This window comes from Eulemur rufifrons, chromosome 7 (genome assembly GCF_041146395.1).
Source record: "Eulemur rufifrons isolate Redbay chromosome 7, OSU_ERuf_1, whole genome shotgun sequence".
In the NCBI taxonomy this organism is placed as follows: domain Eukaryota; kingdom Metazoa; phylum Chordata; class Mammalia; order Primates; family Lemuridae; genus Eulemur; species Eulemur rufifrons.
In genome coordinates, this window is record NC_090989.1 from 192,714,771 (window position 1) to 192,786,859 (window position 72,089).

Here is a 72,089-nt window from a genome sequence, read left to right on the forward strand (position 1 = left end):
AATGATTTCTCCTCTCCATTTTGTCAATACTTGTCTCATATATTTTGGCGCTCTGTTGCTTGGTGCATAAATGTTTGTAATTGTATCTTTTTGATGAATCAATTGTTTTTTCAATAAATAATGGCCTGTATCTTTTATAAAAGGTTTTGGCTTAGAGTTTATTTTGTCTGATAATAACATAGACACCTAATGTTGCATGGAATATGTTTTTCTATCCTTTCACTTTCAACATATATACGTATATATATCTTTGAATATAAAATATAGCTTTTGTAGATAACACATACTTGGATCCTTTTGTTGTTTAAAATATATTCCTCCAGTTTTTTCCTTTTCATTGTAGAGTTTCATATGTTTACACTTAATTACTGATAAGGAGGAACTTATCTATGCTATTTTACTATTTGTTTCCTGTGTACCTCTTACCTTTTTTTTCTTTATTCCCTCCATCAATTCCTTCTTTGCATTCAATAAAGTTTTGTAGGGTACTATTTTGATTTCCTTCTCATTGGCTTTTATTTGTATTCTGTTGAAATTTCTTAGTGGTTTATATGTGCTTGAATTTAACATTATAAATTTATTAAATCGAGATTGAGGCCACTAGCCGCTGCTAATTGGCTTGCTCCCTGGCAAACCGGAGGCCTCTGCTCTGGCTCCTAGCTTCCAGTGAGTGGTGGTGGACTCTCACTCAGGCCGATGGCAGTGGCTTCAGCAGCACCCCGTCATAGGCGGCGGGGCCAGGCCAGGCAGCAGTGGTCCTGGCCAGGCTGCGGGGAAGTGGTGCAGCTGGAGGGCTGCCAGTTCGAGTACCTAATTACCAAGCACTCAGCGACCATCAAGTGCATCTCGTCGCAGGGCTCAGTGGATGTGAGCATGGGCCACTCGAGCTTCATCTCCCAGTGCCACCTCAAGATCTTGACGACCCCGAGCTGCAGCGCTGGCCATGGCTGGACAGCCCGGGACCCACCACCTGCACAGCCCAGGCCTTAAGTGGCGAATTCCAGTTGCATTGCCTTGGCCAGAACAGCGTGTTTGTGGACAGATGTTCCAGAGGCACCGGGTGCTGCTGCTGCAGCTACCAAGTTTCATGCACCAGGTTTCCGAGCACAAACTTCAAACTAACTTTCACTTCTCTATCAGGCCAGAAGAGGAAGAAGCAAGAGGTGCCTGAGTCCCCAGCTAAGGCTGTGCAGCCGCACCTCTGGCCTCTGACCATCAACATTCCAAACACCATGGCCCACCTCATCATCCCCCTTCCCTCCCCAGCGGGAACTATCAGTGCTGCCAACTCCTGCCCATCCAGCCCCCGGGAAGTGGAGTCTTCAGGTTTCAAAATGGGCCCATTGATGCCCTCTGACCTCAATTTAGTGGCTGAAAACTCGCACCCAGAAAATAAAAAAGAAGCTTCCGGTGGAGGAAGCCCAAAGGCTGATTCAAAGCCACCTTATTCCTATGCACAATAGTACAAGCAATTACAATGGCTCCTGGTAAACAACTCATCCTAAATGGAATTTATATGCACACCACTAAAAATTATCCATACTGCAAGACTGACAAGGAGTGGCAGAATTCAGTTCTGGACAATCTCTGTCTGAATTGTTATTTCATCCAAGTACCACATTCCCAGGAAGAAACAGGCAAAGGCTCATTCTGGAAGGTAGAGATCCTGTCTCTGAAAGCAAATTAAAAGCAGGCTTTTAGGAAAAGGCAGCCTAGGAGTGTACCTTGATTTAGAACCTCTCTGTGACCACTATCTTCTAGGAGCCTCTCCCAGTCACGCTGGAGTAGTGTCTGCTCACTGCAGTGGCCCCGGAGCCCTGAAAGCCTGTGGAGGGAAGCCTTGCCGGCCCATCAGGAGCCTGAGCCTGGCAACTCACACCCCAGACTTGCCATCATCCAAGAAGCCTGGGTTGCCCAAAGCTCACCAGAGTCACCTCTGTCCAGACAGCCCATCTTAATCACCATTCAGTAGCAACTACTACAGGTGCCTAAGCCTGCTGCCTACACTGCTGCCACCCTAGTGACCACTGCAAGGTGGTGACCTAGTGACCTCCCAGCCACCCTTTGTGCAGACAGTTCACGTCCTCCACCAGATACCAGCAGTGTCAGTCACCAGCGTGGCTGGACTGGCCCCAGCGAACACCTACACTGTCTCAGGACAAGCCATAGTCACTCAGGCAGCTGTGTTGGCCTCTGCTAGGGCCCAGCTACAAGAGAATAGAAATCACAGGAAAGTAAAAGTAGAACCTGTTGCTGCAATTAGCCATGGCACATTAGGTGCTGCCAGCCAGATCATTCAGATGTCACAGACCACCTGTGTCCAAATGGTCACTGTAGTAGTGTTATAGCAAGTGTTACAGTGTGTGGTTCCAAGGACAAAACAAGCCGCACACAGAGAATGAAGGTTTATTTAATGGTGGGCTCAGAGGGGAGTTATCACCAAGTTCTGATCCTGTATACTGGGTTTTTTCCACTTTTATTAGGTTGGGGTGGTCCAAGGGGTGGGGTCTCAGGAGGCTGATGCAATAGGTAAGCGTGATTACAGAAGCCAGGTAATAGGTTAGTGTTAGATTGATGAGGATCTTCGTTATCAGTACAACAGACACCGCTAGGTCAACACCAGCTACCAGTAAAAACTGTAACGCAAAGCAGGACTCTTGTGGTACCAATCCCCACTGCGGTCCACTGCCAGGTGAACAATGCCGCGAGGAGTCCTTTACACGTGCTGGAGACCCCCGCATCAGCATCTGCCAGGACAGCAACCAACCTGGGCAGCCAGGGCTGAAGCGAATCAAAACAGAAGATGACCAGAGCATCGTCATCACCCTGAGTGTGGACACGTCACGGGCAGCTGTGAGGAAAAGGGTGTCTAAAACTAGCGACTGGGAAAGTTTCTCTTACTTTAAAATATCAATGTTGTGGTGCCAAAAGGGGACATTGCCTCTCACCAATACTAGGAGTGCGCCCTCTCTCTGTGGGTAAAGGGCCCTGCATTTGGACTTCACCTCTCAGTACTGAAAATACAAAACCCAGGTGGCCTGAACACTCCTTAATTTACAGACAGAAGTCACACTTGAACAAAAACCACACACAACAAAACCTGGTACTTGAGACAGTGTCTCTCCTGCTGAGCACTCCCTGGGCTGCTGCCTTCGAGTGAAGCTTTTTTAACTACCAGTGAAAAACCACGGCCCTTCCTGGAGGACCAGGCATCTCCTTGTGAGGATGGTACAGCGTGGTCAGCGGTCAGGGGCAGGTGCCAGCGGACCTCCAGGGACTCGGCCGCCTGCAGAGACCAGGCAGCACCGCCCTCCCATCTGCCCCCCACCACGGCCCTCGCAGTACTCACTGCTGGTACTGGCAGGCAAGATGGTATTTTGTTGTTCACATGTGCAATTAGAATATTTCGAAGTGCACTTTCTTTACGCAATAATGAGGTCTGTGACATTTCACATCACTGCATTTCTACTCTGAAAATTTTGTAAATCATACAGGACCGTTCATGTGGATTTCATTTGGGGAAAAGAAACAAAGTAGTTTTGTGTTTTTGTTGTTTTCAGCCCATGGAATGATTTCTTTATCTTGTTCAGGTGGAGCTACTTTATGACACTTGCAAATTTTCCATGTTAGAGCAGTTGCTTGGTGAATTTAATCCACCTCCATTTCAGTGCGTAGGACAGGAGACTAATGCTGAAGCTGCATGTGACTGTGAGAATTCAGAGACAAGCTGGTGATGGGAAAGAACTGCCCAGTCTCATCTGAGCTGCACTTAACTGTTCTCTTTCTTGCTGTTTTTTGTTGTTTGTTTCTTTGTGTTAACTTTGTCCCTGGCAAAATTTTCCATTCTAAGTAAAACCAGTCTCCTAAGTATTGTGTATTTAAAACAACAGAGCCATTACCACTACATTTGGGGGAAAAGACCCAGTTTCTTATCACAAGCATTTTCAAACAAAGATCACAGATTTCTCCATAGTGTGTTATTGCAGGTTTAGTCGCCAGCTCAAGGCATCATCTGACCAGCTGTCTTCTCAGTTATATTGCACTTGTCCCCACTCCAGGCAGGAGCAGCCATGCCAACGGAGCAGGAGCTGAATGTTAATTCTAGGGTCTAAGGAACCACGCTGTGATTAAGCACTGGAAACATTTAGGTTGTTTTCTGATTTGCAGTAAGAGACTTCCCTGACCTTTCAGAACTGAATTAAAAACTAAGGCTGACTTATCTCCTACCAAAATTGAAAAGGAGAGGAAAGGAAACAAGTGAGAGAATGAGAAGTTCCAACCTCCCCCGACCCATAGCCTCAGCCCAGACTCCTTAGGAAAAAAACATTCTCCTTTCCAAACCTTTCCAGAGTGTTCTAGGGGTTGGGACAGAGGAGCAGTGCAAATAGAAAGAGGATGTTAGCCTTATTTTGAATTTTTAGTGTCATTATCATAATGTTATTTATTTAAATGTAGTAATTTTGGTATTTAACTTTTTTAAAGAGAGGAAAAAAATACCTGTATCTTCCTGGTGGAATGAAATGGCTCAGAATGGTAAATTTAGGCAATTTTAGGAATGTTTATTAGTTACATAAAGACAAAATGTGATTTAAACAATCTAGGTTGATTAGATACCAACTTAGCATTGACAGCATGCAAAAGCTCTGCTTCTTACAGATCCACCTTAGGTTATTGTTGCACAAGTGACATTGTCATTCACGATGTGCCTATTAACATGAATCTATAAATATTCATGTTTGTCTTTTAAATAATATAGGAAATGAAAAAAAAGACTAGTTATAAGCCAAAAATACAATAGTTTAGGATATTGTATTTACCTTTGTAGTTTATTTCTCTGTTCGTCATATTACTTTGAGTTTCTGTCTAGTGTCCTTTCATTTCTGGCCAGAGGACTCCGTTCAGCATTCCTTGTAGGGCAGGTCTACTAGCAAAGAACCTCCTAAGTTTTATCCATCTTTGAACATCTCAATAGCTTTTTTCATTTATGAAAAATGATAGCTTTGTTGGATATAAAATTCTATATTGATATTTTTTTCTTTCAGCACTTTACAAATGATATTCACTCCCTTCAGACATTGTTTCTGATGAGAAATATGCTGTTACTCTCATTGAGAATAATTTGCATAGGATGATTCTCTTCTGTCTAGCTGCTTTCAAAATTCTGACTTTCAACAATTTGATGATCATGTGCGTCGGTATGAATATGTGTTTATTCTCTTGGAGTTTCTTGAACTACTTGATGCACATATTTTCTTATTTAAATTATGACATTGTCTGTAATATATTAACAGCTTTAAAAGAATTAGCTTAAGTTCAAAGAAATTTGGCATTTATAGTATTTTTGTTACCGATTTTCTAGGTAAATTATATTAAGGTAAACAAAGTACACTCTAATCAATTTAAATCATTTAGAATTTTTTTTTTTTTTTTTTTGAGACAGAGTCTCACTCTGTTGCCCAGGCTAGAGTGAGTGCCGTGGCGTCAGCCTAGCTCACAACAACCTCAAACTCCTGAGCTCAAGCGATCCTCCTGTCTCAGCCTCCCGAGTAGCTGGGACTACAGGCATGCACCACCATGCCTGGCTAATTTTTTCTATATATATTTTTAGCTGTCCATATAATTTCTTTCTATTTTTAGTAGAGATGGGGTCTCGCTCTTGCTCAGGCTGGTCTCGAACTCCTGAGCTCAAACGATCCGCCCACCTCGGCCTCCCAGAGTGCTAGGATTACAGGCGTGAGCCACCGCGCCCGGCCAATCATTTAGAATTTTTTAAGGCTTACTCTCCCATTCATCATATGATCAATTTTGGTAAAATTTCCATGTACATTCAAAAAGATTGGATTGTTCAAGGGTGCAATAAAAATATATATTTATGTTTTATATTGATTAAATAAATGTATTTAATATATTAAAGAATACATGTATTTATGATAATATATTAAATATATTTTAATGTCTATTTAACAAGTATTTAATATACTTGTAGAAGCAGTGATAAAAAGTCTTCCATAAAACAAAAGCCCAGAACCTGATGGCTTCACTGCTGAATTCTACAAAAGATTTTTAAAAATTAATACTATCCGAGAGAGGGAAAGATAGCGGAGTGGTGGTGACTGCCTGTATCTGCGCTCCGGGTGAGGAAGTCGTTGATCCGGACCTGCCACAACGCTAGAGGACCGCTCCCACACAGGAACAGCTGTGTGAATCCACGGAGAATCAGCGTGGGACAAACAGAGCAAGTGAGGTCTGAGGTGAACGAAAATTAGGATCACAGGATTCTGCAGAACGCGGGACAGACAGTAGCCAGCGGAGCGCAGGTCGGCCACACCCGCCCCCAGGTGGGGCGGGTGCGGCCTCTTGGGAAAGCGGTTTGCTCTCCTCAATGACCTCCGCTCCCAATTGATTAGAGACCTGCCTCAGGCCAGGGCAGAATCACCGAGGGATACGTGGGGCATTGCAGACAGGAGGTTTTTTCGGGAAAATACCTTAGAAACTGGGGGCTCTGAGCTGAGACAGCACTTGGCGAGGAGGGACGGTCCTGCGCCAGGGCAAAAAAACACAAAAGATCCCCGGACAGCAAATACCGTTGTCCCCCATGCTGCCTTATTTGGCGGTTCTCCAGCCAGTGACCCCCGATGCGCGTCCTTGCTGGCCAGCCCCTGGGCAGTGGCAGTCTCTGCCTGCTGGGGAGCTGGTGCCCTCCAGCCCTGGAGCTCTGCGGGCGCCATATTGAAAGCGAGGGCAAAACCACTCGGGAGCCATAAAGTGCCGAGCAGCTCTTTCTGCCCGGCGCCGTCTTCTGGTCTCTGAACCAATGCCAGGAGGGCGGAATATGCATGAGCACGCTGGGTAGCAATAAAGGGTGAACAGCTTGGACCCTAGGGGAATCTCCGCCGGGGCCACGCTTGACGTGAAAGGGCGGAGCTGCGCTAAGGTGTAAAAAAAAAAAAGAAGAAGAATAGGCTCCCCGAACTATATATTTTATTCTTGGTGAATTTTTTCTGGGTTTTTTTGCGGTGGCTCATAAGCCGGACAACCTCGGAGGGCACCTTTGCCCTCCGGGCCTCTGGCTGCTGCGCATTTTTGAGTGCGGAGGCTGCATCCCCACCACCCCAGGAGCTGTGCGGGTGCGCAGACGCCATCTAGAAATCGACTGCGAAACCGCTCGGGACCCAGCCGGGCGGCGTGAAGGGGTGGAGCTGTGCTAAGGCGTAAAAACAAAAACATTAAATGGCCGCTCGGGACCCAGCAGAGCGGGCATGAAGGGGAGGAGCTGCGATAAGGTGTAAAAAAAAACATTGAGTCGCCGAACTATATACTTCAGATTTGTGTATCTTTTCGCTTTGCGGTGTGGTGTGGTGCTTAGTAGTTTTGTTTCTGTTCATTTTTGTTGGTGTTTTTAGTGTTTTTGGTTTGGTTTTTTGTGTTTCTTTTCTTTTTTTTTTTCCTTTTTCTTTTTCTCCTTTTTATTCTTTTCTCTTTTTTTGTTCTCTTTCCTTTCTTTCTTTCTTTCCTTTTCTTTTCTCTTTTTTTCTTTCTTCTCTCTTTTCACCTTCTAAATGGGGACCCAAGGTGACCTTCGGAATGGGCCAGGCCCCTGGCTCTGGTACATACCGGATCCTGAGCAGTCACCCCCAGCGCCAACAATCTGCAGGCGCGCAATCGCCATCTTAGGGCCCACAGCCAAGTCACTGCAGAGCAATAGGGTATCAAGAGACTCCCTGGATGGCCCCCTCCCCTGGTCCACGGACCTTATATAGGAGCCCCGCCCATGTGTAAACACTGAATACTTCTCCAGAAGCGAGAGTGTGGAACCTGATCCCTGGGGACATTGGACCAAGGCAGACTTTTGCCCAGGGGAGCTGCAGCATGTGGGGCTCTGAGCGAGCGAGGGCACCGTCCACTCCCCATAGCTAGTTTCTTTCCTGCAGATAGAGACAGAAACCTCCCCTATAGAGCAAGAACCAAATGGAAACAAACAAACAAACAAACAAAAAGAATTTAGGTCTACTACTAGTATGGACCGTGCTTGCCTTCTGAAAGACCACAACACAGTGTCCTAACTCACGAAAGCGGTCTTGGATCACTCCAGTCCTCTAGGATTGGACCCATCAGAAGCAGTCCCCCAACTGAAATAGAAAAATCTCTAAACAATACACAACACTCTCCCTTTCTAGCCAAAAGAAGCAACATACCTAGACTGCTTCACAGCCTAAGAATAGAGCACAAACAGTGCTGTTAACCAGACTAAATATATAAGAAAAGATCCAATGATAAATCTACATGGGAAGGGCCCAGTGAAAAAACACGGGGAGCGCAAAGAATCAAACGGAAAGCTCATCCCCAAAGAGAAATACCAGCTCTCAACCATTTGACACAAACCAGACTCAAAACACCAACATGTCACAGGAAGAATTCCAATTATGGATTACAAACAAGCTGACTAATATACAAGAATCAATGGATAACCAACACAAGGAAAACACAAAAAAAATACAGGATTTGGAGGAAAAATTCACTAAAGAAATTGAAATATTGAAGAAAAACCAAACTGATCTCCTAGAAATGAAGAATTCACTCAAAGAGCTACAAAACACCATGGAAAATCTCAAGAGCAGGGTAGATCAAACAGAGGAAAGACTCTCAGAAATTGAAGATAACTCCTTCCAACTAAATAAGTCAGTCACAGAGATAGATCAAAAAAGTAAGAGAAATGATCTGAGTCTTCAGAAATGTGGGATTATGTGAAGAAACCTAACTTGAGACTTATTGGCATTCCTGAGGGTGAAGAAGATAATACACAAGCATTGGATAAGCTATTTGAAGATATAATTGAGGAAAATTTTCCAGGCCTTCCCAATACTCTAGACATACAGATACAAGAAGCTCAAAGGACCCCTGGGAGATTCATAGCAAACAGGAAAACACCACGCCATGTAGTCATCAGACTGACCAAAATATCCACTAAAGAGTCCCTTCTCCAAGCTGTAAGGAGAAAGAAACAAGTAACGTACAAAGGAAAACCCATCAGAATTACGCCAGATTTCTCAGCTGAATCATTACAGGTAAGAAGAGGTTGGGGCCCCATTTTGACGCTTCTGAAACAGAATAATGCCCAGCCTAGAATCTTGTACCCAGCTAAGCTAAGTTTTCTATACGAAGGAGAAATTAAGACATTCTGAGATAAACAAAGGTTGAGGGAATTCACCAAGACAACCCCAGCCCTCCAAGAAGTACGCAAAAGAGAATTACACACAGATCAGCACAAGAAAGATCCACGAATGTAAAACTACTCAAGAGCTAAAGATCAAATTCCAGATACCACAATGGCTCAGGAGAGAAAACATCACAATGAAGTTCTACCCAACAAGCTGAACAAAAAACCGTCTCACTTATCAGTTTTCTCAATAAATGTGAATGGCTTGAATTCTCCTCTCAAGAGACATAGACTGGCCCAATGGATAAAAAAACACAATCCAAGTATCTACTGTCTTCAAGAAACTCACCTAACCTGCAAAGATGCATTTAGACTGAAAATAAAAGGATGGAAATCGATATTTCAAGCAAACGCTAACCAAAAGAAAGCTGGTGTGGCAATCTTAATTTCCAATAACTTAGCTTTCAAACCAACAAAAAGAATAAAAGACAAAGATGGCTACTACATACTGGTTAAAGGCCCAATTCAACAAGAAGCCATGACTATACTCAATATATATGCACCCAACCTAGGTCCACCTAGATTCATAAAGCAAACCCTGCTAGATCTGAACCAAACAATAGATAACAATACTGTAATAGCTGGAGACTTTAACACCCCACTGACACTACAAGACAGATCCTCTAAACAGAAAATAAACAAAGACATAAGGGACCTAAATAGAATGCTAGAACAAATGGGCATGGCTGACATCTATAGGACATTCTACCCAAAGTCCACAGAATATACATTCTTCTCATCAGCTCACGGGACATTCTCTAAGATTGACCATGTCCTAGGACATAAAGCATGTCTTAAAAAATTCAAAAAAATAGAAATTATACCATGCATCTTCTCAGATCACAGCGGAATAAAAATAACAATGAACACAAACAGAAACCCTCACTCTTACTCAAAGTCATGGAAGCTAAATAACTTTCTCCTGAATAATTATACTATAAAGGAAGAAATCAAGATGGAGATCAAAAGCTTCTTTGAATTATATGACAATGGAGATACAACTTATCAAAAGCTTTGGGACACAGCTAAAGCAGTCCGGAGAGGAAAATTCATATCCATAAATGCCTATGTCAAAAAGACAAAAAACCTGCAAATAGACAACCTAACGAATAGACTCAAAGAGCTGGAGAAAGAAGAACAGAACGACCCCAAACCCAGCAGAAGGCAAGAAATTACTAAGATCAAATCAGAATTAAATGAAAAAGACAACAAAGAAACTATAAGGGAAATTAATAAAACAAAAAGTTGGTTCTTTGAAAAGATAAACAAAATAGACACACCCCTGGCTTGACTAACCAAGACCACAAAACTAAAATCTCTAATAACCTCCATTAGGAACATGAAAGGAGACATCACAACCGATGCTACAGAGATACAAGATATCATCTATGAATTCTACAAAAATCTTTATGCACACAAACTGGAGAATGCGCAGGAAATGGACAAATTTTTAGAAACACATAGTCTTCCCAGGCTCAACCAGGAAGAAATAGAGTACCTGAACAGACCAATATCAAGAACTGAAATAGAAACAGCAATAAAAAACCTTCTCAAAAAGAAAAGCCTTGGTCCAGATGGGTTCACACCTGAATTTTACCATACATACAAAGAAGAAGTGGTACCCATCCTACATAAACTATTCCCCAATATCGAGAAGGATGGAATTCTCCCGAACACGTTCTACCAAGCCAATATAACATTGATACCAAAACCTGGAAAGGACGCAACAAAAATAGAGAACTACAGACCAATTTCTCTCATGAATATAGATGCAAAAATTTTCAATAAAATACTAGCAAATTGAATCCAAGTACTTATCAAAAAAAGAATCCACCACGACCAAGTGGGCTTCATCCCAGAGATGCAGGGGTGGTTCAACATACGTAAATCTATAAATGTAATCCACCACATAAATAGAAGCAAAAACAAAAACCATATGATACTCTCATTAGATGCAGAAAAAGCATTTGACAAAATTCAACACCGTTTTATGATAAAAACGCTTAACAAAATAGGCGTAGATGGAACCTACCTAAAAATGATATGAGCCATATATGACAAACCCACAGCCAACATCATTCTGAATGGGGAAAAATTGAAAGCACTCCCACTTATAACTGGAACCAGACAGGGCTGCCCACTGTCCCCATTACTTTTCAACATAGTATTGGAAGTCCTTGCGAGAGCTATCAGGCAAGAGAGCAGAATCAAGGGAGTCCAAATAGGGAAGGAAGAGATCAAACTCTCATTTTTTGCTCATGATATGATGTTATATCTGGAAAACCCCAGGATTCAACCATGAGACTCCTGGAATTGATTAACGAATACAGCAAAGTCTCAGGCTACAAAATTAATATACACAAATCAGAGGCATTTATATATGCCAATAACAGTCAATCGGAAAACCAAATTAAAGACTCAATACCCTTCAAAATAGCAACAAAGTAAATAAAATATCTAGGTATATACCTAACTAAAGAGGTAAAGGACCTCTATAAGGAAAACTATGAAACACTGAGAAAAGAAATAGCAAAACTTGCAAATAGATGGAAAAATATACCATGCTCGTGGATCGGAAGAATCAACATTGTTAAAATGTCTGTACTACCCAAAGTAATCTACAGATTCAATGCAATCCCTATTAAATTACCAACATCATTCTTCACAGACGTAGAGAAAATAATTATACACTTTGTATGGAATCAAAGAAGACCTCGTATAGCAAAAGCAATTTTAAGCAACAAAAACAAAATGGGAGGTATTAATTTGCCAGACCTCAAACTATACTACAAGGCCGTGGTTCTTAAAACAGCCTGGTACTGGCACAAGTACAGGGACACAGACCAGTGGAACACAACAGAAACTCCAAATATAGAACCATCCTCATATAGTCACCTAATTTTTGACAAAGTGGGAAAGAATATACTCTGGGGACAAGAATCCCTATTCAATAAATGGTGCTGGGAGAATTGGTTAGCCACTTGTAGAAGACTGAAACAGGATCCACAGCTTTCACCTCTCACAAAAATCAAATCACGGTGGATAACAGACTTAAACCTTAGGTGTGATACAATCAGAATTCTAGAAAAAAATGTAGGAAAGACTCTTACAGACATTGGCCTAGGCAAAGAATTTATGAAGAAGACCCCCAAGGCAATCACAGCAGCAACAAAAATAAATGAATGGGACATGATTAAATTAAAAAGCTTCTGCACAGCCAAAGAAACAGTCTCGAGAATAAACAGACCACCTACAGAATGGGAAAAAATTTTTGCATACTACACATCAGATAAAGGACTGATAACAAGAATCTATTTAGAACTCAGGAAAATCAGCAAGAAAAAATCAAACAACCCTATCAAAAAGTGGGCAAATGACATGAATAGAAACTTCTTGAAAGAAGATATAAGAATGGCTAACAAACATATGAAAAAATGCTCAACATCCCTCATCATCAGAGAAATGCAAATCAAAACCACAATGAGATATCACTTAACCCCAGTGAGAATGGCCTTTATCAAAAAAATCCAAAACAACACATGTTGGCGTGGATATGGAGAGACAGGAACACTGATACACTGCTGGTGGGACTGCAAACTAGTGCAACCCCTGTGGAAAGCATTATGGAGGTATCTTAAACAGATTCAAGTAGACCTGCCATTTGACCCAGCAATCCCATTATTGGGCATATACCCAAAGGAAAAAAGGTCATTCTGTAACAAAGGCACATGTACCCGAATGTTTATAGCAGCACAATTCACAATAGCAAAGATGTGGAAACAACCCAAATGCCCATCAATACATGATTGGATTAGTAAGCTGTGGTATATGTATGCCATGGAATATTACTCAGCTATAAGGAATAATGGAGATACGACATCTCTATGGTTCTCCTGGAGAGAGTTGGAACCCATTATATTAAGTGAAGTATCCCAAGAATGGAAAAACAAGCATCACATGTACTCACCAGAAAATTGGTTTCCCTGATCATCACCTAAATACACATCTGGGAACGACACCAATTGGATATCAGACTGAGGTGGGGGGTGGGGGAGGGGATGGGGGTATGCCTACACAATGAGTGCATTGCGCCCCGTTTGGGGAATGGTAAGGCCTGAAGGTGCTGACTCGGGAAGGGGAGGTCGGGAAGGGAGGGATATATACCTACATGATGGGTGCAAAGCGCACTACCTGGGGAACAGATACGCCTGGAGCTCTGACTTCAGGGGAAAGGCAGAACATGGGCAACGTATGTAACCTGCAATTCTGTATCCCCCACAACAAGATGAAATAAAAAAAAAAAAAAAGTAACTAAGCAGCTTGCTTTCTCTGCCCTCCTCTGCTTATGAAGCCAAGCTTTTATCCTCAGTTCATTGGAACACTTATTCTATTTTATGAAATGAATTGTTTCCCAATTCTAGAACTGTAAATAAAGCTAATTGAAATTAAAAAAAAAAAAAAGTTCACCTGTTATTTATGTCGTTATATATTACTAAAGTCACACTGTGGAGGAAAAAAATATTTTTAACAACAGATTTTATCATTTGTTATGTCTGAAGACAATTTTTAAAAGGTGGTAGGGGGAACATTCCCAGGAACTCTACAATTCTCTACTTTAGAACAGCACTGTGTGGGCACTTTCCCCTTTGTTTTAGTTCTTTGGCTTTTAGCAAAAATAGGACAGCGAACATGCTAGGCAATATGCAGTTAGAAGACAGGTTTCTGTTGATTATTGTAATATATTTATTATTACTTATTTTCCCTGTCATTTGCTCTTCTACCCATAGAACCTTTCATCCTGTGAAAGTTATATCTATTTGTACACATGCTTAAATTTAAGTCATATAGCAATTTTGTTTACTTTAAGTTGTTAGGCCTTGAATTTCAGTTGATTTAGTTCACTATCATTTACCTTCCTGTTTTCCATTTTAGCTCTAAAAGTAAATAATGAAAGAGCTTTATACCAAATAAAATCATTTAATGTCACTTTCGCAATAAATATTGAAAAATTTGTTAGTAAATATAAGTGTGAAAATTTAAGTGCAAAATCAATGACAGATATAGCTATCCCAAAACAAGCAGTGTTAACAGTGCAGCATAATATTGCACAGTATAATATTAAGGGTAGCCATTTCCCAAATATTTTAAATGAAATATTAATGAACAGAGACAACTCACTCTGTTACTGTATTTCTGTTATCCACAGATGTTGTGTGTTAGAAAACAAAGCGTTCTCTTTGGTAAGTTATATGATTCCATTTGTCCCCAATGTCTAAAATGAGGCTCAAAATAATTGAAGAAAGGCAAATCAGATTTTTAAAAGTAGGTCTATATACTATTAGCACTTTTTAAAAAGCCTGTAACATTATTAGCATATAAGATGAACACTTTTATTAATATAATGTTTCCAGCAGTTTTGTTTCCAAATTGATTTCAAAATCACAGAATTTGAAGTTATAAGATGGAAAGGACCACCCAACCTCACATGACATTTAACTCAACTCATTTTACAGGTAAGGAAACCAAGGCTTAAAACTGACCTGCCCAAAGTCCCACCGATAGAAACAGTGCATCCTCCTACATGCAAAGTAAGCAGCATTGTCCCTCCTTTACTGCACACAGAAATTATCTGAAGAACTTTAAAAACAGCCTGACTTTCAACTTGAGGCATTCTGACTTAGATGGCATTGGATATGACTTGGGCATCAGAATTATTTTAAAGTTCCCCGGTAATTCCAATGTACAGCAAAACTTGGGAATGATTGCGTTAGGGTTGAGATCAGAATCACCTGGGATGCTTTTGTTCGTGTAATTCTGCCTCACATTCTTCCCCATTTTCCTAAAGGGCTTGTGAGTGCCTAGACATGGAGGGAAGGTGGAGTTGGGAAGATGCATATTTGCAGATATGTATTTTGAAAAATGTTGCATAAGTGATTCTAATGGCTCACCTCTCCCATTGAGAACAAGCAATACTACTCCCTCACAAGTTTTTCAAAATCTTTCCTAAAAGCCAATTTTCCCTGTTAATTTGCTTAAGAAACCTTTCTTTCACCAACAGTGAATATGTCATATGATCATTTCTAAAACTTAATGACAGCAAATTAAAACTTACTGTACTTCCAAAGGGAGACTTATAAAAATTAGACTAAGTTAGGGGGGAAAAAAGCATAAAATGTACTTGTTTGAGCAAGGTTAATCTTTGAAACTACTTTTGTATTACATATGGAAACATCAGAATCATCTGAATTCAAAAAACGCTGGGACTCTAGCCAAAGTAGAGTGGTTTTTTTGCTCATAGATTTAGGGCCTTGTCTGAACAAAAGCATTTAGTGATTACTTAATAAAGTACCAGAACCCACGACTTTGGGCAGGGTCACGGTCCAGTTTTATCTCAAACACAATTTGATCATGACTATTGTTATAAGTGAAAGAGAAAAGTGACATTTATGAGTGTAAACTTGCAATTTTTAATTAAATGTAGCCGTTACAGATAATTTAATTAGCAAAAAACTAGTACATTAGAAAGAAAATTAAATTTATAAGCTAGTTATATTTTTTTAACTGTAAAACTGGGAACAAGGACATTGGTATCCTAAAGTAGCATTTTCCAAACTGTGTTCTGAAAATCAACACTTGTAATCCAATGTGTTAATAATGTTCAAAGGACAATCCAATGGGGCTTATTTTTGTTGTTAATGCCTTTTCAATAAACTTCAATGGTTCATCTCAGGGTGTTTTAAAAGTATATCTGTGATTGTGCACCTCAAAGGTGCTCATGCTTGATTAGGTATATTTCAATGCAGACACATTTGGCTGCCAACAAAAACAAGCTGTCCCTTCTTCCAAGAATAGTTTCCAAAGTAGTATACATTACTTCAGGCCTATAGCTCATTGAGAACTATTTGTTTCTTCAAAAACTTCCAATAAAAAACACCTCTCCTTTTCATTATGCTCACCATTATCTTAAGGTAAATGCATCACATAAAGAGCTACAATTTTTTTCTGGAATTGCTTATTTGGTAACTGGCTTTCCCTTCCTCTACATAGTCTAAGACTAAAACAGAAATTGAAAATTCATACTTAGGCCATTTAAATTAGTATATAATTGATATCAATTTCTCAAACTGATCCCTGAAAAAGCAGCGCCAAATGACTGAAATGACTGAGGATGTCTGGGATCCTTTTAGTATAAGGGGATCTGTCACTCTGCTCTTGGCAGCCTAGTTGTACTCACTATTTTACTGTTGTTCTACAGTTAGGCTGGTTGACTTCGTTGTTTTCTAGACACACCATTGAGCATGTGCTGTCTTTTCTAATAAGCTGCCCTGGAGATACCTGAAGGGAAAAAAGAAACAGAATAAAATGTCACAGTAAGTTAAACCTATAAAAGTGTGGTTTTTTCTTTGGTTAAAATGTCAAGTGATAACGATAGTAATATTCTCCAGGGAATAGGGGGTTAGGGGAGGTAAACTCACAACTAATGGGCATGAACATGGTGAGCATTGCAGAGGGGAAGGGCATGCCTCTAAACCTTGCTTGGGTGAGGTAAAGACATAAAATGTAACCAGAAGATATTTGCACTTCGGTGTTTATTGCAGCATTATTCACAATGGTTAAAATGTGGAATCATCTTAAGTGTTTATCAAGGGACCAATGGATAAGAAAGACGTCGTGTATGTACACAATGGAGTGTTATTTAGCCATGAAAAAGAAGGAAATTTTGTCATTTGCACAAACATGGATGGATCTGGAGGACATTAAGTGAAATAAGCCAGGCACAGAAAGACAAATATTTAATTTTCACACTCCTATATGGGACCTAAAAATAATTGATCTCATGGAGGTAGTGAATAGAATGGTGGCTACTAGAGATTGGTAAGGGTGGTGGGAAGGAGTAATGAAGAGGTGTTGGTAAATGGGTAATACTGTTAAATAGAAGGAAAACGTTCTAGTGTTCAATAGTGCAATAGGGCAACTATAGTTAACAACAATTTATTATATTTCAGAATAGCTAGAAGTCTTCAAATGTTCCCAACATAAAGCAATGATAAATGTTTCAGGGGAATCATGTCTCAATTACCCTGATTTGATCATTATATATTATATGCTTGTATCAAAATATAACATGTACTCCATGAATATGTACAATTATTATCAATAAAAACTCTTAAAAAAAGTCAAGTGATAAAGCATTAAGATATTTCTTATACTCCATAAACTGCCTTTGTGGTATCTATGTGTGGCTCTATAGGAAACCCACTAAAGGCTCTGAACTTCCTCAGACAATGTTTGAAGAATGGCTTATAAAATGCTGCCTTTGATATGATACCTATAGTGAAATCCGGCAAGAATCTATTGTGAGTTCCATTTATAAATAATTTTAAAAGTTTAAAATAAGAATTCAGGTACAAGTGTAGGGACACAGACCAGTGGAACAGAACAGAAAATCCAGATATGAAACCATCCTCAGATAGCCGTCTAATCTTTGACAAAGCAGACAAAAGCATACTCTGGGGAAAAGAATCCTTATTCAATAAATGGTGCTGGGAAAACTGGATAGCCACATGTAGGAGACTGAAACAGGACCCACGACTTTCACTTCTTACAAAAATCAACTCATGGTGCGTAACAGACTTAAACCTTAGATGTGAAACTACTAGAATTCTAGAAGAAAATGTGGGAAAGACTCTTATAGATATTGGCCTAGGCAAATAATTTATGAACAAGACCCCAAAGGCAATCACAGCAACAACAAAATTAAACAAATGTGACCCGATTAAATTAAAAAGCTTCTGCACAGCCAAAGAAACAGTCAGGAGAGAAAACAGACAACCTACAGAATGAGAAAAAATTTTCACAAGCTACATATCCGACAAAGGACTAATAACTAGTATCTATTCAGAACTCAGGAAAATTAGCAAGAAAAAAATCAAACAACCCTATCAAAAAGTGGGCAAAGGACATCAATAGAAATTTTTCAAAAGAGAGAAGAATGGAAAAGAAACATATGAAAAAATGCTCAACATCTCTAATCATCGGGAAATGCAAATCAAAACCATAATGAGATATCATTTAACTCCAGTGAGAATGGCCTTTATCAAAAAGTCCCCAAACAATAAATGTTGGCATGGACGTGGAGAAACAGGAACACTCATACACTGCTGGTGGGACTGCAAACTAGTGCAACCTCTGTTGAAAGCAATACGGAGATACCTTAAACAGATACAACCAGACCTACCATTCGATCTAGCAATCCCATTATTGGTAGGGGTATGGGTAGATGTACTCAAAAGAACAAAAGACATACTGTAAAAAAGACATCTGCACCCAAATGTTTATAGCAGCACAATTCACAATCACATAGATGTGGAAACAACCCAAATGCCCATCAATACATGAGTGGATTAGTAAAATGTGGTATATGTATACCATGGAATATTACTCAGCTATAAGAAATAATGGTGATATAGAATCTCTTATGTTCTCCTGGATAGAGTTGGAACCCATTCTATAAGTGAAGTATCCCAAGAATGGAAAAATAAGCACCACATGTACTCACCAGCAAATTGGTTTCCCTGATCATCACCTAAGTGCACATTTGGGAATAACACCAATTGGGTGTCGGGCAGATGTGGGGGGAGGGGAGGGGATGGCTGTATACCTACATAATGAGTGCGATGTGCACTGTCTGGGAAATGGACACGCTTGAAGCTCTGACTCGGGGGGATGGGGGGCATGGGCAATATACATAACCTAACCTTTTATACCCCCATAATATGCTGAAATAAAAAAAAAGAGTTCAGTGTTTTTTTCTTAGGTGATAAAAAAATAGAGATTTTCAGTATTTATTTATTACAGTAAAATGTAATGCCTTCTATGATATTGGGATAAGAGAAATTTATTGCAGTAAATTAAAGCCTAATATAAAGTTTACTAATTTGCTCACACTAAATGTATTAGTTCAGGAGACAGTGTGATGAAACAAATGTTTTAGAGACACAGGCCCTTTGTGCCCGGGCTGCTCAATCACCAACAAATGGGGGGACTGTAGGTCTCCCTGGGCCTGTTTTCTTAATGGAAGATAAAATTATTATTTTAAGACTCTCATAGTCAAAGAATGGAGGACAAAAACAACTTTTTTAGTTTAACTTTCACTTCCTGTTTCAATAAGACTGCCATTATATTACTCAAATGAGAACTTTAGAGAATAGCTTCCACTCATTTCAAAATTTTATTAATTTTATTCTATGAGCTATTTGACATATGTCATGGCACTTTCCTGCCTCACTCTTGCTGCTCTCTGGCTGGAATGCCTTTTCCTTCCTCCTGTCCCAGCAAACTGGACCCACCTACCTTCCAGGATACCTTTGCCAGCCTCCACACCACAAAACTCTTCCCTTTGTGGACACTCATATGTTTATTTCACCACTTGTTACATGGCAGCATTTGCTTGCAGGACAGCCCCCTCATAAAAACCAAGCTTCTGCATGGTAAGTGGGACTCTTACTCCTTCTACCTCCAGCTGCTGATCACAGAATTTGGGACAAATTAGTGAGAACAAGTGTTTGACAAATTATTATTTAAAATCAGTTACAATTTGGAAGATAAATCTTGCTACAGACACAAATTAGTGAGAATTTGTCTATAATGATATCAGAGGTTAGAAGAAACTTTTTGAGCCCTGTAGAAAATAAACTATGTTTAAAACACTTTATCAGTATCCATTTAGTTGCAAAGAATGCAACAGTCAAATAATGAAATATCCTAAACAATGTTAAGACAGCTCTCTTTCTTAAAAATGAAATTAGCAGGCCGGGCGCAGTGGCTCACGCCTATAATCCTAGCACTCTGGGAGGCCGAGGCAGGAGGATCACTTGAGGCCAGGAGTTCAAGACCAGCCTGAGTGACAGTGAGACCTCGTCTCTACTAAAAATAGAAAAAAATGATCTGGACAGCTAAAATTATATACAGAAAAAAACTAGCCAAGCATGGTGGCACATGCCTGTAGTCCCAGCTACTCAGGAGGCTGAGGCAGAAGTATTGTTTAAGCCCAGGAGTTTGAGGTTGCTGTGAGCTACGCTGATGCCATGGCACTCTAGCCTGGGCAACAGAGTGAGATTCTGTCTCAAAAAAAAAAAAGAAAGAAAGAAATTAGCAACCAAATATCAGTGACTGAATAGTTGGAAGAAACAGCAGCATTCTTTAAAACCACACAGTACCAATGATATTAATGCATTTAAAAAAACTAATTCAGATGAGCCTTCTTTCCTCCTATTAATATGATAGTTTTTAACATGGTGTCACATTCTCCTATCAGTAGCCCCCACAAATACATGAAAGACAGGGCAGGGAGAAGATCTACTTGTTGCCTTTAAAAGTACACAGCATTTAAAACTTGCCAGTAACTGACAATAAGAAATATCCACACCATCTAACACCCTTTTGTTTGTTTCAGTTGTTTCTACTACAAAATCACTTATTCCTTATTAATAAAAAGTCCCAGACTTACATTTTTGAGAAGTATTGCTATTTGGAGGGCCGAATTCTCCTTTAAGTTAGAAATGTTTTAATTCTATCTAATCCTTTGGGTTTCTTAACCTATTCAGTTAATGTGTAAACATTAACTCTCTGTGTTAATGTATATACTTTTATAATCTCAAAAAACAAATGCAGCATGAAAAATGAAAAATAACTCATTCAAATACTTTCATTCCAAGTGGAAGAAGGTATCTTTTAAGGTCACTACTGTTAGGTGCTAATATGGCGTACACTGCACCATAACAAAAGTTTGTTGTTATGAAAAACATATACATGAGAATAAACAGAACAGAGAGGAAATGGACCAAAATGCAGACTAGATTATAGAACTTGACATGATGATTTCTCCAATTTTTCTCTCTTTGAGATTTTCTGTCATGAATGTATATGGTTTGTCTCTGAAAATATTAATGCTAAAACCTTTAAAACCTTGAATTAGATGTGGCTTTTAGTGAATCACCAACTTATGGGGGCTCATTTAGTGAATCAGCAACTTATGGTCTACTGGCTAGATCCAGCCAAAGAAACATTAAACACTTCCCCATCAGTCCAGCCTTACTCTAAACTCCAGCTTGAAGACAGAGGATTTATTCATTCCAGGAAAATGGCCATTTCTACTTGCTTGCTTTTTTCCCCACAACCAGGCCATTCCCAAATTTCAAGATGATCAGAAAAAGATAGATGTAAAAACTCTCTGCTAACAAGTACACAGCAAGAGACATACAGCAAGTGAGTGTAATTTCATCTATGCAAACTTTTCAATATCAAGAACATCCCTTTGTCTCTTGAGACTAGAGGGTGGCAGAATTAAGTTTCTGAGCAAAGCAATTACAGCTTCTAACAGGTAATATTCTCCTCATCTTGCTTGAAAACTTGACAATTGCCCTTTATGGCTAAAGCCTTACCATTGTCATCTTACAATCACAACAAACTATACTGACAAACTTAAGGATATAAAATGCAAATACTAAAAAAAAATTAAACAGCAAAAACTCTACCAACAGTTTAGTGTTCATAGATATTATTTCAGGTAGTCACAAAATAGACAGGGACAGAGAATTGCATTTATCTTCAGTCAGCACAAATACTAGAATATAGAATTTTATAGTCTTTAACAGGAAAGGGAAGAGGGTACTTAGTAGATTTACAGTTGAATAGCAAAGACTAGAAAATAACACCTGGTAGTCACAACCCAAGCCTTACCACAAAAGGAAGGTCAAGTACCCAGGTGAAATCCTGTCCCCACCCACTTTTTCCATTGTGCCTACTCTCTCTGACTTTAAACCCATTAAAAAAAAATAAAAGTGAACTAAACTTTTTCTCTGCCTTTTGTTACAAGACAGACTTTGGATATGTTTGGTTTTTTTTTTTTTTTTTTAGAATTGATGACTTCTCATTCACTTAAAGATATCTAACACTGTGCACTCTTGAAAAAAACTCCATGTATGTTGCACAGTGATGGGACCATATGGCAGGGTGAAGAGTTGGAATTCAATTACTAGGGAGGGCTTAAGTAGAAATGTGTAATATGATTATTATAGGAATAACTAAAAATTGCCTGAACTAATATTATTAATTATATTGAATTTAAACTTAGATTTATACTTTAAATATAGCTTCTAAATTTGGGTTTAATGGGTGGACCATGAATTTATTTCCTCTTCGTCCTGAAATTCATTAGAATTAAAGGCATCAAATAAAGGTTGTATATAAGATGAGGAAAAAGGATTGACAGGAGATGATTTTTAATATTGAAAGATAAAAAGATGACAAAGGGGTGGTAACTGCTGTGGAAGCACAACTTTGGTGCATCCAGAGAGTGACTGGAACAGCCTCATTGAACTCAAGGCAGTCTCAGAATTCAGAAGGCACATGGCATTGTGGGAGGTAGGTGAAACAAAACAAAAGCCAACAAAGTCAGTTCAAAATCTGTGGTTAGAGCCCCACCTCCACCTGTGCACCCATCTTATAAGGAATTTAGATGTGTATTCCTGGAGCTATATACCTGAGTGTTTCTGGGCTCAGAGGTACCAGTCTCAGAGATACCAGGACTGAAATTTGGAAAATGGGAAAAGTCCATTCACTGAAAAATGTACAAGTAGCTAAGCTTGCACTCCCCAGGTAGAAAGTGGGGAGCTCTTTCTCGGAAGAGACTGAACTGTCCTAGAGAAAAGACCCTCAGGTAATACACTGAGGTCCCCCAAATGAAAAGCCGGCTTGTCCTTCAAATCCTCACAGTGAAAGCCATCAGTTAACAAAAGTCCTGCTGATGGATGGTGTTTCCAATTAGAAAAATATAGGGACCACCACCACACATTTGAGAGAAGGCTCCAACAAGAGAGATAAAAACAACAGGAAAAAGGAATTTATAGAAGTGGTAAAAATTCAGTAGAAAATAAAAACTTTTGAAACTTTCTTAAAATACTCTCAAAAAGACAAAACTTTGAATAGAAGTGTTATAGTATACAGTCAAAGAATCCCCAGGAAATAGAACAAAAAGACAAACTGGAAAGAAGTGGAGGGAAAATTAAAGATCAATGCAGAAATACTGGTCTAAGAGGCCCAACATTTGAATAAGGATATAAGAAAAAAGAAGGAACAGAAAAAATAGCAAGAAAACAAAACTCTCTAGAAGAGATGGTCTGCAAACTTAGTGGACCCAATAAAATGAAAAAATCCCCCCCAAACCATATTACAAAATTGGACTAATCCCAGGGATAGAGAATGCACTAAAATTCTTTCAGAAAAGGAATGGGGGGAACAGACTCAAGGACAACACTAAATTGAGAACACAATAGAGAAATGTCTTCAGACAATGAAACTTAGTTTCAGCCTAGAATTTTATGTTCTATCAAATGGAACGGATTTTCAGACAGACTAGATCTCTAAAAATGTCTGCCCATGTGCCCTTTCCAGGGGGAATGTGCTCCAGTAAAACTAGGGATTATGGCCAGGTGAGGTGGCTCAAGCCTGTAATTCCAGTACTTTGAGAAGCCAAGGTAGGAGAATTGCTTGAGGAAAGAAGCTTGAGACCAGCTTGATCAACACAGAAAGAGTCCATCTCTGCGAGAAAAAAAAACAAAAAAACAATTAGCAAGGTGTGGTGTCATATGCCTGTAGTCCCAGCCACCTGGGAGGCTGAGACAGGAAGATTGCTTGAGCCCAGGGTGTTGAGGTTGCAGTGAGTTAGGATGAAGACACTGCACTCTAGCCTGGGCAACAGAGAAAGATCCTATCTCAAAAACAAAACAACAAAAGACCCTCAAGGAGTATAACAAGACATAGGAAACACAGAACCTATGGCATAGGGGATCTGACACAAGAGAGCCATTATGTGAGATCGCAGAGGACTTCAAAGAGATGTCCCAGAAAAACAGGCTAACAAAGCAGGACTAGCAAAACAAAGCACTCCATACTGGAGGAGAATGACAAAAGGCTGAGAGGAGTTGTCTCCAAGAGAAACATGAAACAGATATATTTTAGTAGATGGAAAATATTTAGATAGGCATGTGACAAATGTCACAAAATTTGGGGGATTAACAGCTGTTAGAAAACAGGCAAATAAATATAGTCAGGAAATTAATTCCACAAGAAATAGAAGGATGTGAAAGCAGAGAGACCAGCGGGTGACTACTTACTTGGTTGTGTGTGCTAATGTAGGCTAAAAAAAGGGGATTGTCTGGGAGAAGTGAGGTGCTCAGATTTCAGAAATATTTCAGGGAAGGAATGAAGGGTGTGCAGAAGAAGAACAGCAAGAAAACTGTATGACTCAGCAACAAACAATATTTGCATAGTCATAATAATGCAAATATAATTACTGATTTAATACAAAATGTGATACATTTGTCAAGGAAATGGAGGGAGGGAAATAAGGTCATGGTGGAGTGAGGAAGCTCAGCTTCTACCTTCTATGACAGGAAACCAGCAGAGAGTGCTAGAAATAAACTTAGCTATTATCACTGTTACTTTTATTAAAAAATAAGTTTGAATAATTAAGGCAAAAATGTTTAAGGCAGATCTTTATACCACAACCAAGTTATTGAAATTTAGCTGAAATGTTAGAAAGCCTTAAAAAATTGGCACCACTCAGTCAAAGGCTTTTCCACATAAATTTGATATTTAAGAAAATAGAAGAGATTTAGAAAACCCACAAAAAAGAGTTCCACGCTAACAGTATGTGGTCCCCTTTATATTTTTAAGGAATCATGACAGACATACTTTTAATTCAAACTATTAATGTCTTAATTTTTCAACTGTTTACTTACATGCTTTAAATGGTTGCTCTTCCTCTTTTCTTGCCCTCAAAATAACAAAACTGATCAATTCTGATACAAATGTCATAGAATAAAAGTAGTTGCTAATTATCTGATGAATTACCAATATACAAAATCAGATAAAATTCCATTCTTGGCCAGGCGCCCCTCACGCCTGTAATCCTAGCACTCTGGGAGGCCGAGGCGGGTGGATCGCTCAAGGTCAGGAGTTCAAGACCAGCCTGAGCAAGAGCGAGACCCCATCTCTACTAAAAATAGAAAGAAATTATCTGGCCAACTAAAATATATATAGAAAAAATTAGCCAGGCATGGTGGCACATGCCTGTAGTCCCAGCTACCCAGGAGGCTGAGGCAGTAGGATCGCTTAAGCCCAGGAGTTTGAGGTTGCTGTGAGCTAGGCTGACGCCATGGCACTCACTCTAGCCCAGGCAACAAAGCGACACTCTGTCTCAAAAAAAAAAAAAATTCCATTCTTTTAAAAATAATTTTCTGCAAACTTTATAATTTAAATCATCTCACAAGATGAATGTCATAAAGTAAAATCTAAAATGTTAGTTTTACTTTTTGATTTAACAGATATTCTATTATATGCAGGCCAGATGCAGTGGCTCACACCTGTACTCCTAGCACTTTGCAAAGGAGGCTGAGGCAGCAGGACCACGTGAGGCCAGGAGTTTGGGACCAGCCTGAACAACAGGGAGACTCCATCTCTACAAAAAATTAGAAAAATTAGCCAGGCATGCCTGTAGTCCCAGCTACTTGGGAGGCTGATGCAGGAGGATTGCTCAAGCCCAGGAATTTGAGGTTGCAATGAGCTATGATGATACCACTACGCTCTAGCCTGGGTCACATAGAGGAATATCCTGTCTCAAAATAAATAAGAAATAAATGAAAATCTATTACATACAAATGAAAGAATCCCCATGTACAAAGGAGCAAAACAAATTAGGCCAGATGAGAAATTTAGCTAATCAAAAAGTAAACCTGTTGCATATTTGAACCACTACCCAGTAGTATCTTCTAATTCTACATTGACACACAGTTTACTTTAATTATCAGTATCTACCAGCGGACAGCTCTTAAGAACCAATCTCTGGTCAGGCACCAATCCCTAGATGCATCTGAATCCCTGGAAGCATCCTTATTGGTGATCTACTAATATGTCACTGAAAAATAAATTGGTCTTTACATAACTGGAAAGTAACCTAGCTGACATTGAAATTTTAAAATGAGTGTGCTACCTGCATTGAACATGGTACCTACAGAACACAAAATAATTTTGTTGTAACAAAGGTCAGAAGAGTAAATGCTCCAAGAAGGACTTTGGCTTCACTTTGTTTCCCACACTGCCTCCTCCTCTGAGGCTGGATGGCATTTTAGGCACACATTTCTCACCACTGAAGAGACAGGATGATGGGATAGTTTTCTTCTGCTTCCACACACTCTACGTGAGAGAAGCTCATGGCTCTGCAAGAAACGGAGAAATACAGCGATCCTAACCAGAAATGATTGGTTCAAGACAGGCAAAGTACGCACAAACCATGGAAAATGCAGTATAGACAGACACCCCATTTTTTCATTTCTGAAGGATAGGGAAAAAGAAGAAACCCCTGTTTTTTATTGTGCTGCATTCTTTTTTTTTTTTGGTCACAATCCAGTTTATTATGAAAACAGGCTGGTGTGGGGACATGGGACAGAGAAGTACATTTAGGTCAGGTGGCCCAGATGAAGTAGTGGGGCTTCTTCACATCGATGCCATACTCGCTGAGGGCAGGGCCAGGTCCTTCGTGGTTCCAGTGGACTTGCGGTCCTTGCTTTTGCTCCGGGAGCTGCCCGAGGCTGTGCCCTTCATTTTGCAGTGCTGTAGGGCATCGTTGGCAATATCTGGGATGAATTTCTGGGCAGCTAGGGAGATGAGCCGAATTATGTGTGGGTCTGAGGCCTCAAAGCCAGCAGGGTTCGGGCAGTAACCAGTCACTGCATCAGGGACCCTGGGCGAGTAATCTTCCAGCTGCATTAAGAAGTCCACCAGAGGCGGGCTGGACACCGCAGGCTTCGCGTCTCCGCCGGTGGCGCTCCGCAATAGGTAAACCGCGTGCCGCCCGCCCACACCTGAGCCGCCCCGCTGGGCCGGTCCCGCCTGCGCAGCCAAGAGCCCGTGCCCCCAGCCACGGCTCCAGCTCCGAGTCCCTCTGCTGGCCCTGCGGGGCTGGTCTTGTTCTCTGCGGCGGGCCGGCACCAGTGGGCGGCGCTGTGGGAGCCGGGACCAGGGGCGCCGGGCCTGGGGCCAAAGCGGCGGAGGCCGGAGCCAGTTCGGTCTGCGTTAGAGCCGCTGCAGCTCCTATGATCCGTGGAAGAGGCCGACTTCTAATATTCTTATGTAATACAACCCTCACTTCTTGTATTCTTGCTGCTGAGATCAACTGAAAAACCTGGTTGTAGATGGCTTTTTAGCAAATAAACTAAGGTTTAACATAACATTAAGGTAAATAAGCAGGAGTGCAGAACAATCCTAGGGTTCTGATTCTCATCCTAAAACAAGCAGGACTTGGAAAATTGGCAGTAGTTTCACTTGCTGAGGCTAACCTTTGGGAAATACCTCAGGGCATGTTTATATTACATTAGGGTGAAAAGGTTTCATAGTTTAAATTTCTGAGCAGGACAGATGTGGATGTGACAGGATCACCTGGTTAGATCACTGTGTTAAAAGGGGCCAAAATCACAGTTTCAATCCCCACATGTAAACAACTGAGTTTTTATCATTTGTTGAAATAAAAACCTACCTGCGGGCTAAATCCTATGGTTCATCTTTACAGTGTGTTCTTTGGAGCAGGGCAAGAAGGGTAAAGAAATATGGAGAGATGAGGATAAATCTATGACCACTTCTAAATCATGGGGCCAACTGTGTTCATAAAGAGGTGGCAAATTGTATAAACAGAAAGTCTAGATGTTCTCAGTGAAACAGTGACAACTAAAGGCAAGTGTATCAAATGTCAAAATGACAGGTGAATAAAAGAAAAGTTGAAAATTTTAAAGTAATTATGAGTTCTTCTAAATACTTTCTATAAGGCATTCCATAAAACAAAAACAGTTTTTAGTCTTTTCTTGGAGGAAAAAATATTGTCTTACCATCCATTTTAGATTTGCTCAGAAAAATTGCTCCTGCCCTTGGATGGTCAGCTGGATTTGATTCCAAAGTTAAATCTGTAGAGGAAGAAGAGGAAAAAGACATGATAATTTAGAAGAATGAAAAAGATGCTTTTAAAAACAGCTACACATTGTGATTACAGGCATACGGGCTCATGCCTGTAATCCAGCACTTTTTGAGGCTGATACAAGAGGATCATCTGAGCCAATTGAGTTCAAGGCTGCAGTGAGCTATGATTACAGCACTGCACTCCAGACTGGATGATAGAGTGAGATTCTGTCTAAAAAATAGCTATACATTACTTTTTTTTTTTTTTTTTTTGTTGAGACAGAGTCTCACTTTGTTGCCCAGGCTAGAGTGAGTGCCGTGGCGTCAGCTTAGCTCACAGCAACCTCAAACTCCTGGGCTCAAGCGATCCTACTGCCTCAGCCTCCCGAGTAGCTGGGACTACAGGCATGCGCCACTATGCCCGGCTAATTTTTTCTGTATAGATTTTTAGGTGAACATATAATGTCTTTCTATTTTTAGTAGAGACGGGGTCTCGCTCAGGCTGGTCTCGAACTCCTGACCTTGAGCAATCCACCCGCCTCGGCCTCCCAGAGTGCTAGGATTACAGGCGTGAGCCACCGCGCCCGGCCGCTATACATTACTTTTAATCACTTTTAGCAGTCTTGAAAGAAGTTTGTAGTAATAAATATGAGAAATATAATGGCAACAATATAAAAATTCTACTGGGAAAGGCAACGTGATTGAATATTTCCATACATGTAGACTAAAACTAGGCTATGCAACTTATTTTTTTTAACTTGTACCTAAATAATCTGATGCAACTAGATGAATCGTATACATGACCTCCTCCTTGTAATTATCAAATAGGAACACTATCACCCTCCTCTATGCTGATATGACTAGCACATTTCAGGATCAGTCTCAACTAGCAAGTGATGCTGTGGCCAATTACTGTCAGACACCAGCTCAATATATCAAATATGCTAAAACAAAGAGGGTGGTTTTTGGCAAGCATTCTTTAGATATTCAAAGGCTAATTTTAACTCCATTCAATAAATGAACTCATTTATTTAGCTGTGATGTATCTGGGATATTCATCATGGCAGATTTAAGAGGGCTACATAAAAAGTTTAATTTTCTAATCTACAGGAACACTGTCATAACAGAAAGTGAGGTTTTTAATTTTGCCCTCAATATCCAAAGCTAAACTCTCATGTTTTTCTTCCCACAGCATGGTTAATTTGGGGATTCATCAAAATTATCTTCTGGAGCAGGCCATAGAATGGCTTCTAAAATATTTTGATCCTACCTATGCCTGCAGGTCACCAAAGTGGGATAATCTCCTATTTAAGTGAGACTACAAAACAGATTATTGAATTTCCATAAGACAAGCTTTGCCATCATATAGGGTAATAAAAGTTGTCATGAGAGGAAACAATAAACTAATTAATTAAGGTAAACATCCCTCAGAGGAAAAAGTCCATAAGACACCTCACTAACACTGAATACTGCATTTCCTCTAAGATTCTATTAGTTGTAAGATCCATCTCAATTGCACAGATGTTAAAATGTAAAAATATATGTACCTTAGAATAAATGAAATGCATTATTAAAGGCCAACAGTGTTAAAATTATACAATTGTAAACTATCAAGAAATAATTTTCCTTGCAAAATATTAAAAGGAGAGGGCAGTGACCAAGAAATTAATCAAAGAACCAGCACATTTCAGAGAAAGAGATTGATTTCAACATTCATTGCAGCATATCTCAATTAAATAGAAGCCATTTCTGGGCCAACTGCTGGGTACCCATTTATGTAAAGGCTCATTGCATTTACTGACCTGCTCTGTCATTCCTATACTGCACATTGTATTAGTTTTATGGCCCATAACACAAATATTTTAAGTCTCTCAATTTTTTATCTGTCTCTCCATCAACTCTCAGTCTTGCCTTAACATTTTTAATCCTCAATTTGTTTTAGTGACTGTGACTGAGCTGTGACAATTCATATACTGTAATATGCCCTTCATCCTTCATATATTCCTTAAGAGTACTTAACTCCATTTCTTACACTTTTAAGAACATTTCTGCATTACTGGTACCTCTGTTTCATTTATTATCTAATGTTACTGTTTTAACCTAAAGCTTAATTACTTTAATACACTAAAAAAAAGGTGAGAAAAAATGTAATATCCAAAGAGACCCTTTAAGTGATTCTATTAATTTTGTTCCTATATGCCATGTGTCTGCAAGTTACATTCTTGATCTACCAAGTCTTATTTAAAATCTTGGAAACTCAATTTATACTTCTCAGAGCCTGTCTTGTCATATGTAAAACAGGTATAATTTCTATACCACCTAAATAAAAACATTATGAGGAGTGAATGAAATGCAAGAGCAATATATATACTATATAATGCATAATAAATTAAAAAACAAAGGTTTCACTAACTCAAAAGCAAAAAGTAAATATTTGACATTCATTGGAAAACTCATACCAAAACAATATCTTGGGCAAATATTCACTTTGGCTACCACTAAAGTGAAGAGCAAAACAGTCATACACACACAAAAATTCATTTCAGTGTTTTTTTAAATAAACAAACACATATTTCCCCTGCTTTCTTTCATGTAAGTTAATGTATGTTCTCCCCCTTGCTTTTTCACATAACTTATCCTAGTGATGACTCCATAGCAGTAAAGAGAGATATTATTATTTTTATAGCTCATAGATCTCCTTTGTGTGGATATACCAGTTTATTTTACAAATCCATTGCTATACACCTAAGTACTTTCCAACAATGCAAGCCAGGCATGGTGGTTCACACCAATAAACCCATCACTTTTGGAGGCTGAAGAGGGAGGATTGCTTGAGGCTAGGAGTTCATGGCCAGGTGGAGCAACATAGCAAAATCTGTCTCTAAAAACTTTTTTAAAAAATAGATGGGTAAAAAAAAGATATGATGCATTCCTCAGCTTTTAAAGTTTTTTAAGAACCAAATTTGGCATATCTGCCACCTCCACCCCAGTCTGAGGACTTAGAACTTTAGTGTGGTTCAGTAGCTGTCTTACACAGTCATTTCAGTCAGATCTTTAAGTCCTTGTTTCTTCATCAGAAATATAGAGAGAATATACACAGGCTTTATTTGTATTTGGAAGGGCTAAATAAGATGTACATGAAAATGTGTTGTACATCCTAAAGAATGATATAAAGAGACTATTTTGGACTCTCATCCTATGCTACTCATCTACTAACTGTTTTGTAAAATCACTCACAGGCTTATTTTAAACCACCAAGCAGAGGAAAAATTTTCACAAGTACTTATATACTTTGTGTATAAAGGTACAATCAATTCACATAATATATTTGTTCATTCTTTTGCAATTTTTGAATATTCTGAAAAGTGAGTACAGCACTTCCCAATTGCAAAGGCACATCCCTCATGTCATGAGGCTTAATTATTCTAACTTTTAAGTGAATTAAGAGTCTACTGAGAATTTTTGCATCTATATTCATAAGGGATATTGGTCTGTAGTTGGGACCTGATCAAATTAAAAAGCTTCTGCACAGCCAAGGAAACAGTCATGAGAGTAAACAGACAACCTACAGAATGGGAAAAAATTTTCACATACTACACATCAGATAAAGGACTGATAACAAGAATCTATTTAGAACTCAGGAAAATCAGTAAGAAAAAATCGAACAACCCTATCAAAAAGTGGGCAAAGGACATGAATAGCAATTTTTCAAAAGAAGATATAAAAATGGCTAACAAACATATGAAAAAGTGTTCAACATCTCTAATCATCAGGGAAATGCAAATCAAAACCACAATGAGATATCACTTAACTCCAGTGAGAATGGCCTTTATCAAAAAGTCCCAAAACAATACATGTTGGCGTGAATGCGGAGAGACAGGAACACTCACACACTGCTGGTGGGACTGTAAACTAGTGCAACCCCTGTGGAAAGCAATGTGGAGATACCTTAAACAGATTCAACTAGACCTACCATTCAATCCAGCAATGCCATTATTGGGCATCTACCCAGAAGAACAAAAGTCATTCTATAAAAAAGACACCTGCACCCGAATGTTTATAGCAGCACAATTCAAAATTGCAAAGATGTGGAAACAACCCAAATGTCCATCGATTCATGAATGGATTAGCAAAATGTGGTATATGTATACCATGGAATATTACTCAGCTATTAGAAATAATGGCGATGTGGCATCTCTTTTGTTCTCCTGGAGAGAATTGGAACCCATTCTATTAAGTGAAGTATCCCAAGAATGGAAAAATAAGCACCACATGTACTCACCAGCAAACTGGTTGCCCTGAGTGCACATTTGGGAATAACACCAATTGGGTATCAGACAGAGGTGGGGGCTGGGGAGAAGCGATGGGTGTATACCTACTTGATGAGTGCCATGCGCACTGCCTGGGGAATGGACACGCTTGAAGTTCTGACTGGGGGGGGTGGGGTGGGGGGAGGGGATGGGTGCACACCTACATGAGTCCGATGTGCACTGTCTAGGGAATCGACACACTTGAAGCTCAGACTCGGGGGGATGGGGAGGCATGGGCAAAATATATAACATGAACTTTTGTACCCCCATAATGAGCTGAAATAAAAAAAAAAAAAAAAGAGAGAGAGTCTAACCAAAGTATCAATAGAAGAGCTCTAAGGCTTTTCCTCTATAGCAATGAAGCTACTGGCATTGAAATGAAACAAATAAGCCACATTTAAACATCTTTGTGACACACTGTTTTCTATTTCAAAGCACTTAGTTTTTATTCACAAACCACCTTGTTATCCTAAATTATTTTTACCTGGATTCATCTCTTTCCAAAATTCTAGAAGTAAAAACTCAAGTGCACATTTGGGAATAACACTAATTGGGTGTCGGGCAGATGTGGGGGTGGGGAGGGGATGGGTGTATACCTACATAATGAGTGTGATGTGCACTGTCTGGGGAATGGACATGCTTGAAGCTCTGACTCAAGGGAGTGGGGGTGGCATGGGCAATATACATAACCTGAACTTTTGTACCCCCATAATATACTGAAATAAAAAAAAGTAAAAAAAAAAAAAAAAACTCAAATATTTCTTCCTTTTCCCCCCTCCCATCTCCTCTCTCCCAGTGGTTTAGAGTCCTAAGAACTTTTACCTCAACATTCTTATCACCAATTTGCTGGTGAGTACATGTGGTGCTTATTTTTCCATTCTTGGGATACTTCACTTAGAATGGGTTCCAACTCCTTTATATATCTCCAGATCAAGTATGATTAGAACGTATAGACATTGCATTAAATTTGTATATTACTGTGGATACTATTGACATCTGAACAATTTTAAATCATCTGACCATTGAGCATGAATACATTTAAGACTGTTTAATTTTGACATATTTTTGTATTAGCCAGTTTATCTTTTGCTTTTGATTTCTAGGTCCACTTCATTTTTGCCAAAAAATATATGTTGTATGTTTTCAGCCTTCTTCAAGTTGATAAGACTTAAGCACCACATGTACTCACCAGCAGACTGGTTTCCCTGATCATCACCTAAGTGCACATTTGGGAATAACACCAATTGGGTATCAGACAGAGGTGGGGGCTGGTGGGCGGGAATGGGTGTATACCTACTTGATGAGTGCGATGCGCACTGCCTGGGGAATGGACATGCTTGAAGCTCAGACTCGGGGGGTTGGGGGGGCATGGGCAATATATATAACCTGAACTTTTGTACCCCCATAATGAGCTGAAATAAAAAAGAAAAAAAAATTAACTCAAACTTTAAAAAAAATAGGTAAATATGAAAAAGATAAGTACAAAAATAGCCAGGGATCCAGGTAAATTGCATCCATCCAAATTATAGTTTCTGTTTAATGCTAATGAATGCTTGCCAGTGGAGATGATTTTTGATGTGTCATTTCCAGAAGTTAGATGATTTGAGATCAGCAACTAAAATGGCAACAATTCTTTCTTTCTTTTTTTTTTTTTTTTTAAGACAGAGTCTCACTCTGTTGGGGCTAGAGTGCCTTGGCTAGAGTGCCATGGCATCAGCCTAGCTCGCAGCAACCTCAAACTCCTGGGCTCAAGCAATCCTACTGCCTCAGCCTCCCAAGTAGCTGGGGCGACTAGAATCATGTGCCACCATGCCCGGATAACTTTTTTTCCTATATAGTTTTTGTTATCCAGCTAATTTCTTTCTATATTTTTAGTACAGATGAGGTCTTGCTCTTGTGCAGGTGGTCTTGAACAATTATTTTTTATATGATGTTCTCAACAGAATTACGATAATCTTGACAGTAGAACACAGAAGAGTCTAAGGTACAATTTCAAAACTCTTTCCAACCTAAACTTGTGACCTTGACAGTGAAGTACACAAAGATTTTCTTCATCATTTATTTTACCCTTTCCAAGTCCCATTTGTAAGCCATGAATTCTCATATTACCTTAATATCTCTATCCCACTGAGAATTTACTTACAGTAGTACTTATGGTCACATACTTTCCTAAAAGTAAAAATATTTTATTTATGATAGAAATTGGTTAAAAGTCATAAAACTCTTACTCTATATAGTTTCCCTTGGTAGCTATTGAATATCTTGACATTATAGATATGTCAGTAGATAGAAAGACAGAGAGAAAGAGACCATATGTGAATATATGGTATTTAAGGCCTTTTATTAGATAACGGAGATTTGTGATTAGTAGAAGCAAAGTATTTGTTCTCAAGTGTTTTAATTCAGTAAGATACTTGAGTGAAATTATGAAAAAAGGTATTATTTTTGCTCAATAGTTAGCTGTTACTCCCTCTATAAACCATGTTGACCCATATAATTAATAAGAAAATAAGTCAATTAGCATAAATAAAATTAGCATTTTATTTTATATAATTTATTTTATATAAATCTATGCAATGAGATTAAAGGCATATGCTGAATCATATCTGAGACTTAAAATATTTCAGGCTTTGGAATAAACCCAACCCTTTAAAAACATCTTATTTCTTATTAAAATTTAAACTAGTAAATAGATTATCCTCAGATAAGGTAGACATTTTTATTAAACAACATATTAAAAAATCTTTAAGTGAAGGTCAAACATTACAATCGAAGGTTAGATTTGGCAAGCTAGGCCTTTAAATTATTATGCTGATTGTTAGAATCAAGACTATCATATGGTTAATATAAAATTGACTGAAAAATGAAGACATAGTAATTTGTTATAATTATAGAGATAAATGACTGCTAGAAGATTATTGCTTTATGATTTTAAGTTTTAATTATAAAATCAACTTTAGTAAATTATTTCTTAAAAATATACATTTTTTCCAGATTTTTTGGAGTAAAATTGCCCCAAAATAGTCTATTAACTAAAAAAGTAAAAATAAAGCAAGAAAACTGTTGTTTTTCAGAAAGAAATATAATATTTAAAAATTAAGCATAAAAGTAGAAAAATACACTTAATTTGTTTTGAAAAATTGTTTTTTTTCTTTATGAGAATGTGCTTTTAATGCATTGATATTTACCTTTTTAAATTCATGGACTATTTTTAGAGCAATTTTATGTTCACAGACAAATTGAATAGAAAATAGAGTTTTCATATATTCCCTTCCCCCACAAATGCACAGTTTTCCCTGCCACCAACATCCTGCTCCTTTGCCGTGCGGTTCCTTTGTTACAGTCCATGAATCAACTCTGCCACAGCCTTGTGAGCCCAAGTAAATAGTTTACATCCGGGCTCACTCTGTTCATCCTACTCATCATTCCCTCTGTTCCCCTGAGCCCATGGTAACCACTTACCCTTTTAATATTTCCTTAGTTTTGCCTTTTCTAGTCTGTTACAAAGTTGGAATTATACAATATGTAGTCTTTTAAAATTGACTTCTTTTATGTAGTAATATGCATTTAAAATTCCTTTATGTCTATCTGTGGCTCCATAGCTTATTTCTTTTTATTGCTGAATAATGCCCCATTGTATGGATAACCAGTTTATTTATTTATTTACCTATTGAAGAACATCTTAGTTGCTTCCAGGTTTGGGCATGAAAAATAATGCTTATGTACAGGTTTTTGTGGAGAAATAAGTTTTCAACTCATTTAGGTATTCATAAATATCAAAGAGTACTATTGTTAGATTGGATGGTAAGAGAATATTTAGTTTTATAAGAAACTGCCAAGCTGTCTTTCAAAGTGGCTGTACCATTTTGCATTCCTACCAGTGATGAATGAGGGTTCTCATTGTTGCACATCCTAACGAGCTTTTAGTGTCAGCAGTATTTTTGACTTTTACTATTCAATTAAGTAGTAGTGGTATTTTGGTGTTTTAATTGCAATTTCCTAAAATGAATGAGAGTTCGTCTTGCTGCACATCCTAACCACCTTTTAATGTTAGCAATGTTTTAGACTTTTACTACTCGAGTAAGTAGTAATGCTATTTTGGTGTTTTACTTTGGAATTTCTTAATGACATACGATGTTGAGCATATTTTCAGATGCTTATTTGCTATTTGTATATCATCTTTGGTGAGGTGTCTGTTCAGACCTTTTCCCATTTTTTTCTCTTTGCAAAATTTTAAGAGTTTGTATGTTTGTGTATCAGTCCTTTATAAGATATGCCTTTTGCAAATATTTTCTCCCATTCTATAGCTTGTGTTCTCAAGCTCCTGACAATGTCTTCTACAGGGAAGTTTTGAATTTTAATAAAGTCCAACTAATCAATTTTTCCTTTCATATATTGTGCTTGGTGTTGTAACTAAAATTTCATCACCAAACCCAAGGTCATCGAGATGTTCTCCTATGCTATATTCTAGGAGTTTTATAGTTTTGCATTTTACATTTAGGTCTGTTATCCATTTTGAGTTAATGTTTGTGATGGATACAAGGGCTGTGTCTAGATGCATTTTCTTCTCTATTCTTTTTTTTTTTTTTTCATGGTGTTTTGGGACCATGTATTGAAAAGAATATCCTTTCTCTATTAAATTCCATTTGCTTTTTTGTCAGAAAAAAAAGAAAAAGACTTAAGTGTCCTAACAGTATTTGCCATGTCTGATTGAAACTACTGTGTATTCTGCTATCGTTGACTGAAGAGCTCTGTAAATATCTTTCACATCTAACTGGTCTATAATGTTTTTCCCATTATCTGTTTCTTATTGATCTTCTATCAAATTTTTGTATTCCTCATTGAAAGTGAGGTCTTGCAGTCTCCTATAATTAGTGTGTTGCTAGGTGTTTCTTGCAACACTTCTGTCCACACTTTTTGTTCATATTTGCTTAATATATTTAAAGGCCATGATGTATATAATATATATTTAAAAATATCTATGATAAAATATGTGCATTGCATGTATATCTTCTATGTGTATTCTGTGCTATAGATTTCTGCTAAATGACCCATTTTATCATTATAACAGTCTTTGTCTCTTCTGATGGTTTTTGACTTAAAGGAATATTTCCTTTAATTATGGCCAAAATATCCTCCTCTAATTATTTACATATTTTTTTTTTACAATTACTTTCAACCAATTTGACTTTCCAGAGCTAAAGGAAGGCTTTCATAGTTGGCATATTGTAGGACGCTGTTTGTTTTTAATCGATAAAGTCATCTTATTTTTCATTAGAGAGTTTAAACCACTTATATTTAAAGTAACTTCTAAAGGATATGAAGTTACCATTGAAATTTGTTAATTCTTTCCCATGAGCCCTGTAGATACATGGTTCCTCACTGCCTGCCTTATTCTCTTTATTTTTGTTTCCTTGATTTTGAAGTGACATGCTTGATTGCTTTCCCACTTGCTTTTGCATACCTTCTACAGGCATTCTGTTTGTGACCACATTAGGAAATGGAGACTACCTAAATAATCTCTATGTTATAACAATATATCTTAATCTCATAACAGCTTCACTTCAAGTGAATAAAAAACCTACCTGTCTTAAAGTGCCACATGTTCTTATTAAAGTGCCACAGGTATCACAAATTATACCTTTTATATTGTATATATGAGAACAGCTTTTTGCACATTTATGCCTTCAGTTTTTTTTAATTCTATAGAATTATTATGAGGGTTTATGAACCATCATGATCATGTAGAATTCTATATCTGTTTATAGATTTATCTTTAACACAGAGCTTTATGTTTTTAAATGTTTATAATGCTACCCAACATCATTTTATTTTTCATCACAGTGGACTCCCTTTACCTTTCTTCTGGCCTATTCCAGTGGTGACAACACCATTGACTTTTGCTTAACTTGGAAAATCTTTAATTTTTCTCTTGTTTTTTTTTTTTTTTTTTTTTTTTTTGAGACAGAGTCTCACTCTGTTGCCCAGGCTAGAGTGAGTGCCGTGGCATCAGCCTAGCTCACAGCAACCTCAAACTCCTGAGCTCAAGCGATCCTCCTGTCTCAGCCTCCCGAGTAGCTGGGACTACAGGCATGCACCACCATGCCCGGCTAATTTTTTCTATATATATAAATATTTTTTAGCTGTCCATATAGTTTCTTTCTATTTTTAGTAGAGATGGGGTCTCGCTCTTGCTCAGGCTGGTCTCGAACTCCTGAGCTCAAACGATCCGCCCACCTCGGCCTCCCAGAGTGCTAGGATTACAGGCGTGAGCCACCACGCCCGGCCTTTCTCTTGTTTTTGAAAAAATATTTCCCAGAGGAAGCCTTCTTAGTTGGTAGTATTTTTTTGTCACTCTGGGATTTAGAAAATTCTCGGCTGCCTTATTCTCCAAATAATCTTTCTGCCATTTTCCCACTATATTCTTCTTCTAGGAATCTTTCTTAGATATATTGGTCCACCTCATTGTGTCCAATACGTCCCATACTCCACCTTTAGTTGTCTCCCTTTTAAAATTTTGCTTCCATGACTCAATATTTATAAATGAAATGTCTTCAACTTTCTGGTTCTTCTACTTCATTAAGTGTGCTTCTCTAGAGAATTTTTCAACTCAGTTATTGTATTCTTCAGATCCACAATTTCTGTTGGGTTCTTGTTATAGTTTTTATGTCTGTTAATATATCAGTTTTTTCAAGTGTCATTTTGCAGATTTTGTTGTCTGTGTTTTCTCTTTGTTTGTAGGGGATGTTTCAGATGATTATTTTTAATGTTTTTCGGATACTGCAAATATCTCCATTTCTTAAGCATTGATTTCTGCAGATTTATGTTTTTTGTTGCTGTGGAACAGGTTTTGTGAATCCTCTGCATTCCCTGAAATCTTGTGATAAGTTCAGTTAATTTTATCTTTGTTTTTACCTATACATTGTAATTTTGTGTGACAATATTCAACTCTGCTCACTTTAACACAGTATGAGTTACTATTTAAATTCGAATTAGCGATTTATCCATTGCAAAAATAATTCTGTATGTGTTTCCTTGCCTGTATGAGTAAAAATTATGTCTAGTTTGTTTCAAACTTATTGTTTTCTTGGTTTGTGGTCTATAATTCTTTTATCTTGACTAGGTGAGTAGTCATAAAAATTGTAATTTCAGCAGCTCTTTATGGGTGAATGTGTATTATATTGGTGCGAGAGAAATAATCATGTAAGGAGACTTCAAGATGGCTGACGAGAATCAAGGCTTGTCGGACCTTTCAAGTAGAACAGTTGAGAATTCAACAGATGGGAGTGGAGGATGATTCCTGGTCAGCAGTGGACCATAGGTTCTGAAGTAAGTGGAGTCCAGGACACTAAGAGCAGGTAGTGAGCAGCTGAGAAGAGAGGAGGATAGAAGGTAGGATCTGGCACAAACAAAATCACAGAACTTCTGCAGACCAGGGAAAAAGTAAGGGATTTTGACCTCCCCCATCCAGGTGCCTCAGGCATGCAATAGGATGCATGTCTCTCATCCCATGGGAGTGTGCTATGAGCAACAAGAGAGCCAGCATCACTGCACCTGGACACCCCCTCCTCTGAACCTGATACACTCCTGGCATCCCAGGAAGTAATTTTGGCTTAAGCTTCTCATAGCTGTGTGACCACACTCACCCCATAGCAACTGCCAAACCACCTTGCACAGAGTGACTAAGACTGCCTTGGGCATCGGGTAGCACACTTCCAGCCAAAGCTGCACTGAGTGACTGAGCATGCCTTCACCAATGGGGTGCAAACGACCAGCCAAGCCTGCCTTGGAAAGTGTAGCTGGTGCTACAACTCAGAGAGGAGGAGAGTTCCCTGGCACTCACTCTTCCTGAGAGTGCTACAGGAAGAGCATGGCCCCTTCTTGCCAGCATAGCTGATGCTGGAATTCTCTGTGCTGAGATGCCCAGCTCTCAGTGCCACGGGTGGACATTCACCTAGCTCCAGCAGCGTGGCCTCAGGTTGTGATCTTCCCATTGACAGGTACTTGGTGCATCTGCCTGCTGACAGCACAGTCAACAGGATGAGAAGCACTGGGGAAGGGTCCTAGTTTCAAAATCAGGCAGTGAATGAAAGGCCATGTCCATTGGGAGGGTGTGGAGGAGAAAAGGAAAACACTGGTCTATCAATGTTCCCCCTCCAAACCTACCCTCCAGCACTGCCAAATTGGATTTGGCTGAACCAGGGAGAATCAATTTGCATACATACTCGTTCCCATGGTAACTAAATACATCTGGTGCATCCATCTGACATATAGAAGCTGCCCACAACACCATTCACTTTAATAGAGAGTTCAGCTTGATCCAAAAGTTCCTTGAGCTGCCAGTGTTCCCCAAGGGGAAGTGTCCCCCTGGTGGTGTTTCCTGAGGGTAGAGAGAAGACACTATAGTTGAATGTGGTCACTTCAGCCCCTTCTGGACCCAGAGGCATGGAATGGACCTTTAACCTATACATATCTGTGAACCGCAATTGTGGAACTGGAGGACAGCATAATCCAACCTAACCTCACACAGCCTAATTCCCCACCTGCCTCTTCAATGGTAGTAAATAAATGACTTACAGGAGGTTTCAGGGCCCCCACCCACCACCTGGGGCATTGGAGGGCTTCTCCTGAGGAACTAGAGCTGGTCACAGGATCCAAAAACAATAGTTTACCTTCTTCCTTCCTGCAAACACCATCTACTGACAGGGAGATAAACTCACATTCCTGTTACAACATTTACTCAATCATAGAGGGTGTAGTTGATTCTCACTCACAAACACCAACTAACTCAGAAAATAAACTGTGCATATCATTATCTGAACAAAAGAAAATCCAAAATAAAGCAAAGTCTACTCCAGATGGGAAGGAACCAGTGAATAGACTCTGGATGTATGAAGAATCAGAGTGAAGCATCATCCCCAAATGGGAACACCAGCTCCCTAGTAATGGATACCAATGAAAAACAGAATACTGAAAGGACCTATGAAGTATTTCAAACATCGATAGGAAGGAAGCTTCATGAAATTCAAGATAAAATGGAAACACAACACAAAGAAACCACAAAAACTATGCAAAAACAGCATGAAAAATTTACAAAAGATATTGAATTAAAGAAAAATCGAACAGAGTTTCTGGAAAGGAAAAATTCATTCAACCAACTACAAATCACAGTGGAATGCCTTAAGAACCGGTTACATCAGGCAGAAGAAAGAAACTCAGAGCTTGAAAACAACACCTTTCAATTAAACAAGTCAATCACAGAGATAGAGCAGAGAAAAAAGAGGAATGAGCAAAGCCTACAAGATACATTGGATCATGTAAAGAGGCCTAAGATAAGAATCTTAGGGACTCCTGAGGGTGAAGAAGAAAATAAACAAGGGTTGGATAATTTGGGGGGTAAAATTAAGGAAAATTTTCATGTCCCTGCTACAATCTAGATATCCAGGTTCAAGAAGCTCACAGGACCCTTGGGAGATTCATCAAGAGACAAAAATATCACAACACATTGTCATCAGACTAGCCAAAATAAACATGAAAGAGATACTCCTAGGAGCCATAAGGTGAAAGGAGCAAGTAACATAAAAAGGAAACCCTGTTAGACTAACTGCAGACCTCTCAACTGGGACCTATAAGTCAAAAGGAATTGGGGCCCTATTGGGTCTTCTAAAACAAAATAATGCCCAGCCTAGATGTTTGTGTTTTCCAAAATTAAGTTTCACTTGAGGTGAAAATAAAGTCTTTCTCAGACATGCAAACACTGAGGGAATTCATCAAGACAAGACCTTTCCTGCAGGGAGTACTCAGAACTTCGTTATTCATAGATCAGCATGATAAACACTTAACAACATGAAATCACCAAAAAGCTAAGGTAGAAGTCCAGTGACTTAAGAGATAAAAGAAACCAACAACATTCAACTCAACAGGATGAACAGAAATCCACCACATTAATCAAATATTTCAATAAATGTGAACGGTTTTAACTACCTAGTGAAGAGACATACGCTGGCTGAATACATAAATATACAGAAGGCAAGTATCTGCTATCTTCAGGAAAGACATCTAACCCACAAGGACTCATCCAGACTGAAGTTCAAATGACAACATTGTATGGTAATTGAAATCCAAAGAAAGCTGGAGTAACAGTTCTCATATCAGATAATTTCGACTTCAAATCAACAAAAGTAATGAAAGAGAAAGATGGCCATTATATAATGATAAATGGAACAATTCTCCAAGAAGGTATAACAATCTAAAATATTTATTATACACCAAATACAGGAGCACACAGATTGATACCGCTAAAACTACTTGACCTAAAGAAAATCATAGATAATACAACCATAATGCCAGGGACTTCAACACACTGCTGACAGAACTATACAGCTCCTCCAAACAGAAAATAAACAAAAAGACAAAGGACTTAAATAAAACTCCAGAACATATGGGCCTACCAGACAGTTACAGAACATTCTATCCAAAAAACACCAAAAAATACTTTTGGCTCATCAGCTCAGAGGACATTCTCTAAGATTGATCGCATCCTGAGCCATAAAAAATATCCCCCAAAATTAAAAAAAAATAGAAATTTTTTTCTATTTTCTCATGCATTTTCTCAGACCACACTAGAATAAAATTAGAAATCAACAACAGAAACACTCATCTCTACACAAAGTCATGAAGAGTAAACAACCTACTGCTCAATGATTGGCAGGTCAAGGAGGAAATTAAGATGCAAACGAAAATATTCTTTCAACTAAATTATAATGGGACACAAGTTATCAACATCTGTGAAAACAGGTAAAGCACCCTGAGAGGAAAATTCATAGTCATAAATCCCTACATCCAAAAGACAGAAAGGTAACAAATCAACAATCTAATGAATCAACTGAAAGAACTGGAAAAGGAAGAGCAAACAAGCAGAAAGAAAGAATGTAGCCAAGATCACAACAGAACTAAATGAAATTGATAACCAAGGAACTATACAGAAGATTAATGAAGCAGAAAGTTGGTTTTTGAATAGATAAACAAAATTGACCTGCCTTTTACGAGATTAACCAGAAGCAGAAAAGATAAGACTCTAATAAGCTCAATTGGAATGAAAAAGGAGAAATTACAACTGATTCCACAGAAATACAAAATATCATCTTTGAATATTCTAAAAATCTCTGTGCACATAAACATGAAAACGTGGAGAAAATGGACATAGTCTTAGAAAAACCAGCCTCCTTAGGCTCATTCAGGATGATATACAATTCTTGAACAGACCAATATCAGGACTGGTATTGGAGCAGTAATAAATAACCTTCCTTAAGAATAAAGTCGTGAACCACATTGTTTCACTCCTGAATTCTACCATACTTAAAAGTACTGGAGCGTATCCTGCAGAAATTATTGTACAACATTCAGAAGGAAGAAATCCTCCCCAACACGTTTTACAAAGCCAATATTACCTTGATACCAAAGCCAGAAAAGGACAGAACAAAAAGAAGAAAAATACAGACAAATATTCCTTATGAATATGGATAAAAACTTCTCAATAAATTCCTAGAAAATGGAATTCAGCTGGTCTTCAAAGAAATAATGCATTATGATCAAGTGGGCTTCATTCTGGAGATGCAGGCATGGTTGAACATATGCAAATCTATTAATCTAATTACATACATGAAACGGCAATAAAAACAAAGACCATATGATACTCTCAAGATTCACAGAAAAAGCATTTGACAAAATTTAGCCCTCTTTTGTGTAAGAATGCTTACGAAAATAGGCATTGAGGGGACTTACCTCAGAATGATAAAGCCCATATATGACAAACCCCCAGCCAATTTCATAGTGAACAGGGAAAAATTGAAAGCATTCCTGCTTAGAACCAGACAATATTTCCCTCTGTTATAAGTTCTATTCAACATAGTACTGAAAGTCTAAGCCAGAGCAATCAGGCAAGAGAAGGGAATCAAGGGAATCACAATTGGGGCAGGAGAGGTCAAACTATTGCTCTTTACAGATTACATGATCTTAGAAAACCCCAAAGATTCTGACAAGAAACTACTGGAGTTGACAAATCAGTTCAGCAAAGTCTCAGGTTACAAAATCAGTGTACACAAATCAGTAGCCTTCACATAGGCCAACAACTGTGAAACTGAGAACCAAATCAAAGACTCATAGCTTTCACAATAGCAACAAAGTAAATGAAATACTTAGAAATATATCTAACTAAGGAGGTGAAGGACTTCTACAGGGAGAATTACAAAACACTGAGGAAGGAAATAGAAGAGGATACAAACATATGGAAAAGCATACCATGCTCATAGACAAGCAGAATCAACATGATTAAAATGTCTACACTACCGAAAATAATCTAGAGATTCAGTACAATCCCTGTTAAAATATTAACATGATTTTTTTTACAGATTGAGAAAAAGTAATTCTATGCTTCATATGGAACAAGAGAAGACCCCGTATAACAAAACCAACCTTAAGGAAAATGAACAAATTGGGAGGCATCCATTCACCAGACTTTAAGCTATAGTGCAAGGGTATAGTAACACAAACAGTGTGGTACTGTCACAAGAACAGGACATAGACCAATGGAAAAGATCTGAAAACCCAGACATAAAACCATCGTCATATAGCCATGTGATAGCAGACAAGAACATACACTGGGGAAAGGAATCCCTATTCAATAAATGGTCCAGTGAAAATTAGATAGCCACATGTAGAAGACTAAAACAGGATCTGAACCTCTCATCTGTCACAAAAAACAACTCACAATGGATAAAAGACTTAAACCTAGGTCGTGAAACCATAAGAATCCTAGATGAAAATGTTGAAAATACTCTTACAGACTTCAGCCTAGGAAAAGAATTTATGATGAAGACCCCAAAAACTATCACAGAAACAACAAAAATAAGTAAATGGGACCTGATCATATTAAAAAGCTTCTGCATACCCAAAGAAACTATCATTAGAGAGAATAGACAACCTACAGAATGTGAGAAAATATTTGATGTCTGCATATCAATAAAGGGCTGATAACAAGAATCTATATAGAATTTAAGTAAATCAACAAGAAAAAAACAAACAACCCCATCAATAAATGAGCAAAGGACATGAACAGAAACTTTTCAAAAGAAGAAAGAATAATGGCCAGCAAACATAAAAAAAATGTTCAACATCTCTAATCATCAGGGAAATGCAAATTGAAACCACAATGAGACATCTATCACTTAACTCCAGTGAGAACTGCCTTCATCAAAAAGTCCTAAAACAACAAATGCTGGTTGGAGGCAGAGAGATAGGAACACTCATACACTGCTGGGGAGACTGCAAACTAGTGCAACGTCTGTGTAAAGCAATATGGAGATATCTCAAAGTGATACAAGTAGATCTATCATTTGATCCAGCAATCTCATTACTGGGCATCTACCCAAAAGAACAAAAGACATTCTATAAAAAAGACATCTGCACTCGAATGTTTATAGCAGCACAATTCACAATTGCAAAGATGTGAAAACAACCCAAGTGCCCATCAATACATGAGTGGATTAATAAAATGTGGTATATGTATACCATGGAGTACTATTCAGCTATAAGAAACAATGGTCGGCCGGGCGCGGTGGTTCAGGCCTGTAATCCTAGCACTCTGGGAGGCCGAGGCAGGTGGATCGCTCAAGGTCAGGAGTTCAAGACCAGTCTGAGCAAGAGCGAGACCCTGTCTCTACTAAAAATAGAAAGAAATTATCTGGCCAACTAAAATATATATAGAAAAAATTAGCCGGGCATGGTGGCGCATGCCTGTAGTCCCAGCTACCCAGGAGGCTGAGGCAGTAGGATCGCTTAAGCCCAGGAGTTTGAGGTTGTTGTGAGCTAGGCTGATGCCACGGCACTCACCCTAGCCCGGGCAACAGAGCAAGACTCTGTCTCAAAAAAAAAAAAAAAAAAAAAAAAGAAACAATGGTGATCTAGCACCTCTCGTATTTTCCTGGACAGAGCTGGAACCCATTCTACTAAGTGAAGTATCCCAAGAATGGAAAAATAAGCACCATATGTACTCACTATCAAATTGGTTTCGCTGATCAACACCTAAGTGCGCATATAGGAATAACATTTATCTGGTATTGAGCAGATGTGGGGGGGGGGAATGGGTATATACATACATAAGTGCGATGCACACTGTCTGGGGGATGGACAGGCTTGAAGCTCTGACTCGGTGGTGGGGCAGGGGCAACATACATATCCTAAACATTTGTACCCACATAATATGCTGAAAAATAAAAATAAAACATAATAATGGCCAACCTAGAATTTTTTACCCAGATAAACTAAGCTTCATCTATGAGGGAAAAATAAAGACTGTCCCAGACAAGCAATCACTGATGGAATGTGTGATGACCAGCCTGCCCTGCAGGAAGTACTCAGAGCTCCATATACACTGAACAGTGTAATAGACATTCACTTGCAAAATCAAAAGGCCAAAACCTGGATTAAACAATGGCTTGAAAGGTAAAACAAAACAATAAAAATTTACCCAATAATATAAACAGAAATCTACCCCAAATATCAATCCTCTCAATGTGAATGGCTTAAATTGTCCTCTGAAAACACATAGACTGGCTGAATAGATAAGTAATTATAAGCCAAGTATCTGCTGTCTCCAGGAAACACACCTAACTCACAAAGATGCTTCCATACTCAAGGTCAAGCGTTGCAAAACAAATTTCCAGGCAAATGGAAATCAAAAGAGAGCAGGGGTAGTAATCCTTATTTCAGACACGAACTTTAAAATAGCAAAAGAAAAGAAAGACAAAGATGGTCACTATATAATTGTGAAAGGAAAAATCCAGCAAGAAGACATAACGATCCTTAATATCTATGCACCCAACACAGGAGAGTCCAGATACATAAAGCAAAACCTGTTTGATTCAAATAGCATGAGAAAATAGTAGCTGGGGATTTCAACACCCCACTGACTGAATTGGAGAGATCCTCCAAACAGAAAATAAGCAAAGAAACAATGGACTTAAACAGAGCTCTAGAACAAATGGGTCTAACAGACACCTACAGAACATTCCACCCAAATAAAACCAAATATACGTTCTTCTCATCAGCTCATGGAACTTTCTCCAAAATTGATCACTTCCTAGGCCACAAATAATACCTCAATAAATTAAAAGAAAAACTAGAAATTGTATCATATATCTTCTCAGAGCACAGTGGTATAAAATTAGAGACCAATTCCAACAGAAACATTAACCACCTCACAAAATCATGAAAATTATACAATCTATTCCTGAATGACTACTGGGTCAGGGAAGAAATTCAGGTGGAAATGAAAAGATTTTTCAAACTAAATGACAATGGGGACAGAAGTTATCAAAATCTGTGGGATACAGCAAAGGCATTCCTGAGAGGAAAACCAATAACATTAAATGCTTACATCCAAAAGACAGAAAACTCACAAATCAACAAACTAATAAACTCTCTCAAGGAACTAGAAAACAAAGAGCAAATTAACTCTATACCTGGCAGAATTAAAGAAATAACTAAGAGCAGAACTAAATGAAATTCAGAACAAAAGAACTATACAGAAGATCAACAAAACGAAAAAGTTGGTTTTTCAAAAACATAAACCAAATTGATAACCCTCTTGCTAGATTGACAAGAACTAGAAAGGAAAGGACTTTAATAAACTCAATCAGAAATGAAAAAAAAAGAAAGGAAACAGTTTATTAAGACATACAGTTTAAATAGTGATTACCCTCATAAACAAATAAGCCCCACCTCCAAAACTCCTTCTTGGTGCAAATTTCAAAAGGAAAAAGCCAAGAAACAGAAATCATTGCTATTTATATGATACAATTTTTTAAGAACTCTACTTTCAAAAGTTCATTTAATTATAACCAACACTTAGGCTATATATGTACTAATATATTTATTTGAGGCCTATGTTCTCTCAATAAAAGGTTTCCAGTCAACTTCTTTCTTTTAAACATCTGTTAAATGTATATTCTTCCTCTGTTTCTCCTCTTGTTGATGTGATTTTAGCAAAGGATAATGTAAAACTTTATTGGCCTTTTGGAAAACAAGATCCTCTCAAATTACTTCTTTTTAGGACTTATCCATCCTTTTACTTCTGTCTCTCCTTCCCCTTGACACCTTTGACACCATGTGAAGGGACCTAAAAGAAATTTCTATCACTAGCAGCCCAGGAACTGCTTGAGAAACACAAAAAAGGCACCAACAGACTTCTCCTTTTTTGGCAGGCCCTTTTCCTCATGGAATCATAAGATTTGTGGGTAGACAAGTTTCTCTCTGGGATAAAGTTGTACTCATTTTTACAATTAATTCCTCATTCTCTTTGGCTTTTAGATGCATGAATGTGTGCATATGTAAGTTATATATTGTGTCTACATGAATGTATACATTTATACATGCATTTGTATATTGTCTACATGGTACCAAATTTACTTAAATGAGTGCTCATAAATTTAAAAAATAAGCCCAAATATTTTTCAACTTTATGTGACTTGACTAAATATTTTGGTCAATATGACTAGTTTAATATTGTTAGTTTACTAAAAGCAACTATGTCTTCTGACTTATCAGCAAACTATACATGCACTTAACTTTTAGGTTATTGCTTTTATGACACTTGCCTAACAGAGTAATATAAAAATGGTTAATAAAAAGTTCAATGTGAGATGACGGCTAGATTTGTCTAATGTCTGATGAGATTGTACAAACATAATTGTTAACAATGAATACATAAAACAGACATAAATGGAATAAAAATGTATAAATAAACTTATAAAAATAATTATGTTTCATAATATGTTTACATAAAAATGTTTTTGAAATCTTTTTGGTAACTATACCCTTAGAGTTTTGTTAAGCTAAATTAAATGATGGATATTTACTGAATATATAGACCAATTCCAAATAAGATATAATGCTAAGACATTAATTATTAAATATGAGTTTAGTTTATATATATACGTTAGGCTTCTTATTTCAGAGACAAAATATATTTAGATTGGTTAGTAAATATGCTGTTTCACATTAAAAAATTATTCCATTACAAAGCCTATGCTTATAAAAATTATAAAATGCATATTCATAAAGTATTAGTAAGTCAACCACAGTCAAACGTCCCTACTTCTTAGGCTTTCACAATGAATTAAAGTTACTAAGACTTAAAAGTCCTTGGCTAACAAACATATGAAAAAATGCTCAACATCCCTAATCATCAGAGAAATGCAAATCAAAACCACAATGAGATATCACTTAACCCCAATGAGAATGGCCTTTATCAAAAAAACCCAAAACAACACATGTTGGCGTGGGTGTGGAGAGACAGGAACACTGATACACTGCTGGTGGGACTGCAAACTAGTGCAACCCCTGTGGAAAGCATTATGGAGGTATCCTAAACAGATTCAAGTAGACCTGCCATTTGACCCAGCAATCCCATTATTGGGCATATACCCAAAGGAAAAAAGGTCATTCTGTAACAAAGACACATGTACCCGAATGTTTATAGCAGCACAATTCACAATAGCAAAGATGTGGAAACAACCCAAATGCCCATCAATACATGATTGGATTAGTAAGCTGTGGTATATGTATGCCATGGAATATTACTCAGCTATAAGGAATAATGAAGATACGACATCTCTATGGTTCTCCTGGAGAGAGTTGGAACCCATTATATTAAGTGAAGTATCCCAAGAATGGAAAAACAAGCATCACATGTACTCACCAGAAAATTGGTTTCCCTGAACATCACCTAAATACATATCTGGGAACGACACCAATCGGATATCAGACTGAGGTGGGGGGTGGGGGAGGGGATGGGATATGCCTACACAATGAGTGCATTGCGCCCCGTTTGGGGAATGGTAACGCTTGAAGGTGCTGACTCGGGAAGGGGGGGTGGGGAAGGGAGGGATATATACCTACATGATGGGTGCAAAGTGCACTACCTGGGGAACAGACACGCCTGGAGCTCTGACGTGGGGGGAAAGGCGGTACATGGGCAACGTATGTAACCTGCAATTCTGTATCCCCCATAACAATAAGATGAAAAAAAAAAAAAAAAAGACTTAAAATTCTTACTAACATATGGTAACTAAAACTAGAGAGAAGAAGAGAAACAATTCCACATGCAAAGTGTACAAAGAAAATAAAATGTGTTTTTTGGTGCAAAAGATTATAAAACATAGAAATAAAAGATGTGATTTCCGGTAAAAAAAAAAATAACTTTGCCAAGTTTAGAGGTTCTTTAAAAGCTAAATTCAATTGAGAGAATAAAAGAAGAAAAAATTAAATAGATAAACTGAGCGGGCATAGAAAGTTAGAGAAAAAAAGAAAATGGAAAAATCATAAGAGATTATAAAAGGTATAAAGAAATCTTGTGTGGTCGAAGCTGATTGAGATTGGATAAATTTGTTTGTAAGGTCTTATTAAAATTAGCTTTAACATTAATAATACAAAACTTCAGGGACAAACTTTGGCTGTCTCATTTAAATAAGATTTTCATAAAGTATTATTAGGAGACAAGGAAAGACTTTGGTTCACCTTTCCAGTAAACTGTTAAAAAAAAAAAAGTAGCATATAAACCAGGTCTCCTTAAAGGTGATATTTGTCTTTTTTATAAAGGCCCTATAAAACTTCTGTGAAAAAATTAAATTAACTAAAGATTGTTTTAACATCAAGCCCACAAGATACGTAGACATCAAAGATCATGACTGTAAGGCTGGTGGCAGGCACCCCTCCCTTCCCTAATGAAAAAAGAGGCGGCTCCTCCTGTCTCTCGGTACCCTCCCCAAAACTTAAACAAAGAAATTCCTTACTCCTGGCGCCAACATCTCCTGGCCGAAGAAGCTCCCATCCCCCAACCCTAAGGACATATAAAAACCCACTCAAACTTCTGTGCCGCGCGACTTCTCGGGCCTTTCTCTCACGGGGCCCGCGAACCTCGCCTGGGAGCGCCCTAATAAAGCCTCGTTGCTTTCCCCTTTTGAATTCTGTTTGTCTTTCTTTCTCTGGCGCCGGCTACTTCAAAGAAACCTTACATTGACCTTCCAAGTTATGTTTATTGAAAATGCCATCAGAAAATGATTCCCTCTAACCCTGGTGGAAGGAACTATATCAGCTACAGTTGACCAATCTCTGTCATGCTAAATTGAAGGCCAATGTCTCTTATAATATTTGGTCACCCCTCTGTCTATAGATACCTCAGGGGAAACCCAACACTGGATTTCTTTCCTCAAACTTTTATCTAGGCATGATCACCAATCTATTTTAGATGGAGATTCTATTTTGGGGAAACCTGCTAATTACCTGCCTATCCACAAAGAAGACAGCTGCATGCATTTTAGAGTGCTTTTGCCTTAATGGGGTGCCACTTCCCATGAACATATGATTAGAAATCATCCTATAATCTCAGGAAAAATTGCTGGTTCCATCAAACCAGTGCCTTCATCACAGATCTACATAAATAGTTCCCATGAAATAAAAACCCATTTGGAAAAATCAGAAAAGAAGCCACTTGGCTACTAGTATCCAGAGAAGAACCTAGATTTAATTTTTTTCTTGATGTTTTTACTTGTCTCCCTAATGGAATAAGTTTTCTGTTATTGTTGTTCTGGCATCCAGATTACCTTTTGATTATCCTTCTGTGCATTATATTTCTACTATTCAAGTTATTAATGTTATGTAACTCTCATTGTTTTACTTCTTCCAAGAAAATTAAAATCATGGTATTCCAAAGAACAGAGATAACAGAACAGGCAAGAGTAGCTATATAATCAATGACTTGACGGAAGTCTTCTTCTTGGCACTCTGTGGTACCATTCCAATTTGGCTGATGGGTGCTCCTAAAATTTCTCACTTAGATATATCCTCTTCTCACCTTTCCCAATATGGGACAGAACAGTCGGGAATGAACCTTCCTGGTGATGAGGGACACCTAGACACTCAGACATTGAGCATCAAAGCTTTTGAAATGAAATATTTTGATTAAAACAGAAGTGAGAAAGAAAATAAAATTATCTGAAAAATATAGGCCACCTCTAAATTGTCAGGCTCAGAGAGGCATGCAAATGAGGCAGCAGTCATATGCCACTCCCCACCTTCACCCTTAATCATCTCTAGAAACTGCTTGCTATGTGGAGTCTATACTGATTAGCAACACAAGTAGCCATAAATTAACCTAACAATGACACAGGCTGAAGACCATAACTCATACTGCATAGTTCAACAATGTGTATTCAATCACTAATTAAAGTTTGTGCAAATCAGTAAGAATTCCTAAAAAGTTTTCATTGGCCATTCCATATCTCCCTTTTTGTTTTTAAAAGTCTGCTTATAACAAACACCAAACAGATCTCATAGCCAAGGTTTCTTGTGTCTGATTCTTCCCTGTAGCTGTACTAACTCTGGATCAGGTAATCTCTTTAAAATTATATTTTGTGTCTCAAGTTTTATTCCTTTAGGTTGAAAAATTTACAAAGTTTGCACTTGGGACACAAGACAAGAATGGCCTTGTCAGAAACACCGAAACCTAAACGTGAAACAATTAAAGTCCCATTAGCAGTGGAATGGGTGAGTAAACTGGGTGACACACAGCCTCAGACAGCAGCATGTGTGCCACAGACTGAGGCACATAAACCACAGAAAAACCTTTCAAGCATAATATTAACAGAATATTGAATGTAACATTAAGTTACTGAAAACTGAAAAAGAAGCAAAGTTGAGCAAACCTCGGCTTCATGACAAATAGTTACCTACTGAGAACAACAAAAAGAATGAGGATGGTAGTTACCACTGGGTACAGTAGAAAGAGGAAATCAGGGGGCACACCAGAACCTCCTAAGCCTGTTTATTCACCTGGATGGTGAGTCCTTAACTGTTTATATTCTTATTATTTAAATTCTGCATAAAGCCATCTCAAGAATGTTTTGCTTCTTCAGACCATATCACTCAGTCCACTCAGATTTTCCAGCAAGAAAATGAGAATCTTATACTAAAATCATGGAATACAATTCACAACTTCTTACAAAAAACTGGAATTATATGGTAGCAAGATTTTATAAAAGAAACAAAAGACAAATATCTCAGGTAAGCAACCTGCTTCATCTACAGTTCACAAATAACCACATACTCTGTAGATTAAATGTTTCCAAGCTTGGGGACATCTCTCATTGTGGAGATGTGGCAAGGGTGGCTCACTCCTAGGTAGTAAATGCGAGAAACCTGAGAAGCTGAAAAATTTATAATTCCAGGAGCTCCACACACCCTACTGTCCCCTCCTCACAGGGTGAAAATGCTTCCTCCTCTAGGGTCTCAATTCTCACCAGCGATCAAACACTCATCTGCAGTCAGTTTAACATCTTAACATTTGATGTCATTTTTCTGACAACACTTCTGACACCAAATGTTTGGAATTTGATGAACAGCAATCAGTTCTCCAACACTAATTGGTGGTCCACCAATTCTATTCTGACACTACTCAGAGTTAGCACAGAATCCACAAGTTCAGGGCTCAGTTCCATATTCGTGCTCACACTTCATATGCCAGACGCAAGACCTGATGGCCCGTCTACACTTCTGAACAACTGCTTATAAATCAGTGGTTCCCATAACCCCCTTTTCAAGTTCAATAATTTGATATAACGACTCATGGAACTCAGTAAAACATTTTAATTGCATTTACCAGTTTATTAAAATTGCTACACTTAGGAATGTCCAAATAGAAGAGATGTGCAGGGCAAGGGAAAGTGGTGGGTTAAGATGGGGCTGGAAGGTAATCCTGGTAAACACAGCTGTGATTAAGGAACCCCCGGTCCTTTTTGTTCATCCAGAGCAGCTCATTGCAAAGAAACACCATTCCCTCTATGACTCAGATGGTGCTCCCTCATGTACCTATCACAAAGCCAGACACAGACTCCACGAATTCCCATTTCTGCCTCATAAACAATTAGATGAACACTTCTGCTTTTACTGCTCTGAACAGAATACATGTTAACCAAACATGGCTTAAGTTACTCTCCGACAGTCCCCGGAACTTTGATGCTCCCTCAGCCTTAGCCAGCACACAGCCCCTTTCTGTGGCCCTCCTAAGAACAGTTTGACTTCAGGATAAATCATTTTCTGATGCACCACGTAACTTTGCCACCCTACAGCCTGCTCTCCTCCTCCCACCTGTCTTTTAATATTATTTACTCCTGCCTACGAAAGAAAGCCCTCTTCTGCCTAACCTTTAAGATGCTTGTAGATCTTACAGTTAGTGTTTTACCCTATTTAAATACTCCTTTACAATAAAGTCACTTCTGATCATCTAAATATGAATTTGCTTTATTTGTAAATGTCTGAAAACAGCCAAGGTAATAACAATTGCAATCTCCTATAGGGCATGACACACTCCTTCCATCACAAACCCAAATAAACCTTCATGTAGAACCAGATTTCCAGTGATCTGTAGCTTCTCTTCATATAAAGGTCTTTTTCCATGATGGAGTGAGCAGGCTGGGACACCTCCCAGGGTGACTCCCCAGAAAAAAAAAAAATAACTAGGACATCAATGACCTTTTGCAAGCTGAAGATTGGTCTTGGCTTGGAGTCATTGGGCTTCTCAATCAGAGATACTCATTTAATTATAAATGAGAAAATATCCACTGTTTCAAGAATCAAGCAAAATCACTTAAACTCAGTGTTTATGTTTATAGAAGAGAAGGACATTCTGAAGAGAAAAATCTCAGACCACACGTGTTCTTCCTCTGCTCCCACACAACAACAACCAGCACAGAAGACTTCTGTGACCAAATGTGTGCAAATTTCTCCCTACCAATAAACAAGCAATCAATTTTGCAGGAGAGACCAGCTAAATATCTTCAAATACAGTTCAGTTCTGACACTATCTACCTGGAGATAGCATCAAATCACACAGGTTGAGGACTCAGTCCCACAAGACTGTCCCCACTTTGGACACCAGTTGCATGTCCTGACCTACAAAACTTCTGACCAACCAGGCATAGGTTAAGAGTTCCATGATCCTCTCTGTAGATATAATTAATGTGCTAGCCAACTCATAAAACTGAGGGAAATTTATATTTGCTGGTTAATTATAAAGAATATCTTTAAAGATATAAATAAACAGCCAGATGAAGAGATACATAGGGCAAGGTATGGGGGAAGAGATACAGAGATTTCAAGCTCTTTCCAGCTAGGCTCACCACCTGCCAGAAACTACCATGTGCTCAGCTATCTGAAATCTCCCCAAACCCTGTCCTTTTGATTTTTATGGAAGCTTTATTACACAGGCATAATTAATTAACCATAGGCCATTTCCAACAACTTAATTTTCAGCTTCTTTCTCTTCACAAGAGGTTGGCAGTGAAAATGAAAATTCCATTTTTCTAAGCACTTGGCTTGTTCCCTGGCAACCAGCCTCCCCTCAGGTGGTTTCTAGGGTCTTTCCAAAATCCATTTCATTAACATAATCTCAGGTGTGTTTGAAAGGTTTACTGTAAATAACAAAAAACTCTCACCTTTACCATTCAGGAGCTACTTACTTCAGGAACCAAGAACAAAAGACCAAATATTTTAAGAAAAGATATTGCTCCAGTCACTTAGCAAATAACAAGGCTTACAGGAACTGAAAGCCAGAAATCATGGACAAAACCCAAAATATATTTATCATAATATCACAGAAATTGTAAGGCATTTAAATTTTATACTACAATGAGGAAATCAAAAATATCTATCCCTTTCAGAAAATAAGCAGATCATTTGTTATTTCCATGGTAACAAAATATTTGGTAAACAATCATATATGAACACTTCCTGGAGTTCCCAAATCAAATCTCACAGGATTTACCATTAAACACCAATATCTAGATAACAGAATACAGAACAGAGTTATCCACTGTCACAAATTCTCCACCCGCATAAGAGAAAACTGATGTTTTGATAAATCTTTGTAATTCATCAATTTTTCTACCACACTTTCTTGTGAAAATGTATTCATTTTTCTGCAATCAAAATGGAAGAGATTTTTTTTTTTTTCTATTTCCTTCCCTGGGTACCATTCCCAAAGCTAAGTCCTGAAATTATGTTGAAAATTACCTCCAAATAAGAGGTGTCTTCACATAAGAGATACCTGTAATCCTAGTATTTAGGGAGCCCAAGGTGGGAGAATTGGTTGAGGCTAGGAATTTGAGACAAGCCTGGATAATGTAGTGAGACTTGTCTCTACGAAAAAAAAAAAAATTAAAAAATAGCCTGCTTGGTGGCACATGCCTATAGTTTTAGCCACTCAGGAGGCTGAGGCAGGATGATTGCTTGAGCCCAGACATTGGAGGCTGCATTGAGCTATGATCATGCCACTGCATTCTCTAAGGGTTTGTAAAAAATTAAAACTCTGTCTCAAAAAACAAACAAACAAAACAAAACCAGACCTGAGAAACTTACTACACTCACTCTAGGGAAGAAAACAGTGAAATAATAATTTTTAACAAATGGAATATATGACTAGTTTTTTTTTCCTGAAATATACCTCTTTCATGCCTCTTTGAAAGTATTTTCTTATCTTTTAAACTCTACTGCTAAAATTCATTTTACTGTCAATAAAAAACTGAAGTTGAAATGAATAAACAAATCTTTTCAAGGTGACAAACCCAGGGAAGGGCAGTGGTGACAGCAACACAGATATGTCTTACTCAAGTGTCAAGTCAAATCATCCTAATACTTGGAACATACACCAAACCCTCATTTTGCTCACTGTAGCGCTCAAAGACCACCATCGCAGAGCCACTGCACCATTCCTGCACCACACCACATGCCTGAAGTGCAAATTACTTTTCAGGTTCTTGTACCACCTCACTGGGGAGGGATTTCTCTGTCCTTGGGGATGGTTTTCTACTCTCACAAGTGTGAGAAGATCCAGAGAAATGGAATCCTTTCTGTCTCCCCCTCCACCCCCTCACAAAAAAAAAAAAACCCACAAAGAAACAAAAAACAACTGATTGGCCAGCCACCAATGTGTCTCTAAGAAATGGAAACGGGTTGGAGGAAGAAAATCTTTATGTCTCAAGGGGCTAGCTTTTTAGATGAGAGGTATGCCAGAAGATTCCTCTCAGCTCCAGGGCATCCAGCAAGCTGATCCCCAGAGGCTCCAGCTCCATACCTCAGGCTGTCCTCTCAAAAGAGATGACCCAGAGCTAACATTCACTAGACACTCCAGGAGGCATGGCTGCTGTGGGGATCCTGGGTCATCCTCAGATAGCTGTGAAACCTGTGACCGGGAAAAGATAGGAGAGTGGCTGAGGACACATCACCCTGTAAAGTCTCCAAAGAAGAAACTCAACCTAGAGACATTCTGGTAAAGATGTCTGTGCCTAGGAAAGATAAAAGGAGGACAGGCACAAAGATATTTTACAGTGTGGTGTCAAGTGAATATTTGGATTTCCTCTCAAGAAATTTTCAGCAAAACAATTTTTTTTAAAGAAAACCACTGTTCTGTGGAAGAATAATAAACAATTAAAATACTCTGTCTCTTTAAACAATACAATAAAGAATACCTGATAATTCTGTGAATTGGTAAGGGAAAGCTGGCATTTGGGAATGTGTAGAAGGAACTAGAAATTTAGGATTTTACCGCAAGTCCTAGAGGAGTTACGGTGGGAGCACAGTACTGGATCTGAGACCCTGCCTGCCATACACTTGGAAACTGTACGGGAAAAGCAGTCTCTCTGTGAAATGTTAAAATAACTAAATAGGAGGCAACTCAATTGAAGTGACTCTAGTGCCTTGCGTTCCTATCTAAGAATACTGAAATACAACCCAAATACATTTTGTGTAAATTATTAACTTAGAAGCAAAACTTAGGCCTAAAAAACAACAAAGCACCAATTAACTTCTGATCACATAACCAGAAAATAGCCACGTGACAGTCCAAAAAAAAGTGAATACTAAATTTTAACCAATCATTATTGAATTAGGTACACTTTGTGAACTAAAATAAAATTTTAAGGCTGACTCCCCACCCCACTAGCTGAATGAATGGACCCCCTCTTGGCCAAAGGAATATCCTAAAACTAAATTCCCTGCCAGGATGAAGTGGGTCAGACATGCCTTATTATGCCCTCCTCCCTTCTTGAGGACATGATTTGTAACTCATTAACAGGCCTAAGGGTATGTAAAACAAACCTGCAGGTCCTCAATTTACACAACAAATATCTGTCCAGGTGGCTTATCTCTGATAAATAGTTCCTTATGTTGAAACATTCCAAGCCTTTAGACAAAGCTTCATGTCTTCAACCAATTATAAGCCAAAGAATCTTCAAACCCACCTATAACCTGTAAGCCCCCTGCTTTGAGATGGCCCACCTTTTCGGGCCAAACCAACCTATGCCTCCCACATGTTGATTTATGTCTTTATCTGTAACCCCTGTCTCCCTGAAATGTATAAAACCAAACTGTAACCCAACCACAGCGAGTCCACTTGCTCAAGGCTTCTTGGGCATGGCTCTGGGTCATGGTCCTCAAATGTGGCTCAGAATAAATCTCTTTAAAATTATTTTAGAGTTTGGCTTTTTTTCATTGACAGCTTCTTTACACACTTTTTAAAGTCTTTCTTTCAAGCCTGTCCGCTGGACTCCAAACGACAAACCATGGCTGGGTGCTTCCGGATTCATAAATTACTGTTTGTGCTAATAAACTCTTTAATGTTTTAACAGGAGAGAGGACTGGGAACCCCACGGACCACCGAGCTCCTCCCACGCAGAGTCCCACACACACAGCGAGATTCCTCCCCTGATGACCTCCCCGTCCTCACAGCACCATCTGGGCAAGACGCAGGGCAGCGGGCTCAGAGCTGCCCAGACAGGGCTCTGGCTGTACCAAATATGCCTTTGACGATACGATAGGACGCCCGCGCTCCTGGCTGCCAGAACACCCAGCCCTACACTGTGGCTGAAGGGGCCTGAAGGCCAAGTTGTACCACTGGGGACTCGGATCCACCGACAATGCAGCTGACTGCGGGGGAAGCCCAGATCCACCACAGCCAGTATCAGTGGGTTCCCACTACCCTCCACCGGCCTCAAAACACGCGGCACACGCACTCACCAGTTCCTGCCTTCTGGACTGCCCTGCCATCCTACACACAGATCTTCCAGTACCTGCAGGTCGCTCAAAGCCTGTGGCACAGCCACCCAGAGCTCCCAGACTCAGCAAAGGCTACTGAGAAGTGAACACAAAGGGAGCATTTAGGTTGGCACCAAAGGCACAGTCCCCGGAGATCCTCGGAGACCCCGCCTCTTCTTCTGGCACCTGATTGGACTGTTCCCACAGTGGTGCCCCCGATTGGATAGGGCCTCAAGCCCCACCCTTTTGGGCCCTGAGGGATAGGTGATGGGATCCCACACATTCATGGCTGCAACCAGGGCTTCCTCTTTGCACTGGGACGTGGCACTTCCTGGAAGACATTCTCATTTAAAGTTTTATATAAGGTTAGATCCACATATGGCTAATATATGTAATATTTTAAATTGAAAACAATAGAAAATTATTTTTAAATTTCAGGTTTTCTAACCTCATGGCCTCTGGACTTTTGAAGAGGCAGCCTGAGTTTTAAAAAGGAAGGTGATCCATCAGGCGGCAATGCCTATTATAAAGTATGAGTCACGTGAGTCATTTTAAAGTTTCCAGTAGCAACATAAAAGAAAAAACAAATACATGGAATTGATTGTAATAATTTATTTAACCTAAATATCCAAAATATTATTGTTTGTATAGGTGATCAAAATAGTATTAACGGGCCGGGCGTGGTGGCTCACGCCTGTAATCCTAGGACTCTGGGAAGCCGAGGCGGGTGGATCGCTTGAGGTCAGGAGTTCGAGACCAGCCTGAGCAAGGGCGAGACACTGTCTCTACTAAAAATAGAAAGAAATTATATGGACAACTAAAAATATATATAGAAAAAATTAGTCGGGCATGGTGGCACATACCTGTAGTCCCAGCTACTTGGGAGGCTGAGGCAGAAGGATCGCTTAAGCCCAGGAGTTTGAGGTTGCTGTGAGCTAGGCTGACGCCATGGCATTCACTCTAGCCTGGGCAACAGAGCGAGACTCTGTCTCAAAAAAAAAAAAAAAAGAATAGTATTAACGAAGTATTTTTTTATTTTGGTACTAAGTCTTTCAAACTTACCCTTTATTTTAGGCTTCCAGCATATCTGGATTCAGAAAGCATATTTGCATGCATACCTGCTTTTTCACTTTTATTTATATTAAGGTTGATCAATGGGTCCAAGAAATGTCTGCCTGTTTGTTTCATATAATTGTTTAGCATTTATTGATTAGTATTTTTCTAATTTCATTTATTCTGCCAAGGGTTGCCAAAAAGCAGCTTTCTAATTCTATTGTATTGTCTCCATATATTAGTTCTTATTCTATTAAGGATTGCATTTTCTCATGAGATCTTCATTACATTAAAAACTAGATTGTCAGGGCCAGGCACAGTGGCTCGCATCTGTAATGCTAACCCTTCTGGAAGATGAGGCAGGAGGATCACTTGAGGACAGGAGTTCAAGACCAACCTGAGCAACATTGCAAGATTCTGTCTCTACAAATTTTTTTCTGAAAATAGCCAGGCATGGCAGTGTGTGCCTATAGTCCCTGCTATATGAGAGGCTGAGGAAGTAGGATCTGCCACTGCACCCTAGCCTGGCAACAGAGCAAGACACTGTCTCAAAAAAAGAGAAAAAAAAAAACACTAGCCTATCAGGAAAGTAAGGGTAAAAGCTTGATACTTTTATCAATTGTCATAATAATGACGGTGTGGCCCCCGCAAAGAAAACATATAAGTTACATTTTTCTAACTTTTTGTTTTTCCTGGAATTTCATATACTACCACATAAATCTGTTTTTGAGCTCAAATTGTCTCATCTTAGGTCAGTGAGGAACCCTTCACGTTGCCTCCTTTGCCCTTATGCCATGAAACCGTATGTTTAGAGAGCTTTCTTATTTTCTAGAATGAACAGAGATGTGTGCTTCTCTTTGTTTTATATATATATATATATATATTTTTTTTTTTTTTTTTTTTTTTTTTTTTTTTTTGAGACACAGTCTTACTCTGTCACCCTGGCTAGAGTGCCCTGGGGTCAGCCTATCTCATAGCAACCTCAAACTCCTGGGCTCAAGCAATCATCCTGCCTCAGCCTCCCGAGTAGCTGGGACTACAGGCATGGGTCCCCATGCCCTGCTAATTTTTTATATAGATTTTTAGTTGTCCAGCTAATTTCTTTCAATTTTTTTTTTTTAGTAGAGATGGGGTCTCACTCTTGCTGAGGCTGGTCTCGAACTCCTGAGCTCATACAATCTGCCAGCCTCAGCCTCCCAGAGTGGTAGGATTACAGGTGTGAGCCACCGTGCCCAGCCCTCTTTGTTATATTAATATTATATAAGTCGCAAATAGCAGTCCCATTTGGCATTTTCCTTTTTACTTATGGGGCTTCCTAACATTCACCATATTCTGGTTTTATATTGTGTACCTTATCAACCTTTTCTTTTATTAACATCTCTTGGTTTGAGTAACACGCCAGATTTCTAATCACAGTTTGTAAGAATATTTACCAATGTTTTCTTCTACTATTTGTATGCTCTTATTTTTTTTACCATTTACATTTCTCCTTTGTCATTTATCTTACTATAGTCTGTAAACAATGAATCCATGTTCATCATTTTAGGAATATGCACTTACCAAACACCACATATTATTTACATTTCCTCCTCTGAAGTTTTTATTGTATATCTTATCTTCTGTTATGCACTTAGACAGATTTCTGAAATTTCTACTGTCCTGATCTGTTTGCCTATTTTTTCATCAACACCACACTGCTTTAATTGTAGAATATTTTGCTGTGTTTTAATTTTCATAGCATCAGACATCCTCGTTGTGTTTATTTCTCAGGGATTTTGTTAATTCTTATACATTTGTTCTTCCATGTGCACTTTGCAAAATCACTGCTAGCTTTAAAAAAACCTAACAGAATCTATTATGAGATCAAATACAATGTTGAAGTTAGCTTATGGATAAATGACTTCTTAATATTATTGAGTTTTTCTTTCCAAGAATAATATGTAGCTTTCCATTTGTTTAAGTCTTTATTCATATATTTCAGGAATTCTTTATTTGTAGCTCATATAGACTCTGCATATTTTTAATTAGATTTGTTCCTAGGCAATCTTGTTTTACTTTTTAAAAATCATACTATATTTTTTATTGTATTCTTCTCACACCGTATTCATGAATGATTGTGAATTCTATTTAGAAATCCTACTGTTTTGTGCATCAATCTTATGTTGTAATAGTCTGTTGAACTATTTTTTGTAATTGGTTTTTTGTACCAATTCCTTTGTGCTTCTAGATATATAATCATATCATGTGCAAATAGGGTCGTACATATTTATTTCCATTTCTTCTTCAGGCTTCAATTGCCTTGGATAAAGCTCACTGCAAATTGAATGAATACTATAGGCAATATTGTGCTTTTTAGTATTGTTTCTGAAAAGAGTAGAAAACTCTCTCATGTTTTCCATAAGTGAGGATTTACAGTAGTTAACATAGATAGTACATGATGTATTACAACATTATAGTATTATGGTACATTATTATACCCTTAATTGTTGGTGGTATAACACCTTTTCAGTTCCCTGCCACTCCAGATAATTTTTCAGACAAACTGATAGCATTCTTCTGTGGGAATCCAGGAGCATCTCACCTTCTTGATACTATACAGCCTTCCCACAACACCTCCTGTTTGTTCTCTCTACTTCCAAGTTGACTGTGTGTGGGCCTGCAAAAATTACAGTATTTTGCTCCTTTAGAATGTGTGTATATGTAATTACTGCTGTCAATATTATTTGTTGTCATTTCTTTTCACACTAAAACACTCTCATCCTGTACACATGAATAGTCAATTGACTATGCCATAGCATGGTATGTTATCAAATTTGGGCTGTGTTTGGCATGCAGTTTGAAAAGCACTGACTCATCAAGGCAGTGAAAACAGCATGTTCACCAGTTAGCCCTTCAGTCCTGATTATTAAGAGTCAAGCGTAGGGCCTTGTGGTCACGGCATATATTCTGGTCACCATCAACTGGATGCTTGGGATAGCCATGTGAAAATTTAGTATTATTTACCCTTGTTAATGGGAAAAAAAGCCAAACTTTGTAAAAATAATTTTGAAGAGATTTACTTTGAGCCAAATTTGAGGATCATGACCTGGAGCCACATCCAAGAAGCCTTGAGCAAGTGGACTTGGTGTGGCTAGCTTACAGTTTGCTTTTATATATTACAGGGAGACAGGGGTTAGAGGTAAAGTCATAAATCAATATGTGGGAGGCATACATTGGTTTGGCCCAAACGGGGTGTGGGGGTGGGGGAGTTACAGATTATAGGTTGGTTTAAAAATTCTTTGGCTTGTAATTGGTTAAAGACATGAAGCTTTGTCTACAGGCTTGAATGTATAAGAGGCTCTTAATCAGAGATAAGCCAGAGGGACACACATTTGTTGTGTAAATTGAGGACCTGCAGGTTTGTTTTGCATACCCTTAGGCCTGTTAATAGGTTACAAAGGATGTCCCCAAGAAGGGAGGGGGGCATGATAAGGCATGTCTGACCTCCTGCCTCCTGGCAGGCAATTTAGTTTTAGGATATTCCTTTGGCCAGGAAGGGGTCCATTTAGTCAGCCAGTTGGGGGGGTGAGCCTTAAAATTTTATGTTGGTTCACACCCTCCTGGAACAAGCTTCAAAATAGTCCTTTGTGAAACTGCAGAAAGGAAGGGGACTCTCAACTTGGGAAAAATTAAGCAAGCTTGAGTGGCACTCACTGGAGTCTTAGGTAGTACTCTCCAATGTGGCTTTCTGGGCTCTTGAATTTTTCCCAATAACAACCCAAATGGTCCACACTGCCAGTAATCAAATGGAGACAGTACCTGAAAGTTGCAATTTTACATAAGTAAAAATCCAAAATATGCTAAGGTAATTTTTACAGAGAGAAAGGAGAAAAGCAGTCATGTTATATATATGCTTAGGTCCAGAAACCTAATAGCAGAGAACTCAACTTTAAGTATCTCTACTGCCACTACTGCCAATGCCCATGCCTCTGTCTCAATAAATATTCTAATCCCTCAGTGTTAACAGTTCAGGACAGTTTTCTTGGTGTTCTTCCCATTTCCTCACTTGTAATACACTGTCCAGGCATGATGACTTGTTAGATCCGGTTCCCCTTGGCCCCAGGAACAGAGAGGCAGAGTCACTGAGGCTGCAAAAAGGCAAAGGAGTTTATTAACTAGCCCCGGGCCAGGGTCCAAATTCCAGAGCACCAACGCAGTGGCCTCTCCAGGAACTAGGACCCCGCCCTGGGGTAAAGATTAGGCTTTTATACTTTTTTTGTATGCTAGTTTTCACACGACACGTTATTCTGCACATAACACGTTAGTCTGCACATGACATACCAGTCTGTACACGACACACTAGTCTGCACACGACACACTAGTCTGCACTTTATCCCCCTTCAGTTTATTTGTTCCTTTTGTTTAGAAGTGGCTGATCGCGTTGGCTTTAGGTTTGTTGACTCTAAGTTTCGGGCTTTTTGCACTGGCGCCAGTTGTAGTTAACGTCATCCAGGGGAAGAGGAGGGTCTCCGACGCGGGAGGGGGAGCTGTTGTTGCATACCTTTTAGTTTTTGGTTACAAGCGATACTGGGAACACACGCCCTGCACAAGCTATTCATGCTCTGATCATGTCTTGCTCTTCTTATTTACTTAGTTGGTTGGAGGGCACCTGGATTCTCCAGTCCTTTATCAGAAAGCAACTTGCAGTTACCTCCCCGGGGCTTTGTTTTCCTTTACTTTAGTGAAGCCTGCCATGGCTCCACTTACGCTAAGCACCAAGCCAGCAAGCCATATATACAGAAGCAGAACTAGGCTTCTCACATCCAGGAAGCCTAGCCTATCATGGAGTTACCTTTGTTCTTATCTCTGTTTTTCATTCTGATTAACTATATTTATTAAACAACTAAAAGCAAGCATAGTCACAGAAGTGAATAGCATCAGGTAGAATCAAAGAGAGCACACATTTTCCTACTATCAATTCCTGTTCTTCATTCTCCCCCCCTTTTTTTTTTTTTTAGCTACGAGCACTCTTGCTCGTACATGGGGTCTCATACCTCCTTTATTTTTAAGCAGGTATCACAGCTCAGCTCTTGGTATTGCTGCCGCAATACCATCAATTGTATGGTATTGACCTGCTCTTTTACAAAGGCAACTAATCTATTTAGAATATACGGTCCGAAAGTGAGGATGAGCAGGAGCACAATTAGGGGTCCTAATATATTGGAAAGCAAAGTAGTCAGCCAAGGGGAGCTATTGAACCATGACTCAAACCATCTTTTTTATTGTTCATGCTCCCGTTTCTGCTTTGCCAGTCTTTCCCTGACTTTAGCCATGGTGTCTTTAACTATCCCAGTATGGTCAGCGTAGAAACAGCACTCTTTCCCAAGGGCCGCACATAGCCCTCCCTGTTGGAGAAATATGAGGTCCAGTCCCCTCTGGTTCTGTAGCACCACCTCAGACAGTGAGGTCAGGGACTTTTTTTAAAAGAGAGATGGATTTTTTTTAATTTTGGCTATGTGTTTATTTACAGCGGCCCTCAAACTATCGAACCCCCTATGTTGTATCGCTAAGGATGAGATTCCTGTCCCAGCTCCTATTGCGCCTAGGCTGAAAAGGGTGGCTAAGGTTATTGCTGTAAAGGGCTCTCTTTTTTTCTAGCCAATCCGGCTCTTTTTGTGCCCTTTGTCCATGCATCTTTTTGATGGTAAATAACCTTAGGGAACACTAGCACCTGGATGTAGAATTCTTTAGACTCATTAAAGACAGACAGGCTGAGACATGGAATCAGGCCTATTTTAGAACAAATCCACCACCCATCGAGCGCCGGAACGATTCATTTTGTTTTTCCAGTCCGGTTCACGACCGAGTGGACTTTGGCACAAAGTTGTGCATGGCTAGGCAGCACCTTCCCTATGCAGCCTCCACTCCTGGTGACTACCTGAAGTGTTAACCCTGGACCCTTGCGGTCCCACTTGCAGGACCCGGGGGCCTGCTCTCCTGAATAATGGAAGGGGACAGCCAATCCCACTGCTATATAGAAAGGGGGTCTGATATCATAGCATAACCAGCAAGCTGCCATAGCGTTGGGGTCAGAGCGGTTCAAGGCCTCATATGCTGCTGTCAGCATTTTCCATAGGGGATCTCCCAGCTCCTCTGCTCTGGGGGCTGCTTGTATTTCTATTTTCACCTCTGTAGTCTGTGTTCTGGGGGTTACTTGTGTTTTCACTTTTGCTGCCAGAGTTTTCGGAGGTGAGAGTGGGGCGCTAGTCGGGCTTGGGGTCGTCGGGCGTGGGGTGTTCTGTTTCTTTATCAGCACTGCATTGGGTTCCACAATGTCCGTGATGGGAAAAACCTTTAGCCTAATCTGTATTAGGGCACTAAATTGTGAGCACTGATAGAGAAACAGCCCCCAAGAGAGTCCCGAGGTCCACCGTCTGTCCTTTTTTTTTTTTCTTTCTCTCTAAATCTTATACGTATTAGGTTACAGTCATGGGCATATAGTCTCCATGTGCATGGCCGGACAAAAGACATCTCGATAAAAAGGGGAGTTACCTGCCATTTGTTCTCTCCATCATTGGTGGTTACACACTCCCAGGCTGCACAGAAATGAGAAAGGACTCCCCCACACTTGCGTCTCATCTCTCCTGTTCTAAATCCAGGACACGCATAAAACTCATTTATGTTCATGGACACTCGCCTTTGGTACTGTCTCCACTTTCCCCCTTCCATGTCTTCTAGAGGGCTAATTTTTTTCAAATTAAAGTATAGATCTGGCCACCAGGTGTTTAGTGGGGCCGTTCCTGAAGTTGTGTTAAAGACTTCATGGGTTTCTGGACTACTGATCTCCCAGGTGAGGCTATGGGGCATATGGGGATTTGGGTCAGTCAGTAATTTTTTTTATAAGTGTTTTGATTATAACAGTCACCACAAGCATCTTCGCTCCGGGTGTCCCCATCATTGGTCCAGCGGCAGTCTGGTTGCCACTCGAATCAGTCTGGTCATTAGTGGCTTCTCTGGGTCCGATGAGGCCCTCCACTGACTTTGTTGTTGCTCTTGCTCGTCCTTGTTGGCAGGTCTCATGTGAGAGTGGTGTATCCAGGTCGCCACTCTGTCAACCTTTAGGGCAGTGAGGGTGACAAGAATAATCTCAAAAGGTCCCTTTCACCTGGGCTCTAGGGTTTTGTTATTATGTCGTTTTACCCATACCCAATCTCCCGGCTGGTAGGGATGCCCGTCAACCTCTTTTCCCTCCTGCCGAGCTGCCTGATAAAAGGCTCGGAGGCAGGCCAGATCTGGCTCTGAACTCGTTGCAGGGCCTGTACAGTCTGCAGCACTTATTTAGGGTTTTCAGGCAGAGCCCCAGAGATCATTTTTGGTATTACAGGTGGAGGAGCGCCATATATAATCTCAAAGGGGGTTAGGCCTAAATGATAGGGGGCGTTCCGGGCTCGGAACAGGGCGAAGGGAAGGAGGGTCACCCAGTCCCCGCCAGTCTCCAGGACCAATTTAGTCAAAGTCTCCTTTAGGGTTCTGTTTATTTTTTTTTTACCTGCCCCGAGCTCTGGGGATTATATGCACAATGTAATTTTTAATCTGTCCCCAGAGCCCAGGCTAGCCCCTGACTTATTTGACTTGTGAAGGCTGGCCCATTGTCAGACCCTATGCTCTCCGGCAGCCCATGCCTGGGAACTATTTTCTTAATATTTTCTTTGCCACTATTAAAGCAGTTTCTCCTTTAGTAGGAAAAGCCTCTACCCACCCTGAGAAGGTGTCTATCATGACCAGTAAGTATTTGTACCCATATTTTTCTGGTCTTACCTCTGTAAAATCTATTTCCCAAAATAATCCTGGTTGCCTCCCCCATTCCCTGGTACCTGTATGGGTCCCCCTGGTCCTCCCCGGCTGCATAACCTGGCAGACACGGCAGTTTTTTGACAATGTCTTCTGCTGTCTTCTCTTGTGATTTGAATCTGAGTTGTACAATGGCCAGCAGCTGTAACATCTTTTTCTTGCCAAGATGCGTTGTCCGGTGCAAGTGTCCTAGTAGCTGGTTCCCCAAGGTCTCAGGGACTGTCAGGCGATGTTCTCCGTCTTGGAACCAGCCATCCTTGTTCGGCGTCGCCTGCAGTTTTTCTGTGGCCCACTTTATGTCTGTGCTGGAATAGTCTGGTTGGGGGGAGCATCTTCTCCATCCCAGGGGGCGGCAAGCTCAAGTGCAGAACATTGGTTAGTACCGGTCCCTCCGCAGCCCTTCTTGCCTCAGCGTCCTCGGCCCGGTTGCCCCTGGCCTCAAGGGAGTCCCCCTTCTGGTGTCCCGGGGTATGGCCTACAGCCCCTGCCTTGGGTAACAGGATGGCTTCCAGTAGTTGGAGTATCTCTGGCTTGTGCTTAATCTCTTTGCCTTCTGCTGCAATGACGCCCCTTTCTCTATAGAGGGCTCCGTGTATATGCACTGTCCCGTAGGCAGAGCAGCTATCAGTATATACCCTCAGCCTCTTCCCCTGGGCCCGGTGAAGGGCTTCTGTCAATGTGACTAGTTAAGCCTTCTGGGCCGAGGTCCCCTGTGGAAGGCGCGTGGCCCAGATAAGCCTGCCTTGCTCATCTACTATGGCCGCCCCTGCATACCTGTGTCCGTCCCGGACGAAGCTGCTCCCATCTGTGAACCAGGTCAGGTCGCTGTTCGCGAGGGGGTGTTCTTGCAGGTCATTCCGGGCCATCTGGGTCTCGACCAAGATCTCAAGGCAGCTATGTTCAGGCGTTGCCGGCACCGGATCTGGCAGCAGCATGGCTGGGTTCAGGATGGCAGGAGTCCAGAACTGGATGCGAGGGGCGTCTAACAGAAGCCCCTGGTAGTGAGTCAGCCTCGCGTTCGTCATCTTGCCATTCAAAGGCAAATATTTCCTGGCTGCGCAGGGCTACCGCCAAACTGAAGAAAGCATCTTTTAAATCCAAAACGGTATACCAGGTTTGTGTCGGGGAAAGGGAGCTCAGCAGGGTATAAGGGTTGGGAACCGTAGGGTGGATGTCTAGGACCCACGCGTTAACCTCCCTGAGGTCCTGCACAGGCCGATAATCTTTCCCACCTGGTTTTCTCACTGGCAACAAAGGAGTGTTCCAAGCTGACTGGCACTTTCCGAGGATTCCAGCATCTAGAAGCCTTTGAATGTGGGGCGTTATGCCCATTTTGGCCTCTTGGGGCATGGGATACTGCCTGACCCGGGCTGGTTTTTTTTTTTTTTTTTGCTCCTGGTTTCAGTTTAAAATAGAGAGGCGGCCGATGCTTTGCCCATCCTGCTCCCCCTGTCTCAGCCCAGGCTTCAGGAAACTTGTGAAGCCAGTAGCCCATTTCCCCTTCCTGATTGACCTTCATGGGCTGATACAGTCGGTACTCGTCTGCCTGAGCCAGGGTCAGGACTTGAGTAACCCGGGGGCTACTGATAAGGTTGCCTTTGTCATCAGTTACTATTGTTCCTTCTTCTTCAAAATAGATACGGGCCTTTAATTTGGTGAGTATGTCTCTTTCTAATAACGGGGTGGGGCATTCTGGAATGACCACGAAAGCATGACTCACTTGCCCTGAGCTTAAGTCTAACTTTCGTTGCGTGGTCCATTGGTAGGGCTTAGTTCCAGTCGCCCCCTGCACCCAGCTAGTCTTATTGGATAGTCTTCCAGTAGTTCTGGTAATCACCGAGTATTCTGCCCCCGTGTCCACCAGGAAGCTAACTGGGGTCCCTTCCACTTGCAAAGTTACCCTGGGCTCGGGGAAGGGCACCGAACTCCGTCTCCCCTATTTGTCTTCATCCTGCCCCAGCACCATAACCCTTCCAGAGGGTCCAACCCCATGTCCCCCTTTTTTTTGGGGGGCAGTTCCTAGCCCAATGTCCATGCTCCTTGCAGTGGGCGCACTGATCCTTGCCTAGCCTCTCCCTCCGAGGTCGTTCTCGGCCGTTTGCCCCTAACTGACCCCCTCCCGTGGCTGCAAGTAGGATCTTGGCCATCTCCTTATTTGCCTTACGTGCCTCACCCGCCTGGAACTTCCTATCTTCCTGTCTCATTCTCTCTAACTTCTCTTCCAGCGTTTCCCTATTGTTATAGACTTTTTCTGCCACTTCCAACAGGTCCCTCAGAGTTTTTTCACTTAACCTCTCTATTTTCTGCACCTTACACCTAATGTCTGGGGCTGCCTGGTTAACAAAAGCCATCATTACTGCCGCCTTGCTCTCTTCTGCTGTAGGATCTATGGGAGTGTACTGTCTGAAAGCTTCCATAATCCTCTCTAGATAAGCCGCTGGACTTTCCACAGGCCCCTGCCGAACATCCCCTATCTTAGCCAAATTGGTCGGCTTCCGTGCCGCCGCCTGGAGACCGGCCATTAGAGTCTGGCGGTAGACCCGGAGACGCTCCCTACCTTCAGCCTCATTGTAATCCCAAGGCGGCCGTTCAAGAGGAAAGGTCTGGTCAATGACTCGAGGGTTGATGGTGGGTCTGCCGTTCTCTCCAAGGACTAACTTTCGTGCCTCTCCCTGAATTCGCTCCCTTTCCTCCGTGGTAAAAAGAACCTTAAGCAACTGTTGCCAGTCGTCCCATGTGGGCTGATGAGTGAAAAGGACTGAATCTAAAAGGTTAATTAGATCTCTCGGATTTTCAGAAAAATTCGCATTTTGAGATTTCCAATTATAAAGATCACTGGTGGAGAAGGGCCAGTACTGACACGCCTGCTCCCCATCCACTCCCGGGGGTCCCACGGCCCTCACGGGTAGCAGACCTGGAGTTTGTCCAGTCCGTTGTCTAGTGCCATAAGCCGGACCCCCCCCCCCCCGTCAGAGGTCCCGTCCTCCCCTGGGCCGCGGGAGCCCCCGGAGCCGCCTGGGCCGCTTGGGCCACTCTAGGATTATAAAGTGGGGGTGTATGCCACTCTAGGTCTATTAAAGCTGGATACAGATTAGAGTCTGGCAGCACAGGTGATCCCATGGGCTGCGGGTCCTGCACCCCATTTTTCTTTACCTCCTTGGTAACTAGGGCTTGTGTCTTCTTCCTTGATGCTGGCAGGAGGGTCTTTAGCCAAGGTGGCGGATCCTAGACCAAGTCCTGCCAGACTATAATATAGGGGGCTTGGTCTGGATGGCCGTGATGACCAAAGACTACCCCTTTTATTTTTCCAATAAGCTCAGCATCAAATGTTCCTTCCTGTGGCCATCCTACCCCGAAGGTCGGCCACTCTGCCTCACAAAGGGTGATAAATTTCTTTTTCTTTACATCTAGGGAAAGGCTGTGTGCCCTTTCCCTAACATCTTTAAAATGATCAATGAGGATAGACAGAGGCGTTGTCTGAGTCTGACCCATGCTCACAAGGGTATCAGGGGAGAGAGTTCTTTCAG

General features: G+C 39.8%; 2 pseudogenes; one reads left to right on the top strand and one right to left on the bottom strand.

Moving 5' to 3' along the window:
* Positions 1-696: 696 nt before the first annotated feature.
* On the top strand, positions 697-3,734 carry LOC138385881 (forkhead box protein K2-like; annotated as a pseudogene).
* A 23,007-nt stretch (positions 3,735-26,741) lies between these two features.
* LOC138385882 (transcription initiation factor TFIID subunit 10 pseudogene) lies at positions 26,742-57,338 on the bottom strand (annotated as a pseudogene).
* Positions 57,339-72,089: the final 14,751 nt, after the last annotated feature.